The following is a 61,124-nucleotide window of genomic DNA, read 5'->3' on the forward strand; positions in this document are numbered from 1 at the left end:
AGTTGAGAGAAATCCAGTTAGGTGCATTTTATGAAAAAGGTTTTAGTTAGGAGGTTGTTCCTTTACGTTGTGTGGTAGCTGATACTTTGGTTAATAAACATTTATACTTCAAATGTTGTTAATATTAAGAAAAATATTTGTAAAAGAAAGAGTTGGGATTGTCCCGTCTTTCAAGAATCCCTGAGAGACACATTCACCTCACTCTCAGATAAATGAGTAGTACTGCTAGGTTTTACACAGTCAAATGTAAAAATAACTACATTTTTTATAAAGAACTGTATGAATGATACATTTGTGACATCAATATATAAAAAATATATTTTAAAAAGCATTCAATACAGTAATATAAGATGTACATATTTTACATTTTAATAATTTAGCAGATGCTCTTATCCAGGGCGACTTACAGTAAAAGTGCATTCGTCTTAAGATGGCTCGGTGAGACAACCACACATCACAGTCCAATATACAGGATACAATCATTTAATTCCATGCTAAACAATGGATATATCGAGATTTGCAAAAAAATACGCATTTTCATACACATACAATAAAATCTAAGAACAGCAATATCTTACACACACATGAAGGTACCCATTATCATTTCTGATTGGTGGATATAGAGTTTTGGAAATAAACTCTTCAAATGTATAAGAAAGTTGTGACATGATAGCAAAACCTCCACCTCGAAGTTGGTGGTTGAACACTGTGTGTAAAGAAGACGATTTTGGCTATCTATGTTGTTTGCTGAAATGATGTCCTTGTGTGTGGCTCCAATGCAAATCATGTGTATAGCCTATATACAGCCTATGTACAGTCCAAAGTTTGGACACACCAACTCAGAATAATAGTGAAGAGATCAAACTATGAAATGACACATATGGAATCATGTAGTAACAAAAAAAGTGTTAAACAAATCTAAATATATTTTATATTTGAGATTCTTCAAAGTAGCCACCCTTTGCCTTGATGACAGCTTTGCACACTCTTGGCATTCTCTCAACCAGCTTAATGAGGTAGTCACCTGGAATAGACATCAATTGACAGGTGTGCCTTGTTAAAAGTTAATTTGTGGAATTTCTTTCCTTCTTATTGTATTTGAGCCAATCAGTTGTGTTGTGACAAGTTAGGGGTGGTATACAGAAGATAGTCCTATTTGGTAAAAGACCAAGTCCATATTATGGCAAGAACAGCTCAAATAAGCAAAGAGAAACGACAATCCATCATTACTTTAAGACATGAAGGTCAGTCAATGCGGAACATTTCTAAAACTTTGAAAGTTTCTTCAAGTGCAGTCGCAAAAACCATCAAGCGCTATTATGAAACTGGCTCTCATGAGGACCGCCACAGGAAAGGAAGATCCAGAGTTACCTCTGCTGCAGAGGATAAATTCATTAGAGTTACCAGTCTCAGAAATTGCAGCCCAAATAAATGCTTCACAGAGTTCCAGTAACAGACACATCTCAACATCAACTGTTCAGAGGTGAATCAGGCCTTCATGGTCAAATTGCTGCAAAGAAACCACTGCTAAAGGACATCAATAAGAAGAAGAGATGTGCTTGAGCCAAGAACCACGAGCAATGGACATTAGACTGGTGGAAATCTGTCTTTTGGTCTGATGAGTCCAAATTTGCGATTTTTGGTTCTAACCTCCGTGTCTTTGTGAGACACAGAGTAGGTGAACGGATGATCTCCGCATGTGTGGTTCCCACCGTGAAGCATGGAGGAGGAGGTGTGATGGTGTGGGGGTGCTTTGCTGGTGACACTGTCAGTGATTAATTAAGAATTCAAGGCATACTTAACCAGCATGGCTACAACAGCAATCTGCAACGATACGCTATCCCATCTGGTTTGTGCTTAGTGAGACTATCATTTGTTTTTCAACAGAACTATGACCCAAAACACACCTCCAGGCTGTGTAAGGACTATTTGACAAAGTTGAGTGATGGAGTGCTGCATCAAATGACCTGGCCTCCACAATCACCTGACCTCAACCCAATTGAGATGGTTTGGGATGAGTTGGACAACAGAGTGAAGGAAAAGCAGCCAAAAAGTGCTCAGCGCAACTCCTTCATGACTGTTGGAAAAGCATTCCTCATGAAGCTGGTTGAGAGAATGCCAAGAGTGTGCAAAGCTGTCATCAAGGCAAAAGGTGGCTACTTTGAAGAATCTCAAGTATAAAGTATATTTTGATTTGTTTAACACCTTTTTGGTTTCTACATGATTCCATATGTGTCATTTCATAGTTTTGATGTTTTCACTATAATTATACAATGTAGAAAATAGTAAAAATAAAGAAAAACCCTTGAATGAGTAGGTGTTCTAAAAATGTTGACTGGTACTGTATGTATAAAGTAAAGGGTTATATTACATTCCATAGTTCGATGGCTATTTTTGTTCCCCTTTCCCATTGGTTGAGAAGATGATCTTGCTCATATTTCTGATGTACTGGGACCCGTCCAGTGCTGAGATCTTAGGGCTGCTGAGCGGAATGAGGGCATTGTTGGTGTAGTATCTGAATGCAGGGTTCGATGACTGGATGGCATCCAGAAATACCTGTATTGAGAGGGGTCCAGCTATTAAATCTACTCATCAGTACTACTTACACTTCCATAGAAAATCTATAAATATCTAGTATCATATACATACGTATGTACATGCAGTATGCTCTGGAGACAGGGAGGAGCACCTTATAAGATCAGCTAAATAACTAATAGATGTCAAGTAAGCAGTACCTGTACCTTCACAATATCCTCTGTGTCCTGAGCTGCGTTCTGGAACACCATCCCACAGTGTTGCAGGTACGTGTCATAGAGGCTGCGTGTGTGGGCGTCGACCTGCTGCAGCGAAGTGTCCCCTGGCTCTGCCCTCTGCAGGTTGTCCAGGAAATCCATGTTGACAGGGCCGCACTCAATAAGACTCACACTGCATGATGGTGGATTGTGTCAATCAGTACCAACACAGTGCACATCCAAAATGAAACACTAACAAAGGGATACATGAGCTGATGACCTCTGTCTGGACTCACTGGATGTTGAAGTGCTGCAGGAGAATGGCCAGACTCTCACAGGCGCCCTCTACTGCAAACTTACTGGCACAGTACACCTCATTAAAGGGGAGTCCTACAATACAATAATACACATAGATATGTGATTATCATGGCAATAAATACTAAACAAACCCCCAAATCTGACCTCAGAGCAGTGTCTAAAGGCAATTTCATTCCACTCCCCCCCCCTGTCACCCCAGCCCTGCTCTCTCTCTCTCACCCTGTAGCCCACCGATGCTGCCAGTGACCAGGATGCGTCCATGGCCCTGGGCCTTCATCCCTGGTAGGAAGGCCTGGATGGTGCTGATGGTGCCCAGGAGGTTGACCTCCAGGATCTGCCTCATGGTGGCCAGGGACTGGGCCTCGAGCGGCCCCATCAACCCCACACCAGCATTACACACTGTCAACATGAATACCACAGATAAACAGAAAGCCAGAGCACATGACATACTGTATGCTGTACACATGTAAAGAAATTGTCGTTGATGTAAAAATATGAAGGACATCTGTTTTTCTGTTTCGCACACACAACCACACACACACACACACACACACACGATATAACACTGTTACTGTAAGTCATGACTCTGGTCATACCCAGAATGTTCACCCTCTTCTCCCTGACCCTGTCCCTGGCATCCAAAATGGACCGCTGGTCAGTGATGTCCATCTGGAGGATGTCCAGGGTGTCCTTGTGCAGGCCTTTCACACAGTCCAGCAGACGCTCCTTCTTGGCAAGATTCCTCATGGTGGCATAGACTAAACAGAGTTGATATCAGTGGTCAAGGACATCAGAGACTTCGCCATCAAAGATTTACCATTAAACATGTACGAAACAAAACAGATGAAATACAGGGCTTGACATTGACATTATATTGTCACCATAGTTTCCAAAACTAGAATTTTCTGTAATTAAATTGTGACGCAGATAAACCAACCAAAACCTGTTTCTAATATGTGGATGCCGTGTAGTAAACTGGCATAAAACTCAGACAGCTTACTGCTCAAAGCACTTATGCAACAAACATATCACGTATTGTACCCACACTGTTTATTGCATGATCTTACGGCACTGAATAAAATAAACGCTTTCTGTACAGTGATGCCCTTGCAAGTCAGTAACTGCTTACCTTTGTACATTTTCGCTGGATCCGAGGCCAGCCGGACGGCCAGACTGAGGCCTATCCCCGAGGAGCATCCTGTGATCAGCACCACTGTCTGCTCCATTGGGCTGCTGGTCTACACGTCTTCTGGGTCTGGTAGCTAACAGAGAGATGAGGTCTGAGGGAAGGAGACGAGGAGATACACGGAGCAGCTCTGTAGGGCTTGATGAGGGGTGTGAGATGAGATGGTATGGGAAGAGATACAGTTTGTGTTGTTTGTTGATGCTCAAAGTCATGTTTTCACTGTCATCCCTATCACAAGGTCCCTAGAATGTAAACATGATCTCATTTCCCAGCCCAGGATGAAGTTTTGCTAGGCCAGGTGTTCCCATGAGGTCTGTCTGTGGCCATCAACCCATCACCCGAGCCCTTTCACTCCCTATTTGGTTCAAAACATTCTCTAAGACCTAAACCTTAACTGGAGTTGTGGAGCATTGAGCAAGTTGAGGAAGCTAAACTTCTAGGTATAACATTGGATGGTCACTTATCACGATCAAATCATATTGACAAAGCTGTTGTGAAGATGGGGAGGGGTATGTCTGTTCTTAACAGATGTTCTGCGTTTTTGACACCTAAACCAACTGTACTAGTTGTTCAGGCTCTGGTCTTGTCTTATCTTGTTTACTGTCCGGTAATATGGTCAAGCTGTAGCTGGCTCCCAACAGAACAGCAGGCCTTGCCCTTAACTGCACATACAGAACTAACATCAACAACATGCAGGCCAGTGTTTCCTGGTTGAGGGTTGACGAGAGATTAACTGATTCTCTTCTAGTTTTTATGAGAAATATTATTGTGATGAAAATTCCTGATTGTCTGCATAATCAAATAACATTCAGCTCAGACACCCATACATACCCCACAAGACATAACACCAGGGGTCTCTTCACAGTCCCCAAGTCCAAAATGAATTCACGGCAACACACAGTATTATACCACACCATGATCGCATGGAACTCCCTTCCATCTCCAATTACTCAAGCAAACAACAAAATTACCTTTAAAAAATAAATTAAACAACATCTCATGGAACGGCAGGGACTGTGAGGGGACAGACAGACACACACAGACACACTCTAACACACACGTTTTTTTGTTGTTGTATTGTTTGTATTCCTTTTTTGTTGTATGGTGTGTATATGGTTGTATTTAAAATGTGTGTGACTGTCCTTGTCTATCAGTCTATCAGTGTTTTGTTACTTGTCATGTTTTGTGTTTTGTTTGTGGACCCTAGGAAGAGTAGCCGCTGCTTCTGCAAAAGCTAATGGGGATCCAAACAAACAAATAAAATAAATATGACCCACTGATAGAGACTGGAGCTTTGATTTTGTCCTCATTGTCAGCCAAACTATCACATCATTTGAAAAAAAACTCCCAAACCTGAGGAAAATGATCTGGAACAATAAAGATCCCTACAGCAGTTAGTTACTTTATCCAGGAGATGGAAGCACTGTCATTATCAATGTGTGCAGCACAGGAGCCCTAGCCAGTGGGCCCTCTGGTCAGTATCTGGTCACACTCAAACCCACACTGACCACACATTCTTCTAGAATACACAGTGGACCACTAACACTCCACCTAAAACAATAATGTTGAGAACAGCCAGTGAAGAACACAAAAGGATCTTGGATAAAAGGAAGAATAGAGACATTTAGAGTATAATTAGTCTCTCGTTGGCTATACTGGCCAACTGACACCCACTATTACCAGAAATGCATTGGCTGAAATGACTACATAGCCAGTCATTTAAAGCCTGTAAACCCCTGGTAGGATAGTTATAGGGTTCGTAGTGAGTGTCATGTAGATGCTCTTTGTTTTGGAAAGCTGAAGTCTAGTGCTATGGTAGGGTAGGCTGAAACATTGTTTCAAATCCATCCTAAGAACTGTGCCATTTAAGTCCAGACCTCTAGCCAGAGGAACTAAGTTATAGCACAAATGTTAATATATAGGCCTATGCATTCTCTTGCTGGAATAGATAGCAGAGGCCAGTGCTGAAACCTTGACATTTGACTTCTGAGAACTTATGCCACAGGTTAGGAGAATTAGGTTAAGTTTAGGAAAAGGGTTAGGGTTGGTTCGGAAAAATTGAAAGTATGCATCTTAGAAATAGTTTTCACATACAAACATTATATGCCCGAACTCCAAATCATATAGGCTTCCAAATAATAACATGGTGTGGTTGAACGTTTATTTTTATTGGAGAATTTCTGCATGGCTCCGGAGTGGCGCACTGCAGCTCAGTGCTAGAGGCATCACTACAGACCCTGGTTTGATCCCGGGCTGTATCACAACTGGACGTAATCGGGAGTCCCATAGGGCGGCGCACAATTGGCCCAGCATCGTCTGTGTTAGGGGAGGGTTTAGCCGGGGTAGGCCGTCATTGTAAAATAAGAATTTGTTCTTAACTGACTTGCCTAGTAGACTTGTTAGATGCCATGAATGAATTCAAACTTGAGTTGGTTTTGGGGTGTGGTTTGATGTGGGTGTCGCTTGTGTGTGTTCGCAGGTGGGAAGAGTTAGACAAATTATTTCACCAATTAGCTTCAGCCGGCTGGTGTGCGACCTGTGGCAAAATTGTTTTCCCTTTGGATAGCCTATCTCCGGGGCTTGTTCGGGACGTCAATAAATTACACAATGTAAATGAGACAATGTTTTCATGTTGCACACCTTTTAGTCTTTTCATTAAACGCGTTCAATATTTGTATATGAATTTCTACAATTTAAAGTTGGTTTGAGGTTTTTAAGTCATTGAAATTTGGAGCTATTGGATTTTTTTTAACATATTGTCTCATGTACATTGTGTAATTTACCGATGGTCCCTAACTAGCCCCATTGGGATATCCAAAGTCAACCCAAATTTACCACGGGCATGACGATTGGGTCACATGCAGTTGCACTCCGAATTGATGATTACTTGTGTGCTGCCAGCTGTGGCATGTGGGTAGGTTTGAAAAAACCCAACCTTCATGTACATTGTGTGCAGTCTGGAACACAAATCTCACAAAACTCTGTTTTGGACGAGACTGATATAGTTAGAAGGTTCTTTCAATGGTGGATGGATGACTCTCTATGTGGATACAAATAGGATGGAGACTGATTACTATTTTGTAGATTTAATCATCAAGTGACCATTGTTACAGCTACTGAGGTATAAAGAACTGGGAGACTGCATCCCAAGATGTCCGACCGGTGTTTTCAACTTGATGTACGCACATTCCCATACCCCGATTCATGGACCTTCTATATACAGGTTGCGTCCGGTTTACATGGTCCAACTTCCCATGCGCACTAGCACTTAGTGAGCACAGGGAACAGCACTAGCAGTGACGATGTCTTCATGTCATCCAAAAACATTGCAGACATTGGATGAATATAAAATGTTAACATCTTTGGCTGCAAGTAATGGAGAAAAGTGACAATTTAAATAATTCTGTGGATGTTTAGTGCACAAATGTGATGACTAAAGTGTCTTATTAGGAACTTCTCTATGTGTCGTCTATGGAAATTCTCTTTCTGGGCCGGGTGTCAGTTAAACTGCAATACCGAAAAAAGACTGTAGGACCGGTCGAAACTGTGCTTCTACAACCAGAACCCTGGCACCTGGCTTACAGCCTGAGCTGCACTATGTCCTGTATATTTATCATAAAATAATCCTACACTGACTTTATGATCCTATTTACACATTGTAGTCAATTTTGACAGTAGAATACATGTTTCTGACTCATATCAATGCCACATATAGGCTGTTTTCTAAGTGAGAAGTTGTTTTTTAGGGGAGTTGTTTAATCATTTTGAGTATTCACAATAATCGTAGGCCTATTATTTAAATTTACTATGTGCCTGCGTCAGGTCACCTGACATTTGAGTTTGTCCTACATTTCCATTTGGAGTCAGAAGCGCATGGGAAAACGTGATATAGGTCAGTATTAAATATGGTATTCAGATCAGTGGCGCCTGGCCGAGTAATAATTTAACATAAGTGCACTATTATTATTCAATGCAAATAAACCAGGGGCTCAATCCATCACGCACATATTCGCATGGTGATGACGGTGACCTCATCCACAATGGCCGTCTCCAGTCAACTCCTCTGGGTAAAAGAGAAATGGGGTTTCTTAATCTGCCAAGAAGGCGTCTATCCAGACAGCCCTTGATTTCCTCCGATATAGATCTCTTCCCCCCCACGGCCATCGCAAATTCCAGGGCCCTCACAAGCCCACGCTCGACCACTCTGTCACTCAGCAGCGCTCCCTAAAGCCCCAAGTGGCCGTCGATTAAACGCATTCATTTTTAGCGCGGATATTTGCTGATTGGATCTGCATGCCAAGTGCATTAATCTCCACCTGTCAGAAAAGTGTACAGTACAGGCCTTGTCTCCAGAGATGGGCAGTTTTTCTGCTGCATGTATTTGAAATATGTATTTCAATTACTTCTGAGAATTTTGTCATTTATATTACACTGGGCTGAACTACACTCCAATGTATTTTGTAACAAGATATTTTCGAGAGCTGTAATTGGTATTTTCAAAATACCAATTACTTTTCTATAACATTTTTATAGTGGTTCACCATTTTGTGGCCCCCTTTCACCCTGCATTGGTATCAGAAATTTGATGACACTATGGTTTGTAGATAAGAGCGTCTGCTAAATTAATTAAATATAAATGTGTATGTAAAAATTGACAATTGCAAAGCATGCTGAGTATTATTCTAATGAGCTCTGCCCTGAAACAAGGTTTTGTCTAGAAGGGATACAGTTTTTATCAAAATTGACTTTTCGTATCAGGTTTAGGAGAATTTACACAGCAGGTTAGGAGAATTAGGTTAAACTGTATCCCATCTAGACATGACCCTGAAACAAGGCCAATAATAATACCCAGTGTCCGGAGTGACTTATAGACAGTGGTAGATAAACAACATATATCACTGTCATAGCAAGGAACCGTTACTGAGAATGGTGTTACTGTTCGGGCCGGCTACTTGCAAATGTCTTTCTGTATTTTAAAATACAAAATACGTGTATTTTAAATACATTTCAAAAGAATAGTATTTTGTAGTTTATTTTAATGCATTGATCTTTATGGTATTTTGTCATTTTTGCCCATCCCTGTTTGTCTGCCAGCAACAAGAGGGCCCTAGTGATACAGAGGGTCTATTATTAGGCTACTATGCTGTTATGTGCATGCTTTGTGGTGTAGAGTGAGTCCTAAGGTTTGTAGGCCTAATAGATGCATCAGGTCATGCATAGTGTGTAGTGTGTTAAGAAAGACCTCCCATGGAGTGCTTGCATAGTGGTGTTTGTGTCCCAATTACTGAACAAACACACAGTGGGATTTGCCCTCGACACTGTCACAGGCTTTCTCTTCACCTTCATGAGAGAAGCCTGGGAGCCGAGACTAGGTTTGCCCTAAGTTCAGTATTGTCTGTCTCTGTCTGTGTGTATTATGTCTGTGTGTCCTACCATAGACTTCATAGATACTCACTAGGTGGTGATAAAGCCTCAGTTTCCAATATAGTATTTATTTTCTTTCACTGGATTGCCCCATTTTCAAGAATGAATTTTTTTTAGGATTATGATCCATGTTTGTGGATGACTGATTGTAGATTAGATTGCACTGTGTCATTTGTAAGGATTTGTTTTCCATATAGTCAGAATCAGATGATGCTACAGCCTGGTGCTTCTGTTCGTGTCCTCTCCCACTGCCCACAGCGAATTCAGGAGGGTATGGAGGTCTGGAAAATACCCCTCCTCGGCCCACCTCTACAACCAGACACAACACAAAATACACACCTCCTTCAGGAGGCCCTATGGGCTGCTTAGAGACCGAACGGTTTCCCGATGTGTTAGGCTCTGTGTATGGGTGTTTCTCTCAGTAGAAATGTGAGTGAATTTGGAGGATGTTTTGGAAATGAACAATAAATGTCTGTCTGGCACACTGAGGAAAGAGTCACTGTCATTGGTCTATGAGCAGTCTATGAGCAGGCTAAGCCACATAGTTTGGCTAATCAAACGAAGCTAAACGCATTGAATATGTAGACTAAAGTGAAAAGTCTACATTTAAAGACAACAGCACATGCTCAATAGGATGTCCCGTGTGAGAAAGATGAGCAGAAGTGAAACAACTGCAGACGTGTTGTGGTGACTGAGGTTGAACTGAAATATCACGTTACCAAACCTTTATAGATAGCAGTGAGAGTCTGATCTCTCAAAGTGAGAGTTTTCTTAAGGTGAGACTGAACAAACATTCTTGAAATGTCAAATGGCCTAACTGTGATGAAGTCCTCATGCTATATCAATTCTCATTGCATCATCTCTCATCCTAATCCTTTACATCTTTAAGGTCTGCTGCACTGTTATTTTTTATTTATTTAACTAGGAAAGTCAGTTAAGAACAAATTCTTATTTTCAATGACGGCTTAGGGTTAACTGCCTTGTTCAGGGGCAGAACGACAGATGTTTTCCTTGTCAGCTCGGGGATTCGATCTTGCAACCTTTCGGTTACAAGTCCAACGCTCTAACCACTAGGCTACCTGCCGCCCCTATCAATATGCCTTTTATAACACTCTTATAACATACAGTCTTCCCTGCTAACTTCACCAACAGCCCACTCTCTTGCTTACATGCGTAAAACCAAAACCTGCTCTGCTGTCATCAACAGCATGTTCCTCATTTCTCAGCTCAGACGAGGGTGACATTGTGGCTGTTTATCTTGTCTGTGATTGGCTGATAGTGGCCATGCAGGTGGCTTTGTGTCACCTGGGCAGTGTTAGAGGAAGGAGATAGGGGCTTGTTTAGTAAGGGTTTTACTTTGAGATAATGCCTCTGCTTGATTCCAGTGTGATCACGTGATAGGATGATTATATCCACAACTAAATCTCTTTCCTAAACAATGAAGATGCTGGTAGCACCACTGACTATAAGTTTAGGCACAACAACAATCAAGAAAGCGTTGAATTCTTTTGGTACTGAACAGAAGCTAACTGTGTGATAGTAAAAAATGAATGAAAAATATGTTTTATTGCAACGTGCAGTGAAATGTGTTGTTTTACAGGGTCAGCCATAGTAGTACAGCACCTCTGGAGCAAATTAGGGTTAAGTGCCTCACTCAAGGGTACATCGACAGATTTTTCACCTTGTCGCATTGAGTATTCAAACCAGCGACCTTTCGGTTACTGGCCGAACATTCTAACTGCTAGGCTAGTCATTCGATCTCTAAAACGTTTGTAAAAAATATGACCTTGATTTTCCTCTGATTATGACAAGGTAATAGGCACAGTATGGTACAGTACAGACATTACTTTATGAGTTTAGATAAACATATACATCCTATATCAATATGAAGATTTTAGAATTAAGAATTCATCTCGGTATGATGCATGTTGCATCATATCATGCTGTGTGTCACGCCCTGACCTTAGAGAGCCTTTTTATTTCTCTATTTGGTTAGGTTAGGGTGTGATTTGGGTGGGCATTCTATGTTTTCTGTTTCTTTGTTTTTGGTGTGGTTCCCAATCAGAGGCAGCTGTCTATCGTTGTCTCTGATTGGGGATCATACATAGGCAGCCCTTTTTCCCACCATTAGGTTGTGGGATCTTGTTTTCTGTTTTCGTGTCTGTACCTGACAGAACTGTGCGCTTTCATTTTCACTTTGGTTATTTTGTTTGAGTGTTTTTTGAAAATAAAAATCATGAGCACTTTCCACGCTGCGCTTTGGTCCACTCCCTTCGATGAGAGCCGTAACACTGTGTTTTGCATCATATGGGTATGATTTCTGTATTTAAAAAATGACATCTTGAAAACTTGATTGCTGACAAGCAAAACGCGCTAGGACAACGTCAACAATGGACTAATGAAACAAATACGAAAATATAGTTTTGGGGTGGAATTTTCCGTTAACTTTTGCTCATTTTTGTAATAGGAAAATTACCTCAGATTTGTCTCATCCGGTTGAGACGTTATCCTCTCGTGATGTTTACTGAAACTGACAGACAGAGGAGGGCATGCAGGTTACCTTTTGTCTCTGGTATCGTAAATAAAGGTATCTGACCATGCTGGACCAGCATACACACATAAAAAAAGGTTCTTTACTGCTGTGATGGTTGTGAAGACTCATCCGGTTCTTTCATTCTCTACCATGTTTTCCTTTTATGGCATTAAATGCTACACTGTTAAAAAGTTCCTGTACTTGAACGGTACACTACAGGCCACTGGTTGCAGTGAAAGTAAGGTAAACAACAAGTTACAGAATTTGTACAGCTGAATGAAGGTGTTATTGGTGTAAAAGGATAGTATGCTGCTGAATGCTGGTTACTTGAGACCATACATTTCTTGGGATGTGAACTCAGAACTGTTGGTTGCTAGTGACCTGAATTTCCTGCTACGCCACCAGGTCTGTGGGCATGACAGAGATTGTACACAGATTTAATGGCATGATTACAGTTCTGCACTTCGCTAAAAGTTGCCCAGATTCAAGTAAAAAATTATCTGATTATTCGACAACGTAAAAAGAAAAGCAGTGCTCAGGGACACTTGATGTAAAATGTGCATAAATGCTTTTGAACTTGAAAGCTTTTGGGTGGAAGTTTGAAACTTTATTCACCACCGGCATAGGATACAGGTGAAAAACAGTACTGTGAAACTCTTACCTTGAGAGCACTTTCCCAACAATGCAGTGCTAATAATAATAGTATAGATAATAATAGAACATTGAATACAAAATAAAATACAAATAAAAAACACAATAACTATGATGTGAATAAGAAACATGAGAATGCAAGTATATACAGGTCACTCCCAGTACCTTATTCCATGTCCAGGGGTACGGGAGTGGTTGAGGTGAGTTTATACAGTACATACAAAGTGACTGGTAGCAGCATATACATGTACACAGGGCTGAAAAGTGACTGGTAGCAGGAATATATAAATACTTATCATAAATACTTAATACACTAATGGTAATATATACATGTAAACAGGAGTAATAGTGACCAGTAGCAGGATAAATAGATGAATACTAATGGCAATCAATAATCAATGGACAGCAGTGTACTGGAGTAATACATCTAATCAATCATAATTTTAGCAGCAGTGTATGAGTGGGTAGAGACCAGTGGATGGTGCATTAATGTTTCAGCAGTGCCACCAGGTACATTTTCATTACCAAGAACATATATCCACACACTCAAAATTAGGGTACAGTTAGAGTACAGTGTGGTTCCCTGGGGTACAAAAAGGTCAAAGGTAAACAAAGTACCCTCAAAGGTACACATAGGAACTCACATGTTGGTTGGTTCCTTTTAGGGTACATGTGCAGATAATCTAGTCTAAGGTACAATCATCACTGTGCTTTGAAATGTAGGTGGGGCCAATGTACTGGGTTGGTCAATTAGCATATTTGGGGGCATGGTCTAATATATCTGTATCTGTGCCAACCGTCACTGGAAGTGGTGTACCAGTTTAAGTGGTTGATGGTTTTGCTGTCAAAGGTTGAGCACCTTTTTTTTTTAATGTATTATTTTTATTTTTTTATTTTTTATTTTTTTATTTACACTGGCTGTTCTGTAATTGTTGTAAGAATATGTGACATTAAAGAGCTGCACTGTTAAGTGGTTATTGTGCATTTCACAGTAACTTAATGGAAGTCAGTAGCCTGGAAGTTGCTATACATTTTTGTGTTACTGAATTGGCAACCAGGGGCCTGTTGCACAAAACTAGGATAAGGGATTAAGCCAGGATATCTTGGTGATCCTGGCTCAATTGATCCGTAATCCGGTTGCACTAAAGATGGATAGGGGGCAGGAGGATATGTTATGGTATAAATTACCATGGAGATTTATTCTGTGGAGCTAGCCTGCTCCAGACCAGGCTAAATTCCAGGATCTATTTAATCTCATCCCTAATGTCAGTCAGCAGTCACCACAAATGGAAACCAATAGTTATTTCACTGCTCACTATACATTGTTATCACATATAACTAGACCCACTGTTATTATTTAAACGTTTGTGATCATTAATTTCAATGATTTTGGATAAAAAATGATTTTTAGATGATGTTGCTATCATTAGATAATTTACAGTTTCCCATAGACTATAAGGCTATATATAAAATGATAGAATATTAGGGCCACAGAGGGGAAAAAAACACAAGTCATAATATTGTAACCAGTTGTTTTAAAGGAGGACAGTTGTTAAAATGACAGATGTGGGGCATTTCGTGAAATTGTACTTCAGTATGGTTTCATAAACAAAGACATGCTGATGTGCCAGAATATTAAGTATCACATTGTCATAAGTATCAAAACTGTAAAAACAATATGTAGCTTTTCTGCAGAAAGAACCAGCCTCATAAATTTATGACTTTATCCTTTTTCTTCAGTGTGGCCCTAGTACTCTGTCATATAAACAAATACACATTCCATATGAATATAAAAACACAATGTGTAACATTATGTTCCTTTATTGAATAAGGACAAAACAAAGCAGGTAAACCATCAGCTCCTTTCGAAACTGAAGTCACAGTGACTCTACAAGATGGAAAGCACACATACTAACTAAAATAATTCAACACATATTGGTCCCTCAGCAGCCGACCACTGTCGTCATCAGGGAAGATTGCCGGATTGTCCCAGTCCATGGCTGGTGGCACTCTGGGGGCCCTCTCCTTCCTCAGGCAGGCCACATTGTGGAGGACAGCACAAGCCACAGTAATATCACATGCCCTAACAGGGCTGACCCTTAATTTGTGAAGGCAGTGAAAGCGTGCCTTCAGGAGGCCAAAGGTCATTTCAACTCTGGCCCTGGTCCTGGCATGGGCATGGTTGTAGGCCTGCTGTGCTTCCTGGGGGTCTGTGAAAGGTGTCAGGAGAAAAGGCTGGCAGCCATACCCCCTGTCTCCCAGCAACACACCAGAGAATTCACCTGTCAACACAAAATCTCATCATTACTACCTCATAAACACAGTGATATTCTTGACACAGCCATGATGGTTATAAATAGGGGTTGTGTGGCTTACCTTGTGATAGGCACTGATAGATTTCAGAGGCCCGAAAGATTCTGGAGTCATGGACTGAGCCAGGCCATTTTGCCACAACATTGCTGATCACACAGTCAGCATTGCAGACCATCTGAAATCATAAGATGAGGAATATTACACCAATCAATGCACATCACTGGCAATGCAGAGTGTTCGTCAATGGACAATATCAAAAAGTTATGTTCACCTGAACATTAATGCTGTGAAAGGATTTCCTATTCACAAAATCGGCCTCATGGGCACCTGAGGGGGCTTTTATCCTTATGTGTGTGCAGTCCACTGCACCAATGACATTGGGGAAACCTGTCACACAAAGTAATGAGTATCCTACTATGTGTTAACAGTTGTCCTGTAATTTGTAGATCCTCTTACCTGCAATCCTATAGAACTCCTCTTTGATGTCACAGAGTCTTCTGTGGCCAGGGAAGGAGATGAAGACATCTGCTAATGCTTTGATAGCCAGACACACACTCCTTATTGTGCGGCAAATTGTGGCCTTGTTCAGCTGTTCTGCATCCCCCACTGAGTACAGGAAGGCTCCACTAGCAAAAAAGCGCAAGGCCACACAAACCATTTGCTCCACACTCAGTGCATGGCTCCGTGCAGTGCGGTGCTTAATCCTGGGACCCAGTAGTCTGCATAGATACCTGATGCCATCTGCAGAAAACCTGTATCTTTCATATAGATGGTCATCAGGGAAGGCCAGTGGGTCCAACCGGTCCCTGAAGACCCTTTCTCGCCTGAAGGCTCTCCTCAGCACAAGTGCTTCTTCATCCACCACATCTCGCACGAATGGGCATGCCATTGTCAGAGCAGAAAGGAACACACAATTTTGGGCCTTCATATAGGCTAGTGGCCACACCTGGTGCTGGGGGGGTGGGCAAAAGAGGGCGATGCCTTATAACGATGACTTGGTTGTACTGATTGCTGGGAAAATAAAAAAAACCTTAGAAAGATGCCACCGTCCTGTGTGCTCACAATAAGAGCTCATATGTCATGGCTCACTTGACTTTACGAGAATATACCTAATTTTTATTTTGAGCTGTGTCATCTTCTTGGAGCTGGGGGAGGAAAGAAAAATAATGATTAATACATTTGTGTTACAGTTAGCATACAGTGTACATTGAAGGCATATCTCACCTCCCTCTCAAGTTTTTTTATTTCAAGGTCCAGTTTCCTAATTGTCCTCTTTTTTATTTCGGACTCCAGTGCAAGATTTTCCATCTTTTTCTTCTTGTACTGAATGTCTATGTCTGCCAGTTCTATTTGGCGCCGGAGGTGGTTGCCATACAACTTTCTGATAGCTTGTGAGCTCTGTGAACACAATACAATTAGCGCAGCTGGAATTTGGCAGGATGTGGTGTCCTTTTATTAATACGCACTATGTTGCCAGGCTGGTTTTCCCACTGTATAGCATCTGGGTCCTGTAAAAGAAATTAGATTTTTTGATTTTGATGAGGACTCCTCACCATTGTAGAGTAAATAGTACTTTCACAGTCTTAACATGATACCTCATGCCTTCTGGAATCCAGAGAGATGGTCTCCTCCTCATCATCGTCTCCATCATGTGCTGTTGCTGCTGCACTGGGGCCTTCACCCTATCACATTTAATCGGATTCATATTGAAGCTAGTAGACAAGACATGCCAGGCCTACAGTATGCCTTTGATGGAGTACTCACTGGATCAGCATCGTCTGGTGCTTGTGCTGGTGGCTCTAACAGGAACACAGTGCTGCCAGACACTGCAAGGCAATAGGTAAACCAAAGTCAGACAGTCCAAATTGATTCAATATGAATGTGGTTGTATCCCATGTAGAGATGGAAGGACATACCTTGAATGAAGCGGGTGGCATCTTGGGAGGAACCTATGCTCGTCTCTTTCCCCCCAGGGATCCCCTCTAAGACGGGCCTGCCTTTATTTAGCTCCAAGGCCATGTCCTCTGCTGGGGTAAGGTCAGCCTTTGGTGACCCACCACCCGTGCCTTGTCTGTGGGTATTCTTTTTCACTGCTAAAACAGTACAGACAATGTGTGAGCAGGCACCTTCTGGGTACAATATATGCTTGTGCTTTGTTAAATATTAGTCAGGGACCATACCATTCTGCAGAATGTTCTTGTATTTGATTTTGACCTGCTGCCATGTCCGTTTTGGCCCGTTCATGTTTAATCTACACACACACACACACACACACACACACACATTTAATGGAGTCACACTGCAAAAAATTACTTGGTATTTTTGTCTTGTTTTCAGTAAAAATATCAAAAAATTTATCATAGCTTTATACAGTGTGATGGAGTTACTTTACACAATTTCACTCATATCTGCAGTGCATTTCAATTAAAAATTTAACCGTTTCATAATTACAGTACAACTGCATTTTTGGAGATGTGAATTAAATATTTGAATTGTAATTGTGATGTTTCAGCGGAGCGGTGAGTGTGTAATTGTGCACTACTTACGCATTCAGGCGGTCTGCAATACTTTGCCACGCTTTTTCTCTTTGCTTTATCACTGTGGCGGTGTTGCCTTTCTTCTTAATTATATATTTTACCTCCTCGTATGCCTCCATGAGGATTTGTGCTTCCGACGGGGAAAAGTACGCGGCTCTAGTTGCCATGGTAAATCAGTTAATCTGTGATCTGTGGCGGGGTCTATTTGAGTGAGCCGTGAGCGCGCACCTATCCAGGATTGGTTTCACCTGGCTTAATGAATCCGTGTCTGCTCATCCTGGCTTGGTCTTTGTGCAACCAATTAAGCCTGGACGCACATGTTTTGGCTTCATTGAGCTCAGCTGAGTCATTTATCCCGGATGTCTTAATTCTACTTTTGTGCAACAGGCCCCAGCTGTCAGTAAGTTATTGTAAAATTCACAGTAACTTAATGGCCAGTTACTGATAGTAACTCACTGGCAACTAACTGCTGGTAACATACTAGCAGAGGTGGGACCAAGTCACTATTATTTGAGTCACAAGCAAGTTGCGAATCACAAAGTCCGAGTCTCAAGTCGACTCCCAAGTAGAATGGGTCGAGTCTCGAGTCAAGTCCAAGTCGTGCATTCTAAGAGCAAGTCGAGTCAAGTTTTTTCAAGTCAAGTCTCAAGTCAAGTAAAATAAAAATGGATACATGCAAACAACTTGTTTGACCACAAAGCTTTGTCTATTTATTGTGGGACCTTGTAGCAGGCACAAGGGCATGAAATCAACAGAAAGCATGGAAGGTTGACGTGCTCAGTCTGTAATTTACTGATAACCCAATGTTGAAAGTGTCATATCATAAAAAATATACAAGTAGATTTAGCAAATATACACAGGATATAGCCCAAAAGAAATAGCCTCTGTATCAGGCTTAATCTATCTGAATGGACGCAAGTAGAGGGAAAGACCGGGCAGCTTCCCCTTGATAAACCCAATCGAATCTGTCAAACAGGAGCTCAAACAAGTACATTGACAATAAGTGCTGTTTTCAAAGGATTGTTAAATAACTGTTATATAAACCCTATTTGGTTTTAATATCATCATCTCTTGAAGAGCATAGTCAGAACTATACATATCTAATTATTCCACATTTAGCTCTATTATCAGAGTTATGAAGCAAATAACTGCATGCTTTTCATAATCAGTAAACATCAATTGGTCATGTAATTTCAGATATGTGAGGGTAGCATATCCATTTGGCATGTTGCTAGCTAAGCAAACAACACGTGTCATTTAGCTATATTTAACTGGCTTGCTTCCACAGAGATTAGGCTTTTGGAAAGAGCATGACATCAGCAAGTCCTCGTCCTGGTAAAGTTGTCAGTCGGACTTCTGTCATCACCACTATAGATGGCAAGCAAATCAAACAATATTTTGATATAGCCATCTAGTTTATCCCCTGAAAGTTAACTTGTTAACTAGCAATATTGACGTGATTTGTTATTAGCTAGCTAGCCAATGTAGCCTATCATGTCAGTCAACAATCTTAAAACAATGTTGAAAAGGGGATGATGTTAACTTTGCTAGGTAGGCCTACATTGGTTGGAGAAAAAAGTACATTAGGTCTACTTACCACTATGTGTAGCCAACTGAACAAAGTTTTTACCGGTAGCTTGCAAAGTTAACATTATCAACTAACAGTACATTGGTACATAACAGTACTACTCCTCCCTTGTAAGGTAAACAACATCAAGTCATTTTACAACAATAACACCTTAATTCAACTGTAAAAATACTGTATTTTTACTGCTTCCCAGTCAGTAACTTAATGTCAAATTACAGGTAATTTTTAACAGTGTGTGTCATAAGCACATCTGATGTATTGTATAAGTATTACTGTGAACCTGTAATACATTTTACCTGGAACCAGAGGGTTCTTCATGAGAGGGTTCTAAATGGAACTCAAAAGTCTTTCCCTACCTACAGAGACAAATCAAAGGGTTCTATGTGGCACCCAAAAGGGTTCCCCCAGGATGTCTATTGGTTTTCATCTTTTAACAATTATATCACACCCACAGATCCAGTGGTGTAGCAGGAAATGAGATTGCTGGCAACTGCGAGGTTGACCCCAAATAATCAGAATTTTGCTGGTCTGCAAAACCACACCCATCATGATCATATTTCCCAGCATGCTGTATTGCAGTTTGATTTTTAGAATTTTTTTTCAATATCTGTGTTTTTGCATGTACATTGATTGATTTATTAATCAATTAATTTATCTCATGCTACACACAAAGATAAATTACAATCATTTTCCTAAACTAATCCAATCCCGTTAATGAAATGGTAGTTCCAGTTTAGATGGTTTAGCTACAGTACCCTCATATCTTTCTTAAATTTTTATCCTGGCAGTCATTCTGAATGCAGATTGTGGGAATCCACTCTGGCAATAGGCTTTAAACAGCACTTTGCAAGCCATCATAATGTGATTTGATGCTGGTTTTGCGTTAGCTTATGCTGGTCACCAGTGTCCAAAATGAAAAACAAAAAGCGAAAAACACAACGAAGGCTGATCACCAGTGAATACACAACGAAGGCTGGTCTGCCAGGATAACCAGCTAGACCATGCTGGTCAGACCAGCATCCAACCAGCACTGACCAGCTTGAAATTTATGCTGGTCTATGCTGTTTTTTTTACACAGGGAATGTAACCACATCATAGAAATGAGTGTTTATTATTATAGAATAATAATAACCCTGGTGACAATGATGATGATTACTGGAAGGTATTTCCCTTACAGTTTGTGAATGAGACTTGTGGCCTTGCCGTGTGATTGATAGAGAGTTGATAGAGAGCTGATAAGAGATACGATATGTGACTCGTTTCAGTGACTTGGCACAACACTGGCCAAACAAGATGTAGCTACAAACAAAACGGAGTTCAGTGGTTCCAGTCTTCCATGAAGCGTTCATCCATGTATACAGATAAGATTCTAGCTACATTTTCAGATTTAAGTTTAAAATGCTGTCAGAAAGCTGTTTTTATTGCACGTTAAAGCGTACTTTTGGTTAGCTAGCAAACGTTAGCTTGCTGGCTCGCTAGCTAATGTTACGTGTATGATCTGTGTAGTACTATCATTCGAATCAGAAGCCCATTTGCATTGCTAGGTATAGCCTAATGTTCGCTTGCTAACATTGAACCTAGATTGTTAGCTTTAGCTACCTGCAGATTCATATTACAGCTATGACAATGTTTTGTATTGGTAATAGTATGACTTGGGATTATGCCGGTTCATTCTTTAGCTAGCTAGCTACATGTCTAAACAAAAGACTCCACGGCCAGATTATTACATAACTCATCAAATTAGCCAGGTATGTTTGGGGGTGATTACGCCCCTTTATGTATTTCATGAACATGTGTACATGTCTAGACAATAGTGACCCATCCACTTAACTAGATGTGGCTGGGGGGTGATTATAGCATTTCCTTCACATGACCCATCAATTTAGACAAGTGTGTCGGGTAGGCATCATCTAATATTGATAAAATATTTATACAATATTTTTTATCTGGACACTTTCTCTTTTTGATATTGCTACTATGCATTTGTGAATCCTCACATGTGAATCCTTAAAGAGGTGGATGGGGCTAAGGCTTAAGAGGGTGTGAACGATGCTGAATGGGTGTAGACAAAGAAGAGCTCTCCAATAGGTGTACCAAAACATTCAAGGGCCATTTTCTCAAAAGTGGTGTAAGAGTTTAACTTTCAAAGCAGAATTACTTTCCCACTGTTTCTCAACTGCAGTGTATGATATACAATTTTCTAGCTCTGAGTCTCTAATTTTATCCAATGTAAAAAACACAATTTAAAATTTTGCTACATGAGCCTGAATAGAGGCGGTCGGTCACATATTGTAGATTTTGGTGTGATATTGTCACACCCTGCCGTAGAGATCTTTTTATGTCTCTATTTTGGTTTGGTCAGGGTGTGATTTGGGTGGGCATTCTATGTTCATTTTCTATGTTTTCTATTTCTTTGGTTTTGGCTGGGTGTGGTTCTCAATCAGAGGCAGCTGTCTATCGTTGTCTCTGATTGAGAACCATACTTAGGTAGCCTTTTCCCACCTGTGTTTTGTGGGTAGTTGTTTTCTGTTTTGTGTTTCTGCCCCTGACAGAACTGTTTCGGTTTTCTTCGTTCTCTTTGTTGTTTTGTTATTTAGTGTTCAGTTTTATTAACAAATCATTTGCCAGCAGCATACCACCCTGCATACCACTGCTGGCTTGCTTCTGAAGCTAAGCAGGGTTGGTCCTGGTCAGTCCCTGGATGGGAGACCAGGTGCTGCTGGAAGTGGTGTTGGAGGGCCAGTAGGAGGCACTCTTTCCTCTGGTCTAAACAAAGATCCCAATGCCCCAGGGCAGTGATTGGGGACACTGCTCTGTGTAGGGTGCCGTCTTTCGGATGGGACGTTAAACGGGTGTCCTGACTCTCTGAGGTCATTAAAGATCCCATGGCACTTATCGTAAGAGTAGGGGTGTTAACCCCGGTGTCCTGGCTAAATTCCCAATCTGGCCCTCAACCATCACGGTCACCTAATAATCCCCAGTTTACAATTGGTTCATTCATCCCCCTCCTCTCCCCTGTAACTATTCCCCAGGTCGTTGCTGCAAATGAGAATGTGTTCTCAGTCAACTTACCTGGTAAAATAACGGTAAAAAAATAATAATAATAATAAAAAAAAAATGAACACTTACCACGCTGCGCTTTATCCACTCCTTCTTCTTCAGATGGCCGTTACAGATATACAGTAAAAATGAAAGGTATTTCTCCATTCTGTGAAACTCATCAGGTCTGCAGGGACAGTTGTGGGAGATTTAAAGAAATCCCCTCTTTGAGAGAATTTTATCCAAAATGGTAAAAACCAAGGAGCTATAACTTTATATGCCTGCTTAGTGCTTCTAAACCACAAACAGGTGGTAAACGTGGAGAGTAGGAATAGTTCCATTCTTGCTACCATGGAGTAGATGGCAGGTTTACAGAGGCAGAGAGAGAAGAAAGAGCCTGAGAAATGCACAGCACATTTTTCACAAGCTGGCACGGAGGGAGCAGCTTTCACTCCTCTCTGGTAAAGTCATCAAGGCCCAAACACAAGAGGAAGGGTGGAAAGAATGGATCGCTCTGAGCTAACAGACTCACTTCGAAGCACAATCAGCACTTTTATACTGTGCACTTTTCACATTAGATTAAATGGAATTAGTTAAATTCACATGTTTTCTAAATTACTCACTTGACAAAACAATAAAAATGGTTGAGGGAGCATGCCATACTGAAGTGATAATGCATGATAATAAATACGTCGTAATGAAATACGTTTTCAGAACATTGATAATCTTATTGGTATTTGAAGCCGTGCCGTGGCACCGCTAATATCAATAATCTGAGAACTGGACAAATAAATGATAAATTGTAGAGCTCATTGCAACTGCATTTCCAGGAAAAACATATTCAACATTCAATGGCTCCAGCAATAGTCCCCAGGGAAGCCACAGGCCAATCCTATGCCACAGGATAAAGTTAAAGGTCACTCAGATCCTGTCACGGCCATGGAGCAGAGGGTCATATATTATGAATATGTATTTTCCCAGGGAGCCTAGGTGCAGGTCTGCAGAGTGATGTATGGGGCAACGGTGGGTATGGAAATGTCCTTTACGGGACCAGAGTCTCAGTGCGTCAGTTTTAACCCTCGGGGCCATCACAGCACCCGGCAGTTTGGCATTCCACTAGTCCAGTTTCTGTGTAGAGTCCCAGCATTCCAGGAAATGCCGGGGATTGTGTCGTGGGAAATTTCCCCCATCTACTTGAAAAGACGGCCAGCCATTCTTTATTTTCAGTTATGTTGGGGACATCCTGTTCCCGGCTTCTCTTTTAGTCCGGCAGCTCTTGAGTTTGCTCTAGGCCCGGGGCAAGCCTGTTTTCAGCCCTGAGGTCTTGGCTGTTGACTAAGTCATGGTCCGGGTCAGTGGAGGACAGAGCTAGTGGGGATACGTGACCTGGCTATGCAGCTGAAGCATCATGGTGGCTTTTCTGATGAATGAGTCTGTCAGATTGACAGGTATAAAAAATAAATGTCCGAATTAGCAGGGCTAATAGGTATCTTCCCTGTTCATTCATTACAGTGAGATCTGTCATGCTAGATGTTATACATGGGAACGACAAGCCATTTTACTTTCTGCATAGATTCATTACATCATTAAATCACAGGTCAGATCAGGTAAACCCCATACATTTAACATTCATTTACAAGTATGACATAAATCAAACCATTGTTGCTTGAGTGCATGAGACATGTACGTCAACCGTGAAAACAACAATAAGAGGACCCTGGCTCCATTTTATTAATCTTTTATTTGATTTCACCTTTATTTAACCAGGTAGGCTAGTTGAGAACAAGTTCTCATTTGCAACTGTGACCTGGCCAAGATAAAGCATAGCAATTTGACACATACAACAACACAGAGTTACACATGGAATAAACAAAACATACAGTCAATAATACAGTGGGAAAATATGTCTATATACAATGTGAGCAAATGAGGTGAGATAAAGGAGGTAAAGGCAAAAAAATGCCATGGTGGCGAGGTAAATACAATATAGCAAGTAAAACACTGGAATGGTAGATTTGCAGTGGAAGAATGTGCAAAGTAGAAATAGAAATAATGCGGTGCAAAGGAGCAAAATAAATAAATACAGTAGGGGAAGAGGTAGTTGTTTGGGATAAATTATAGATGGGCTATGTACAGGTGCAGTAATCTGTGAGCTGCTCTGACAGCTGGTGCTTAAAGCTAGAGGGGGGGAGATAAGTGTTTCCTGCTTCAGAGATTTTTGTAGTTCGTTCCAGTCATTGGCAGCAGAGAACTGGCAGGAAAGACAACCAAAGGAGGAATTGGCTTTGGGGGTGACCAGTGAGATATACCTGCTGGAGCCCGTGCTACAGGTGGGTGCTGCTATGGTGACCAGTGAGCTGAGGTAAGGCGGGGCTTTACCTACCAGAGACTTGTAGATAACCTGTAGCCAGTGGGTTTGGCGACGAGTATGAAGCGAGGGCCAGCCAACGAGAGTGTACAGGTCGCAATGGTGGGTAGTGTATGGGGCTTTGGTGACAAAACGGATGGCACTGTGATAGACTGCATCCAGTTTGTTGAGTAGAGTGTTGGAGGCTTTTTTATAGATGACATCACCGAAGTCGAGGATCGGTAGAATGGTCAGTTTTACGAGGGTATGTTTGGCAGCATGAGTGAAGGAGGCTTTGTTGCGATATAGGAAGCCGATTCTAGATTTAATTTTGGATTGGAGATGCTTAATATGAGTCTGGAAGGAGAGTTTACAGTCTAACCAGACACCTAGGTATTTGTAGTTGTCCACGTATTCTAAGTCAGAGCCGTCCAGAGTAGTGATGCTGGACAGGCGAGCAGGTGCGGGCAGTGATCGATTGAATAGCATGCATTTAGTTTTACTTGCATTTAAGAGCAGTTGGAGGCCACGGAAGGAGAGTTGTATGGCATTGAAGCTTGTCTGGAGGTTAGTTAACACAGTGTCCAAAGAGGGGCCAGAAGTATACAGAATGGTGTCGTCTGAGTAGAGGTGTATCAGAGAATCACCAGCAGCAAGAGCAACATCATTGATGTATACAGAGAAGAGAGTCGGCCCGAGGATTGAACCCTGTGGCACCCCCAAAGAGACTGCCAGAGGTCCGGACAACAGGCCCTCCGATTTGACACACTGAACTCTATCAGAGAAGTAGTTGGTAAACCAGGCGAGGCAATCATTTGAGAAACCAATGCTGTCGAGTCTGCCAATAAGAATGTGGTGATTGACAGAGTCGAAAGCCTTGGCCAGGTCGATGAATACGGCTGCGCAGTAATGTCTCTTATCGATGGCGGTTATAATGTCGTTTAGGACCTTGAGCGTGGCTGAGTTGCACCCATGACCAGCTCTGAAACCAGATTGCACAGCGGAGAAGGTACGGTGGGATTCGAAATGGTCGGTAATCTGTTTGTTAACTTGGCTTTCGAAGACCTTAGAAAGACAGGTTAGGATAGATATAGGTCTGTAGCAGTTTGGGTCTAGAGTGTCACCCCCTTTGAAGAGGGGGATGCCTGCGGCAGCTTTCCAATCTTTGGGAATCTCAGACGATACGAAAGAGAGGTTGAACAGGCTAGTAATAGGGGTCGCAACAATTTCGGCAGATAATTTTAGAAAGAGAGGGTCCAAATTGTCTAGCCTGGCTGATACTGATCCATACTGATCCATACTCAGAAGGTAATTGGAACATTTGATGTACAGTATCACAAATTCCAGATAGTGTGCCAGTAAACTAAATTCCAGAGAGCTTTATCTCATCCTCTCTGGCACAGTGTACCTAGCCCCAGGTGCTGCTGGGTGAGACTGCTGGGGAGCGCTCTGCCTGCTCACCTGTGATGTGGGAAGCTATAGTGACAGGGGAAACGCAGGCACAGCAGGTGAGTCAACCATAGAGATATGCACCTAATTGTTCCCTGCAGTTTAACCAGACACATTTCCACCCCACTGCACAGCGCTCAGATACGTTCACACGCTATACTCCCTCAACCAGTGCTTTCTCAACCTGCTACAGCCTCTTCCTGTCTCTCGTTCTCTCTCTTTCTTTTCTTCTTTCTCTTTCTATAGTACTGTATATGTCCTTCTGTAAATGTATTTGATCCTTCCTCCGTTCCTTCTCTCGCTCCCACACACTCACTATCGATCTCTCCATCTCTAACTCTGACACACTCCGTCTCTCGAACAGCCCCCTCATTGTTTCAGTATAGCTGCCTGCTGCCTGGCGTGATTGTCTGTGCTCTCTCATCTATAGAAAGAGCTGATGAGTTGTGTGGACCCGAGGGCAGTGGAGTGCTCTTTCACCACCCTCCGTCCCTCTCTGTTTTCAGCTGACTCAGTGTGTAGGCATGGTGAAGTGGGTTGTGGAGGTGGTTGCGACTGTCTGAAGGACAACAGAGGCCTGTAGAGGTAAAGGTAACATGGGCCCTGACACACACACAAACACATTACTTTTGCACGTTTTGGCAAAATGTGTCTCTGCCTTCTCTTGTCTGAGGCTCTTTCCTGTGTTCTCTCTCTCGGTGAGTTGCAACACTTTGTTGCTAAGACCCACTTCCTCAGACACTCTAACACAGGACACAGAACAGAAAACAAACACCACATCATTCTACAATGAAATATGCTGGTGATTAGGCTTTGGCTCTGTACGATACTACAATTTGTCAGGTTTGCTCACCGTTGCTTTTTTTAAAAACAAGATCAGCTTCAAAACCATATCTCTGTTACTTTTGAACACAACAGGTGTAGACTTTACAGTGAAATGCTTACTTACGAGCCTGTTCCCATGTTAAAAAGTACACCTAAATACAGTATCTCTTTGGTACTATTTTCACAAGTACGTGGTATAATTTCACAACCCTTCGTTCAAAACTCAAAACAGATCATCAAAAAGCCGTTTTTTCCAAAACTTTAAGCACATTTTCAATTGACTAAGTACAACACACAAAATCACACGGTTACTTTTTCACCAAACCTAATCCGTGTTTCATCCAGAAATACCTTTCATATAAAGTAATTGGCTTTCACAATGTAATGCTCACAGTACTTTTCATATGATTCTCTTCTCATTTGTTTAAATACATTTGACCATCACTTAATCCAACTGAGCTTAATGGTCAATCACTTAACCGTTTGGTAAACCTATAGATTTAATGGGTTGATCACTTAACCGTTTGGTAAACCTATAGATTTAATGGGTTGATCACTTAACCGTTTGGTAAACCTATAGATTTAATGGGTTGATCACTTAACCGTTTGGTAAACCTATAGATTTAATGGGTTGATCACTTAACCGTTTGGTAAACCTATAGATTTAATGGGTTGATCACTTAACCGTTTGGTAAACCTATAGATTTAATGGGTTGATCACTTAACCGTTTGGTAAACCTATAGATTTAATGGGTTGATCACTAAACAGTTTGGTAAACCTATAGATTTAATGGGTTGATCACTTAACCATTTGGTAAACCTATAGATTTAATGGGTTGATCACTTAACCATTTGGTAAACCTATAGATTTAATGGGTTGATCACTAAACAGTTTAATAAACCTATAGATTTAATGGGTTGATCACTTAACCGTTTGGTAAACCTATAGATTTAATGGGTTGATCACTAAACAGTTTAATAAACCTATAGATTTAATGGGTTGATCACTTAACCGTTTGGTAAACCTATAGATTTAATGGGTTGATCACTTAACCATTTGGTAAACCTATAGATTTAATGGGTTGATCACTTAACCGTTTGGTAAACCTATAGATTTAATGGGTTGATCACTAAACAGTTTAATAAACCTATAGATTTAATGGGTTAATCACTTAATAACCGTTTGGTAAACCTGTAGATGTAATGGGTTAATCACTTAACCGTTAGGTAAACCTAGAGATTATAAACCGGTTTGTCTACTTTATGTGGATTTTGAGAACTACAGAAATAAAATGTGTGTTTGTAAAGTATAAACATCAAAATGACATGTGGTCAAAGAGGTGGGCAAGGGCCCTGTGAAAGAGGTGGACATCAGAGAGAGGGAGGCAGACGGCAGGGAACTGTTGTGTCTAATGTAGTCCGGGCCATCGTCGATCACCATGTGGTTAACAGAGGGCTTACCATGACAGAGGCTGACGGATTAGTTTACCCCAATTGGAAAAAATCAACTGTCATTTAGATCATGAGAACATTTTGCCAATAAAACCGGTTAGCTCTTCAGGATATGCACTATTCTTTACCATTACATTTACAGTAAATGACATATTGTAATGTCAAACATGTCACAGTATTCTTACAGTATGATCTGTTGACAGCACACTCTGTCCTACTCTCAGAATTGACAGAAGACCCCATGGTGGTGGCCATGGCCGTGTGGTGACCAACCAGAAGGAGTGGACAGTGGTGGAAATAGTGAGGGCCAGGAGTGACATACGGCTGTATGAAATAAAGCAGGCCATTGAGTAGAACGATGACACCTTTGTCAATGTAGCATCCTTCAGCCAACTAACAGTCGCCCGCCTTTTGAAGAGGCACCAGGTATCTATGAAACACATTTACCTGGTGACTTTTGAAGAGGCACCAGGTATCTATGAAACATATTTACCTGGTGACTTTTGAAGAGGCACCAGGTATCTATGAAACACATTTACCTGGTGACTTTTGAAGAGGCACCAGGTATCTATGAAACACATTTACCTGGTGACTTTTGAAGAGGCACCAGGTATCTATGAAACACATTTACCTGGTGACTTTTGAAGAGGCACCAGGTATCTATGAAACACATTTACCTGGTGACTTTTGAAGAGGCACCAGGTATCTATGAAACACATTTACCTGGTGACTTTTGAAGAGGCACCAGGTATCTATGAAACACATTTACCTGGTGACTTTTGAAGAGGCACCAGGTATCTATGAAACACATTTACCTGGTGACTTTTGATGAGGAACCAGGTATCTATGAAACACATTTACCTGGTGACTTTTGATGAGGAACCAGGTATCTATGAAACACATTTACCTGGTGACTTTTGAAGAGGCACCAGGTATCTATGAAACACATTTACCTGGTGACTTTTGAAGAGGCACCAGGTATCTATGAAACACATTTACCTGGTGACTTTTGAGAGAAACAACAACCGGGTGAAACAACTGCGGGCCGAGTGTTCAGGTACAGCAGTACTGTATATACTGTATTACTGTTACTATTGATGCACATGCTACTTCACAATATCCTATTAGAACTATACTGTAAAATAACTCATCAAAATATATTTGTAAAGGGTGATGGTGCTTGATGCTGCTGTGAACCACCACAAGTATATACACTATTTGTTGATGAAGTGGGCTTCAACCTGGCCAAACCTCATGAGCGTGCCACCCTCCTGGCCATGGATGAGGCATGCAACAACATCAATGCAGACCAATGTCAAGCTTGGATTCGCCATGCCATAAGGTTTTTACCACAGTGCATGAACAATGAGGACATTCATTGTGATGTGGATGAGACAGGCTTGATGCAAATTAATTTGTGGTAAACGTTATGTTTTATTTTCATTTCATTTGTTTTATTACATTTCTTAAATTTTATTACAGACAGTACACCTACGTTGCATTTATATATATAAAAAAAATTGGGGCATGAATGATTGTTGAGGATGTCTTCATTGATCACACCTTTGATTACACATTGGATAGATATTATGGAAATTATAGATTTTCTGTAAATTTTTCTGGGTAATGAAAGTGTATTGCCTAATGTGAAAATGGTGTAAGCTACTGTAATTTACAGTACTGTAGCATGTTACTTTGAGCAACAGTACTTCCACATACTGTATCTTGCATTGCTTGCTATTGGATTAACTGGTAGTTAAAACAACTAAACTGAAAATATATCATATTGTGTTTTGGTGTGTGTGTGTGTGTGTGTGTTGGAGTGTCAGTGTAGTTTGTGTGAGTGTGTGGGTAGAGTCAAGTGAGTGTGCATGAAAGTCAGTGCAAAAACTTACAATAAAGAATTAATAGTAAAGTGGGTCAATGTAAATAGTCCATTTGATAAGCTGTTCAGCAGTCTTATAGCTTGGGGGTAGAAGCTGTTCAGGACCCCTTTGGTCTCAGAAAGAACAGTCTATGACATGGGTGGCTGGAGTCTGTCAATTTTTTGGTCTTTCCTCTGAAATCGCCTGGTATAGAGGTCCTGGATGGCAGGCAGTTCGGCCCCAGTGATGTACTGGGCTGTACGCACTACTCTCTGTAGCGCCTTGTGGCCGGATGCCGAGCAGTTGCCGTACCAAGCGGTGATGCAGCCAGTCAAGATGCTCTCAATGGTGCAGCTGTAGAACTTTGAGGATCTGAGGTCCCATGCCAAATCTTTTCAGCCTCCTGAGGGGAAGAGGTGTTGTCGTGCCCTCTTCATGACTGTGTTGGTGTGTTTGGACCATGATAGGTCCTTAGTGATGTGAACATCGAGGAACTTGAAGCTCTTGACACACTCACTACAGTTCTGTTGATGTGAATGGGGGCATGTTCGGCCTTCCGTTTTCTGTAGTCCACGATAAGCGCCTATATCTTGCACACGTTGAGGGAGAGGTTGTTGTCCTGGCACCTCGCTGCCAGGTCTCTGACCTTCTCCTTATAGGCTGTCTCATTGTCATCGGCTGCGCAGTCTTAGATGAACAGGGAGTACAGGAGGGAACTGAGCACGCACCCCTGAGGGGCCCCCATGTTGAAGGTCAGTGTGGCGGATGTGTTGTTGCCTACTCTCACCACCTGGAGGCACTCCGTCAGGAAGTCCAAGATCCAGTTGCAGAAGGAGGTATTCAGTCCCAGGGTCCTTATCTTAGTGATGAGCTAGGAAGGTACTACGGTATTGAACGTTGAGCTCTAGTCAATGAATAGCATTCTCACGTAGGTGTTCCTTTTGTCCAGGTGGGATAGGGCAGTGTAGAGTGCAATAGAGATTGCGTCATCTGTGGATCTGTTGGGGCGGTATGCGAATTAGAGTGGGTCCAGTGTTTCTGGGATGATAGTGTTGATGTGAGTCATGACCAGCCTTTCAAAGCATTTCATGGCTACAGATGTGATTGCTACAGGAAGGTAGTCATTTAAACGTGTTACCTTGGCGTTCTTGGGCACAATCTGTCTGGCTCTGCGGCATTGTGAATGTTAATCTGTTTAAAGGTCTTACCCACATCAGCTACAGAGAGCATGATTATACTGTCGTCCGGAACAGCTGGTGCTCTTCTATGCTCGCTTGACTCAAAGCGAGGATAGAAGGCATTTAGCTCGTCTGGTAGGCTCGCGTCACTGGGCAGCTCTCGGCCGGGTTTCCCTTTATAATCTGTGATAGTTTGCAAGCTCTGCCACGAGCATCAAAGCCGGTGTAGTAGGATTCAAACTTAGTCTTGTATTCACTTTTTTTTTTCACTGTTTGATGGTTCATCAGAGGGCATAGCAGGGCTTCTTATAAATGTCCTGCTTAGTGTCCTTTTCCTTGAAAGCGGCAGCTTTATCCTTTAGCTCAATGTGGACGTTGCCTGTAATCCATGGCTTCTGGTTGGGATATGTATGTATGGTAAATGTGGGGACATCGTTGTCAATGCACTTATTATTGAGCATGTCACTGGTACTTCCTGTTAACGTTTTTGCTTGTAAACAGGAATCAGGAGGATAGCGTTATGGTCATATTTGTATGCTTTGTATGCGTCTCTGTGTGTGGAGTAAAGATGATCTAGAGTTTTTTCCCCTCTAGTTGCACAGGTTACATACTGGTACAAATGAGATTAAACACATTTTAGTTTTCCTGCATTAAAATCACTGGCCACTAGGAGCGCAGCCTCTGGATGGACATTTTCTTGTTTGCTTATGGCCCTATGCAGCTCGTTGAGTGCGGTCTTAGTGCCAGCATCGGTTTGAGGTGGTAAATAGACAGCTACGAAATATACAGATGAAAACTCTCTCGGTAAATAGTATGGTCTACAGCTTATCATGAGGTATTTTAACTCAGGTGAGCAGAAACTTGAGACTTCCTTAATATTAGAGCTGTTGTAGAAAAAGACAAACCTCCCCCCGATCTAACTGGACTCTGCCATTCTGTCCTGCCGATGCATAGAAAACCAGCTAGATGTACATTATCCATGTCCTTGTTCAGCCATTACTCTGAGGATCTGAAGAGAAGAATGGGAGAAACTCCAAAAATACAGGTGTGTAGCATCATACCCAAGAGGACTTGAGGCTGTAATCGCTGCCAAAGGTGCTTCAACAAAGTACTGAATAAAGGGTCTGAATACTTATGTAAATGTGATATTTCAGTATTTTTATTGAATTTTTTGCTAAATCAATTTTAAAAAACTGTTTTTGCTTTGTCATTATGGGGGAAAAAACAATTTAATCAATTTTAGAATAAGGCTGTAACAAAATGTGGGAAAAGTCAAGGGGTCTGAATACTGGGGGGTTGGTTATATTTCGCTGGTTGTTTGGGATGAAAGAGAGGTGATTAACCCATGAGAGACTATACATTTGTTATCCTTTTTGTTAAGTCAGTAATTACTATGATTAAAAAAATGCCCCAAAAGATTTAGAAAACTTCATGTGAAATGGTTGGAAAACAAAGATATGATAAATTAATTGAAATTTGAAACAGAATATATGTGAACTGAAAATATCAACGAAAACTGACCTGTGGGAAATTATGAAGTCCAGAATATTTAAAAAAAATTCAATCAAGTGCCAGTATTTAGATAAACCACAAAATAATAGATAAGCCTATATTAAGATATTTAAATGATATCTTAAATCTCTCGTCTTTGAATAGGGACATTGTCCGTAGTTTGTAGTAAATAAGTTAGCTTACCTTACTTGTTTTTCCTCCTTTTCTTCTTCTCTCTTCCCTCTCCCAGAGAGACCCCCTGTCTTTTCAGACCTTTCGTGATGATGGGAGTGCTGGTGGTTGGGCCATCATTGGGAGGTAGGGGTGGAGGGAAAGTGGGGAGGAAAACAGGGAAGGATGGGAAGAGGGACAGGGATAGGGACTTTACTGGTTCCATTTCTTTCTTCTGCTGCTGTCTTGGCTCACTTCTGGGCCCTGTCACAACTCCTGGACCAGCAGCTGTGACTGCACACACTGCCACAGCGTGAGCGGTGGTCTTGCTGACGGTCTGGGGTGCTGGGTCAGATGCTGGGGGCTCACTTTCTCTCTCTCCCTCCTTGTCAGGCCTGGGATTAGAGGCTGCACCTGTTCTTACCAATGTCCAGGCCACTGGACATTGGTAAGAAGGTGTGACCTTCACCTCCACACAGGCTGCACATGGCTTCTTCAGTACAGTATTTTGCTTTATGGCCCAGGCCAGCACATGTCCAACATTTAACATTATGACAATCTCTGACCTGATGGTCTAGACTCTGACATTGCCAAAACTGGCATTTCAGGTATTTTTCTAGAGAGGGTGCTCCACCCAGAGCGTGTTATTGAAGGGAAGATTTGCACTGATTGGCTGCCAGCCACACTATAAGTATATTGTTACCTGAGCAACCTAACTACAATAACACACATATAAACACATTACGTAAGGGCAGTGGTGGAAAAAGTATCAAATTTTCATACTTGAGTAAAAGTAAAGATACATTGAAAGAAAGTGACTCAAGTAAAAGTAAAAGTCACCTAGTAAAATACCACTTGAGTAAAAGTCTAAAAGTATTTGGTTTCAAATGTACTTAAGTATCAAAAGTAAAAGAATAAATCATTTAAAATTTCTTATATTAAGCAAACCAGACACAATTTTCTTGTTTTTTTAATTATTTATGGAAACCCCCAGGGCACAGTTCAACACTCAGATATCATTTACAAACAACCAATTTGTGTTTAGTGAGTCTGCCAGATCAGAGGCAGTAGGGATGACCAGGGATGTTCTCTTGATAAGTGGGTGAATTAGATTAAAAGTAAAAGTAATCAAAAATATAAATACTAAAGTAAAGTACAGATACCCCCCAAAACACTGCTTAAGTAGTACTTAAAATTATTTTTACTTCAGTACTTTACACCACTGTGTAAGGGAACACATTGAAGGGAACACATTGAAGGGAACACATTGAAGGGAACACATTGAAGGGAACACATTGAAGGGAACATAGGTTGAGGGAACATAGGGCCAAGGGAACACAATGTTATAATGTAATTGCAGTTTCACAACCCAGGTATGCAAACAACACTAGGGAGATCACCTGAAATGTTTTTCTTCACTGCTCTAATTGATGCTATTAGATGATTATATTTCCTCCTAAGAATGTGTTGTCACCTAGCTAGCTACCTACCCCCTGTACTCGCCCAGTAGCCCAGCCTAGCTACCTTGTTTTCACAGTTAAACTAATCCTCACAATTATATCAACTGTTCCTCAACCCTGAATAGGGCTGAGACCTCAATAGAAAGAAATGTCACCGGTCTTCATTTTGAGCATTCCTGTCATAGTGAGTCATTGTTCTGAGACCTTGTTGATTCTTATTGATTGTTTCATCATTGTTCAGCAGTTTCTAGACGTGTAGTATCTGGATGGGTGCGGTTTACCACAACCATGTTTGTATGGCCTAGATCTGCCATACCATGAATCACCACAGATAGTTTTTTAGGTGAGATGACTATATATAGGCATCAGTGGAGAGACAGGTGTGCATCGGCACCACACATAGGTGCTTATTTTCCTTCCCTTCTCACTGTTCTGTTCTTTCAGAATGTTCTCATAGACTTCAGATTGATCTTGGTGATTTTTTCTCGTGGTGATATGAGCCTGTCTTCGATGGAGAGGCACTACGGCCGTTTAATGGCTAAACTAACCCTCTGAAATCTCACTGGGTGAAATCAGCTGGCTAGGTTCATTTGAAAGACAGGCCCAGCAGGAGTCTCACCCATTTTGACTGGTGTCCAGACCAGGGACTACCTTCTTGGTGTTTTTGTTTCCACTGGAGGGAATAATGTGTCACCGCTATACTCAGATAGCCTGTCTACACAGAAGGCATTGCAGTCTGCATATTATTCTGGTGCCTCACTTTGACATGGGGGAATAGCTTAATTGAAAGACACTGCTCCCATAAGTCTCTCCCAAGCTGGGAAAGTTTGGGAAAATAGAAGTAAGAGTGAGAAAATGGTAAAGACATCCAGATCAGACTAAGTTTGCTATTTTAAGGGCATTTAACTCTAAAATCCCATGACTCATTTCATGAACCAGGGCCAATAAAACATACATTTAAATCAAAACTGAAATAACAATCACGAAGCAAAACAAGGATAATATACCTCTCAAATTCATTCTCCAGACACATTGTTGGCCGTCTCAACATTAGGAAAGGATAGCAGCGAGTTGGGATGATTCATTATATCATGGCCATTTCCCAGAAATCCCATGAATCCCGTGAATCTATTTGTTCGATATAGACCCCCCCTAGTCCCCCCTACTGTTTGAGAGGCTGTAGATGCACATCCAGTGTACTCAGAAACATTCCACAGGCCCATCTGTCTCTTATCGTTTCACAGCATCACTTCCTTCTCATAAAAACCAGGGAGACCATGGAGAAATCAAGCCAAGTTCTGAATTGTGTGAGTGTTTTTAAAAGGCTGTACGTGCCTATCAGACATCACCATCATGTTTGTTAACCTTGTCCTAGGACCCAGGCCTCACTTGACCTGTTCTACGCATCTGTCAATTCATTGGCAGTAATTATACATTACTGTATAATACAGATCGGCCATTGCAACTTGCATTGTTAAGTGATATTTTAAGTGACATTATCTCGACAAATGAATGGGTCTATGCCATTTTGTCTGGCCCAGTACATTGACCAGGTCTACTTTCTACTGTCTGGAGTGGATATGGGGTGATTCGGGCCAAGGTCGATGACCATTTCTCGGGAACATGATGTGCTGTCTCCCCGGAAGTCTCTTAAAATTCCTCCACCAACAACTGATTCCTCACCTACACTTGACCCTGATTTGTTCTGTTCTCTATTTGCCTTAAATCTGTCATACTTACAGCGATTTTAGAGTCAGGTATTTTAATAAACATGATTTATTGGTTTTGACAGTAAGTAACGTTGATTATGTAAGGACTGAACGAGAACCGTAGAATAATAGTGCTGTGGGTTCATTTCTCTGGCACACAAAGTCTGAATTGTGTTCATAAGCAGCCTGGTCATGGGGCTGTAAAATCATGTCAAACCTGTCCTGTGGCAATTCAACTTTAGCTCTGGGAGTATTTCCATTAGACTATTCTATTGACGTTTGAGAGGAATGCAACTCCACCCAGATTAAAGACCTAACAGAGCTTCCAATTCAAGTTAACTCTCCTTTATGAGTTCCAGTAATTCAGAAGTGTCACGCCCTGACCGTAGAGAGCTTTTTATGTCTCTATTTTGGTTTGGTCAGGGTGTGATTTGGGTGGGCATTCTATGTTCTTTTTTCTATGATTTGTATTTCTGTGTGTATGGCCGGGTGTAGTTCTCAATCAGAGGCAGCTGTCTATCGTTGTCTCTGATTGAGAACCATACTTAGGTTGCCTTTTCCCACCTGTGTTTTGTGGGTAGTTGTCTATGTGTTGTTGCCTGTCAGCACTCATTTTTGTATAGCGTCACTGTTATTTTGTTAGTTTGTTTAGTGTTCGTTCTTTGTAATAAAGAAGTATGTACGCATCCCACGCTGCGCCTTGGTCTCCTCTCTTTGACGGCTGTGACAAGAAGGGTACTTCCTACGCTCCTTTCTAGGTGTCATCACCCATCCCTCTCAGATGTTCCTCACCCACTGTGAACAGCACCCTGACCAGTATTCTAAGGCTTACCTAGAACGTAGTGTTTAACATGTAATCATAGAGGACTCTTGTCATGACCCGAGTCCTCTGCTGAGCGGTCGGTTGTATATTTCCGACCCAGGTCCGTCACGCTCTCATGTCTGACTGAGTGAGATCACGTGACTGTTGTTATGTGTCTGTCTCTTTGATCAGTGCCTGGTATCGTACACCACAGTGTACAGATGTTGTGGTCGTCAGCAAGGTCACTCTGACCACAAGAAAGAGACAGCTTCAAAGGAACTAGGAAAAAACTGAACTGACAAGATAAGCCAGATCTGCCTTGTCTTTTCTCTAGAACTTTGATAATGTGCGAAGCGTGAGAAAGATTTTCAGACACATTACATTAATGCCGTAAAATATGTCATCCACGGCATGTGGTATAAGTATTTTGATCATGTCATTGTCTATTGAGAGTAGAGGGAGTGATTCATGGCATGTGACAGTAGGGTTGGTGATGTGTGTGAAATGCTATCTGACTGCCCCAGTGTTGATGTGCTCTCAGAGTTGGTCCACAGACAGTCTCAGGCCTGTCTCTGAGTTTAACACTGGAGTGGCAGCAGATTCTTGTTGGCCCAGCCTTGCGTCAGCAGGGGGATTCCTCTGGGCTCTTTGTCTGTGAGCTGCATTCCTCCCGGTCCCCACGCGTTGCCATCCCCACACTCGCGCGCCAGCACAGTGGCCCCACTGCACACAGAGACACAAGCAGGGCCTGTGCTGCAGCTGAGGAGAGGCAGGGGTGTGAGAAACATGCACACTGAGGTCAGAGTTATGGTCCGGGAGGCGAAAAGTGGCCCACACCCAAATAACCTCAGCCTACAGTGAAGAGCGCTCCCTCTTCATCAGCACCCCTCAACCCCCTAACAGCCCCTCCTCAGGCGAGGAGACGGGACAATGGTGCAATTCAACATCTTTCAACGCAAGAGCCATCAAAATGCTCAATTCTGCTCTATGTATGGAAAGGAAGTGTGGTCAGCCTAAGTTACCCGACTTCAAAAACACAACAGCAGGACTTTGATCTAATCGGGATGGGAGAAAAAAAACATCAAATCAAATCAAATGTATTTATATAGCCCTTCTTACCATCAGCTGATATCTCAAAGTGCTGTACAGAAACCCAGCCTAAAACCCCAAACAGCAAGCAATGCAGGTGTAGAAGCATGGTGGCTAGGAAAAACTCCCTAGAAAGGCCAAAACCTAGGAAGAAACCTAGAGAGGAACCAGGCTATGAGGGGTGGCCAGTCCTCTTCTGGCTGTGCCGGGTGGAGATTATAACAGAACATGGCCAAGATGTTCAAATGTTCATAAATGACCAGCATGGTCAAATAATAATAATCACAGTAGTTGTCGAGGATGCAGCAAGTCAGCACCTCAGGAGTAAATGTCAGTTGGCTTTTCATAGACGATCATTAAGAGTATCTCTACTGCTCCTGCCGTCTCTAGAGAGTTGAAAACAGCAGGTCTGGGAGAAATTCCACCCACAAGCTCCACCACCACCACCAACACCATGTAGTAATCTCAGATCGTAACACACCACTGATATTGATTATGAAGAGGCTGTTTAAGCTAACAGATGGTGTGCTGCACACATTCACCCCTCCCTCAATGGGCTTTTTGGAGGAGGAGTGTCCCCCCCGGCCCCCTCCCACAACCAGAGGTGTATCCGTCTAGGGTGCAACAGTGGTGGAACATCCATTCTGGACAGGCCACTCCCTCTGGATGTCAGTAGACAGAACAGGGGACCGGGTGGCTGAATCACAGCCAGTGTGTTGTATGGCCACATTTACAACACAGAGAGGCCTGAGAAAGGTGCAACACACCAGACCAGTAAAAATCTGACACCCTCTGAGTTCCTTATAGTATATTTGGCGGAGACCATATTTCACCGAACTTCCATCTTTCATTATCTTACACATCCGTATGTGTACATTTGTATCTAATCCTCTGAAGTACTGTAAAATGTGAACTTCTGTTGAAGGCTGGCTTTGCAAACGTTTCTGGCGGAAAATCTGGTCATCTGAAACTTAGAAGGCAGTGTGTGAGGGAATTGGTGCTGTGCGTTGATGGTCCGGTTAAGGGAGTGATGTGTTGAAAAGCGGAGGGGGAATGGGGAGTTGTATGGTAGGTCGTTTTATCACTGGGGTCATGAGGGACACATGAATAACTGGCTGCTGACGTGCTATAACTCATATATGTTGGGTCCTCAAGCTGGAGGAAACACAGCCACTCTCAAGATGTGAGGTCGCCCTGAAGTATCAGATAGGCCAAGGGGTGAAGAACTACTAAAAGAACCCAAAGAGTGGGTTTATGGGAGAGGAGAGAGCTACAGGTTAGGAAACGCTCGCATTTAGGGTTCCTAAAAAATCTCCAACTTGGGTTTTAGGATTTACAGGAGGCGATCTGTTTGTGTGGAGGTGAACAAAACACAGGAAGCACAAGCAGGCTACTGGGCAAGCGCCAGTACTGCTTCTCACCATATAATGGGGCGAATCTGAATGACTTCACCAGACAGACGAGCAGGACTGTGCATGATCAGCTCACACGGACAGAATCAAAGAACTAGAGCGTGGAGGAGAGAGAAGTACCCCCCCCCCCCCCCCCCCCAGCCCTTCTTCCTTCTTTCGTCAGATTCTGCAATGGCCTGCTTGTGTTGCCCCCCCCCTTTCCTGGACCCATCAGCTCTGCCCTCTTGACCTCATCTCTTCTTACACACTACGACCCCTCACTGAAGCCAGCTGTGAGCTCGATCAGGTCCAACGCCCCCCTTTCATCCAGCCACTTTGAGGTACCGCAGGAAATCCAGGAAATTCCGAACGGATCTGTGGTCCAGTCCAGTGTTCCACAGGGGGAGGTTCAGGTTAGGAAACGCTCGCTGTCATCTAGTGTCTGTGGAACTGTAGCGACTATAGTGTAAGGATCATGTACACTCAGTGGTGATGAAGACGTTGCTCATGGCTTTGTTGTGGTGCTTGTATGATTATTCTGGCTGCTGTTGAGTATGAGGTAGACTACATTCCAAGGACCAATTTTAAGATTAAAAGATTTTCCCCATGCAGAGATAGTTTGAACTACAGACGCCAACAGTCATACATTTGCTGTAATGTCAGAGTATGAGTGAGCTATCAATATTGTAGCTGTAGACATTATGTATAACGTCTGGATTACTCATATTGAAGAAGTAAATCAGTGAAACAGGCCTCTTTTTATATTTTCCATTTATTTGTAGGGGAGAGGGAGAGTCATCATTTCATGGAGTCTGTGAAGGAAGAAACCACATGGAAAAGGTGGTAAGCAAGTTGGGTCCACATGTATGTTGTTATAGGTTTCATGATGCTTGTATCTAAACCAAGGTAGATGTTTTAAGATTGTTTTATACATCATTTGGAGTCTCTATAAGCTACAATATGAGGTCCTAAACCTGGCATGAAAGTGCATCCTTGTAACTGTGTGGGCTAATATAGTCCAAATGTTTGCCATGGGGTAAGTTGAGCCAATAGCCACCATACCCCATACAAATTATAATTACGTTATGTCAGTTTTATGCTTAAAATGCATAGTATTTTTGCATTGTGTCATGCTGTCATAGGGCTTACGCCACATTACATTGAAGAGGTACATTGACAAAAAATAAAACAAACTTACCTGTGAGAAAGAGAGGCTACACCTGGGTTGTGGGATATTGTTTGTGTTTGTGCTGGTTGCACCACGTAAGTCACGTGTTGTTGCTTGTTGTTTTTGTTTGGAAGTTTCACTTAAATAAAAGATGTGGAACTCAACACACGCTACGCCTTGGTCAGACGTTTTCAACAACCGTGACATCTAAAATGTAGAAAATAGTAAAAATAAAGAAACCCTGGAATGAGTAGGTGTATCCAAACTTTTGACTGGTAATGTATGTAGATATCTTTGTTAAAAAGAATACCTTGGATTTAAAAAGTCTCACCCGGAAGAGGGACGTGATGCCGCGGAGCTGAGCAGACATTGACAAACCGAGCTCTTCAAAGTTATTCTATTATTACCTAAATAACAATGTTGAAACAATATTCTAACATCGGCTGATAAATTGTCAAGTACTTAACTTCCCAAAGAGCCATGGACCGCCGACCGAGAGGCAAGAAGAACGACCAAAACGTCGTTGATTCCCAAGATAACGATAACGCTAGCAAGATTAGCATTAGCCCTCATAACTCAAACGACAGTTCTAGACTGTTGCTCTCGGCCCCTTGCGAGCCTGCCGACATGCTGGCTACTCTCCTCCGAGAAATTCAGGACGGTAACAAAGGTCTTTCTATGAAAATCGATAAGAGAACGGCTGAACTCCATTCTTCCATCGACGACCTGAAATCCTCCATGAATGATCTCCTTTTGAGAACGACTGAGGCAGAGTTGCGCATTAGCACAGTTGAAGACACCATCGCTCGACATGACCAGGTCTTGATACAACTGCAAAAGGACAATGCCTACCTCAAAAACAAGGTAGATCAGATGGAGAACCAGAGCAGACGTAGTAATATCCGTGTGGTGGGATTGAAAGAGGACAGCGAGGGCCGTGACCCGGCCCGTTTCTTCACTCAATGGATCCCGGATGTCCTAGGCACAATCAACTTCACCAAGCCACTGGAAATCGAACGCGCCCACAGAACATCAGCGCCGAAACCCCGGCCAGATGAGCCCCCACGGGCCGTCCTGATCAGGTTCCTCCGTTTCCAAGACAGAGAGAAGGTACTGCAACTCGCAAAAGCCAAAGGGGACATAACCATTGATGGCAAGAGGGTCAGCCTTTTCCCGGATATGAGCGCGGATCTCGCAAGACGTCGCAAGCAGTTCAGACCTGCCGCCAAAGCACTGAAGGAGAAGAACATCATCGGCTACCTCATCCACCCTGCGCGGATGAAAGTTCAGTACAAAGGCCGAAGCCATCTCTTCAACACACCGGGAGAAGTGTACACTTTTCTCAAAGAACTGAGCAACGTCTGAGCCAGGACGGTCTCTTTGGGGGATAAGATGCAGTTTGTTTGTTTTCTCTTATCCGGACTGAACCGCTGATATCCTCCGGTCGCTATAATTGATTTGTACATTTTCAACTAACCGTATCTTTCCGGGGTGAGTTCTATTACATTTACAGGAGAGTATATTTTGGTTTAGTCCATATCACTGGGCGAAGCAAATAAGTGGGTTTAGGCCCACTGCTTTCCCCCTCATTTATGTTAATCTTTCGAAAAGAGACTCAAGCAGCCCTTACCGTGGGCAGTAAATATTCAGCCATAAATGTCTATTCACAACGTTTGTTTTCAATTTAGAGAGCTCGCAGGTTTTAGTTTACGCCAAGGTTTAGCTAGTAAGAGCAAGATGGAAAGCGAGCAGCAACGTATCTCTACAAGTGTATTCATGTTTGATTGTTGGGATTGTGGTTTTAGTCTAACAATCGGGGTGGGTGGGATTCTTAATTTTTTCCCCCTTTTTTCTATGTTTATTGTTTCCTTCCTAAAGAGACACATAGGTCACTTCTGTGTTCAAACCAAAGTTGAAACATTTCCTAACTATCTACATATGATAGAATTCCATTCAGTTACATATTTGAAACCCAACTATGCTTAATCCACTAAAATATGTCACATTCAACGTAAAAGGTCTTAACAGCCCGATTAAAAGGAAGAGAGTCTATACATACCTTAAGAAATTAAAGGCTGACATTGTGTTTTTACAAGAAACACATCTCACAGCCAGTGAACACAAGAAATTGAAGAGGGAATGGGTAGGACAAGTTTTTGCGTCCTCTTTTAACTCCAAAGCAAGAGGAACTGCAATTTTGATAAGTAGACACATCCCCTTCTGCGTCAACAACACCATCTCTGATCCCTCTGGCAGGTTTGTTTTGGTGCAGGGGCATATGTTTTCAGAGTCTTGGACCCTATTGAATATCTATGCTCCTAACTTCGATGACCATATGTTTATTCAGAATGTCTTCCTTCAGGTTGCTCAAGCACCACCAGGATGGTTACTGGTTGGAGGAGATTTTAATTTTTGTTTAGATACAGTTCTTGATAGGTCCTATGATAAACCCTCACTTCTTACCAAAGCCGGCAGGGGACAGATCATTTCCTATACTAAAGGGCTGAAGAGAAAACACGGTGCGGAACTGAGTGCCCTTGAATCTGAAATCTCAGAGCTAGAGAAAACCTACCAAAGAGGCCCGACTAAAGATCTATACAGGCTTTTGGTAAATAAAAAACTGAAATATAATATTCTGAACACATATCAAGCTGAGAGGGCCATCACTAAATCAAAACAGCGTTATTACGAGCTTGGAGAGAAAGCTCACAAAGTATTGGCATGGCAACTGAAAGCAGAGGAAAGTAAGAGGACAATTAATGCTATAGAAACTCTTACTAATGAGATATCTTTCGACCCTACTGAAATTAATAATACTTTTAAGAAATACTATGAAGACCTCTACACTTCCCAATCAAGCGATGATCTATCAGAGATCGACTCCTTTCTCTCCTCTCTCAACCTCCCATGCCTGTCAGGGGAAGACAGCGAGCGCCTGAGTGAACACTTCTCAGTTCCTGAATTGTTGGAGGCCATTAAATCCTTACCTTCTAATAAATCTCCTGGGGAGGATGGCTTCCCTCCAGAGTTCTATAAAGAATTTAGGGAGCTGTTGGTCCCCTACCTTATGGAGGTACTTAAAAAAGCCAGGGAAGACAACTACTTTCCAGAGTCTTTCTCTCAAGCAGTGATTACTGTAATCCACAAGAAAGGGAAAAATCCACTAAAGTGCGCCTCATATAGACCAATCTCTCTCCTTAACACAGATTGTAAACTGGTCACCAAGATGCTATCTAAGAGATTGGAGTCATGTCTTCCCCTGTTGGTCAACCCAGATCAGACTGGCTTCATAATTAATAGATTGTCCTCCAATAATCTCAGAAGGTTCTTTGATATAATTCACCTTGCTAACAAAAACAAAATACCTAGTGTCGCAGTCTCCCTCGATGCTGAAAAGGCCTTTGATAGGGTTGAATGGCCATACCTCTTTCGCGTCTTGGAAAAGTTTGGTTTAGGCACCGTGTTTGTAAATTTGATAAAATCACTCTACAAATCTCCTAAAACTAGGATTGCTACCAACGGGATTACTTCCTCCTCTTTCCCTCTCTATAGGGGGAACAGACAAGGTTGCCCAATTAGCCCCCACCTCTTTGCCCTCGCCATCGAACCGTTGGCTGAGGCTATTAGAACGTGCCCTGACATACATGGCTTTGAGGTGGGCCCCCATACCCATAAATTATCACTCTTTGCGGACGACCTTATCTTATTTCTAACAAACCCAGAACACTCCCTCTCTCACTTGCAGATCCTGCTACAGTGTTATAGTTCTTTCTCTGGATATAAGGTCAATTTAGATAAAAGCGAAATCTTACCGTTGTCTGTCTTTGACCATCATACCATCAAGCACAAGTTTCCTTTTAGATGGTCGCCTATGGGCTTCACATATTTGGGCATAATGGTGGATGGTAACCTGAACAACCTCTATAAACTCAATCTGGCCAGTTTGTTACAAAAGGTGGAGGGTGACCTTTGTAAATGGATGGACTTACCTCTCACTCTACTGGGTAGAATCAATGTAATTAAAATGAATGTCCTGCCCAGATTTCTATATCTGTTTCAATCTCTCCCTATCCCTGTCCCCGCAGCATTCTTTTCCTCTCTCGACAAGATGACCAGACGGTTTATCTGGCACGGCAAAACCCCTAGGGTTGGCCTGGATAAACTGACCCTGGATTACAGTCAAGGAGGCTTAAACCTCCCCAATTTTAGAATGTACTACTGGGCAGCACAGTCGAGGTTTCTGGCTCAGAGGTTTGATAAGGGTCCCTCTCCCTCATGGTTGAACATTGAAAAGCTTGAGGTAAACGATGACAGTGGGGCAGAATTGTTTTACAAATGGGACAGAAAATCTATTAAAACCATCACAGACAACCCTTTAATCATACATTCTGTCCTGACATGGTGCAAACTGCAAGAGCTGTTCGGACGAGGGGGATTCCTTTCCCCTAAAACCCCTTTATGGAACAATAGATTGATTCCTATGTTTTTCCAGAATGGTAACTTTAGACCATGGTCTGATAAGGGGATCACTCTTCTGGAACATTGTTACGAGGAGGGAGTTCTTATGTCTTTTGATCAGCTGAAACAGAAATACCACTTGCCTAACAGGGACTTCTTTAGCTACCTACAACTACGAAACTTTATTAGGGTGTCTCTCAAGGGACAATGGAACCTACCTAAGATGTCACCTATTGAACAACTCTGCCACGCAGACCAACCACTGTTCAAGACCATTTCCCGTGTTTACGATGCTCTTATGTCAGGACTAACACTGACCGGGCTAGATAAACCCCGACTTAGATGGGAAAAAGATCTGGGTATTGATCTTGATGAGGGTCTATGGAGTGACCTATGCAGGAATGGTGTTACATCCACACTGAACTCCAGATACAGACTGATCCAGTTTAATTTCCTCCATCAGCTCTATATCACGCCATCTAGACTGCACAAGTTCAACACTGATATCTCCTCCCTATGTTTTAGATGTGGCTCAGATGAAGGAACATTCCTCCATTCCACTTGGCAGTGTTCAAAACTACACGGTTTCTGGCAGGGGGTATGCGATACCATATCCTCAATTCATGGGGTTGCATTCCCTTTAGACCCGGAGGTCTGTCTACTGGGCAACTTTACTAACACCAATCTTAGGCAAAGCCATACTATAAAGCTAACAGAAATATTGCTAGCGATTGCCAAGAAATGTATTGCCTTGAAATGGAAATTGGATTCCCCCCTGCCAGTTGCAATGTGGCTATCAGAAGTTAATAGTTGTATCCCACTGGAGAAAATCACTTACCGCTTGAGGAATAAGTTAAATACATTTTACAGAATTTGGCAACCTTTTATTGACTATATGGAGAATCTCCCCCCACATCACATTGAATGAATCTCTATATTATCCTTATATAATGTTTCACACGTAATGTATAATATGTAACCTACGGCAGGTGACCATATGATCCAATGTCTCATTATAATCTTTTTTTATTGTATGTTTGTTTGTATATATAATTATAATTTGTTTGATTTTTACTTTTTGTTACGCTCATCTGTTACTGTCACTTTGTCCTATTGTTGTCTAATATCTTTTCACGTTTGTCTTGAATGTTGTTAATTGGAAAATGCAAAAATAAAATATAAAAAAATTAAAAAAAGAATACCTTGTTGTAGTGATGCTGAATGTACCCCTCTCTCCCCTACTCAATAAACTGTAAACACAAGTCAGCACAAAGCAGGAGAATACAGCACAGACATTGATTATTTTTTAGAAGTAAGAACGCTTACTACTTACAATAACAATACCCTAAGACGTAAGAGTTGAGAGAATTGGGAAATGTGCCATCTGTCTAGTGTATGGAAGAAAAGGAAGAGGAGGGTGACAGTTGCAAAGAGGAAGATTATCCACCTCCTCTGACCTGTGACCCCTACCACATGTCATGTACACTGCAAAGTGACCACAACTAAGCCCAAAAAGAGATTGTATTTGAAAAGAACTATAATTTAATATAATTTTACATGATCACATATGTATTTATTTATTTGTGGGAATACTTGGTGAACAGATTTCCTAAATGAAACCCATTGTTAGCTGAATTCCTGGTGATTTTATTATTTTTTGACCAAAGAGAATCACCTGTTTCCGACCACTGATGTAGAACATAATGCAGAGTAAAAGGTATATAGAGTATGACATTCAGAACTTGGGTATCAATCCGCCTGTGCTCTGAGTTACCCGTGAGACCCACGGTATGTGGACTACGCCTCACAAATTTTAACTGTTGTATATTTTAATGAGGTATATTAGGATTTTTGACTCTACTTTCAATGCATTTGACGTTGAGACATTCCCCCTGACCCAAACCACAAAACCCTCCCTGTCAGTCTGGTCTCTGTGGTGCGATGGATATAAGGTCCATGGCAACCTCTTAAAGATCTTGTTGGCTGGCGTTTAAAGCAACTTCTTCCTCCACACTCATTTCTTCTCTGGGAAAAAACAGTGCTGGAACTTTTTCAATTCCTCATTAGATTCTGTAACCAAGAAGGCTGTTGAGGATTTCGATTTGTGTATCCTCTGATATATTTGTTTGTACTTTTGTAGTAGTGCGCATTGTCTGAACATGTTTCATGGTAAGTGTTGTTTACCAGTTTCCTGTGTCCGAGTGTTAGAGCTGATTATAACCCATGTTTCATCCAACAAATTGTGGACAGTGAGTATACAGAGACCTTAATCCTTAAGAGTCTATTAACGCACCCGTGCTACAATCTAAGTTACATAATAAAAGATAACCATCAAAATCCGTCAGTTTATTGCATGGGCTGCGACCCACCTATGTAGGTCTTCCACATCTGCGGTGGAAGGTGGCTGAGGTACAGCGGTGTTTGTCAGACCAGGAGACATCCCGGAAATCGGTCTTCTCACAAAAACATCTGTAGCGTCCGAATGGTTGGCCTACAAAATTATTATGACCCCTTTATGGAAAGATGAGACTCACAGGTGTCAGGGTCTCGTCTGAAGGGAACCCATACAAATTATTATGACCCCTTTATGGAAAGATGAGACTCACAGGTGTCAGGGTCTCGTCTGAAGGGAACCCATACAAATTATTATGACCCCTTTATGGAAAGATGAGACTCACATGTGTCAGGGTCTTGTCTGAAGGGAACCCATACAAATTAATGGAAGTATGGAGGTAGTTTTGTACAAACGAAAATAAGGGGTTAAATATGTGTCCAAAAAACACCAAAATATTTCACGAGCTTTCTTATATCTCCTAGATATAGAACAGACACTTTACAACCTTATTCCTTATGATTTATTTTTTGACTGTCTTTTTGCCATTTATTAATGTGCTATTCCAGGCTTATCTATGAGAAATAGTAGTAAAGGCCAAACTCAATATTTTGTCCAAATAATTTGTAAATATTATTTTTTGATACCTAAAGGGTTTCTAAAATGTCAAAATCAAATAGCTAAATGATCCATGGTACTTAGTACTTTTAGAGGCATCTGCATGCTTCTCAGATGAAACAGTTCGGAAGAGTTTGTGCATATATTATAACAACATTTTGTGAAATTTTTGTTTGTTTTGGTCTTCATAAAAAAATTTGGGGGCTGTTCGAGCACACCAAACAAAATTCTCAAGGCAAGCTCAAGTCAGTAGCCGAAGTCTACGCCCCTTCGTCGGTGATTGGTCAACAGCAAGGATTCTTCAATAAAATCTTTGTTGTCATTCAATGAGAGAGACGTCGTTTTCATGCACATTTTTTAATTGAGAAATACTGCATCAAACATCTTAGTAAGATGTAAAATTGTGTGACTAAGATCTCTCCTGCAAAAACTACAGATTTCTTGAGTTATCTTAGGTAAATTCGGACTATTTTGAGAAAGTGTGTATTGCATGAAAACGAGTTGGACTACAGGAAAAGGAGGGCCGAACAGGCCTCCATTAACATAGGCAGGGTTGTAGTGGAGCGTGTTGAGAGTTTCAAGTTCCTTCGTGTCACATCACTAACAAACTATCATGGTCCAAACACACCAAGACAGTTGTGAAGAGGGTACAACAACACCCTTTCCCCCTCAGAAGGCTGAAAAGATTTGGCATGGGTCCCCAGATCCTCAAAAAGTTTGACAGCTGCATCATCGAGAGCATACTGACCTGTTGCATCGCCGCCTGGTATGGCAACTGCTCAGCATCCGACCATAAAGCGCTACAGAGGGTAGTGCGTACGGCCCAATACATCACTGGGGCCAAGCTTCCTGCCATCCAGGACCTATATACTAGGCGGTGTCAGAGGAAGGCCCAAAACATTTTCAAAGACTCCAGTCACCCAGGTCATAGACTGTTCTCTCTGCTACCGCACAGCAAGCGTACCGCAGCACTAAGTCTAGGTCCAAAAGGCTCCTTAACAGCTTCTATCCCCAAGCTATAAGACTGCTGAACAATTAATCAAATGGCCATCCGGACTATTTACATTGAACCTCCACCCCCTTTGTTTTTACACTGCTGCTACTCACTGTTTATTATCTATGCATAGTCACTTTACCCCTACCTACATATACAAACTACCTCGACTAACCTGTACCCCCGCACATTGACTCTGTCTTGGTAACCCCTGTATTTAGCCTTGTTATTGATATGTCATTTTATTGTGTTACTTTAAATTTTTTACTTTAGTTTATTTAGTAAATATTTTCTTGAACAGCATTGTTGGTTAAGGACTTGTAAAGAAAGCATTTCACGGTAAGGTCTACACCTGTTGTATTCGGCTCATGTGACAAATACAATTTGATTTGATTTGGCTATGGCATCTCAAAATTGACAAACAGTACTATTGTCGCTTTCAAGGAAGGTATTTTAAGGGAGTATGCGAAAACACTTGTTCGGTTTGTCTAGCCGTCGCTGGGTGCCAGCCGAACTGAAGCCTGCTGACACCTTTAGTGGGTGCTGCAGTTGAAAAGGGGGGGGGGGGGGGGGGCATGTTGTTTGAGGATAGGTCTTGTTGCTAGTAGAGCCCTCTGCAGCACCATCTCTCTGTTTTCCATTTTGAAGTAGAGACGTTACCATATTATTCTAGGGCCTTCTGTTTTTGTTTCCTGGAAGTGTGTTTGTTACGCCTGACTGCACAAGGCGACAGCAGTGAAGTTACTTTTTTTCTCCCTCGTTAAACATTACAATGAGTAGAAGTCACAACCAAAAGCCTCTAAAATGAAGGCAAATTCATTTATCATAATATCTGTTATTCTCAGACGATGGTCTGTGACTGTGTGTGCAGTGTTATGGTATAAGTTTACAATGCTCTGTTTTGGAGTCTTGTGTCTTACACAGGTTTTTTTTTTTCAGCGGTGGGAGTGAGTGTTGTGTAGTGTCTCCAGCTGCTCCTTGTCTGACTCAGTCAGCCCATGGTATTTCCGCCTGCCAGACTAGTGTTCTCTATCTCTCTCTCTTTCTCTGCACACCACTAATCACAGAAGCCAAATCAAATATATTTGACAATCTGTGGACCTTGAGTCAGGTGTTCTAACTTGACTCCTATCTCTTCACCTCCTCCTTTCCGCTCTCCATCTTCCTCCCTTCTTCCACATCCTCCGTCCTTATGTTTTTAATATTCGTCCTCATGCAGCTTCTTTCCTCTCTCTTCACTTCCTTTCTTCCTCTCTAGTCTTTCCCTCTGTGTTTGATTTGGTCTTGACTGTCTAGGTCAAGCCTTATTCTATAGCAGGCTCCTATTACTTTCCCCCCATTTATCCACCAGTCATACAGAAGCCCATACATAGGAAGCGTAGGCATACGTCAGGCTCCGCAACTGAACACTTCCCATTGAGAAAGGCTCCTGTCCCACGGTTTAGCAGGATGTTATGCTGGCCATCTAGAGATGGTGGAGACAAATACCAGGACTTGTATGTTTGTTTTGGGAGCTCATCTGTTTCGCTTGCTTTCTCTCTGCAATTATTCGTTCTATTTTCTCCACATCATCAGACAGCCAGGAAGAGACAATCGTAGCTTGTTTTGGTTACAACTAAACCCTGACACAGGCATGCTGTTGATGGATGGCCACGGGTGCAACATAGCGGTTGCCCAACACAATCCTCTCGTCTGGGCCTGCAACAGGCCTACAGTTTCAGCAATCTTATTTCATCTTGTTTGATCACATCTGACATCTAAACTTCATGAGGTATAGCCAACTGTATGTACAGTAAATCTGGCCCATGTCATTTCTAGGTCTTGTGTTGCCTTGTATTGGATTAGGGAGATAATGTGCCGGCTATGAGGGGGATGGAGTCTGGAGACACTTGGCTGCCTACAGGAACAGCTGAAAAAGCTTTGTCTGTCTGTCTTTTTGTCTTATCTGTCTGTGCCTGCCTGTCTGCCTGTCTGTCTGTCTGTCTGTCTGTCTGTCTGTCTGTCTGTCTGTCTGTCTGTCTGTCTGTCTGTCTGTCTGTCTGTCCTCCTGTCTATCTGGGGCAGGGCAAGGCTGCATCTGCTAGAGCCATGCAGACCCTAAATGTCTTTATGATGGTGTAATAGCTGCACGTAGTATGTGACCACTGAAACTGATCTGGGCAAACTGTAACATGCATTTGAAAGCCTCTGGTCATGTGACCATTTGTGGCGTTAGCTTGATAAAGCTGAAACTATTTTATGTTTGTCTGGTTTAGCTAGCAGTGCTTACTGTATATGGTTTTCAGTAACTCACAGGTTTGGCTTCTCCTTTTTGCAGAGACGTTCCCTGAATCTCAGTGTAGCCCAACCAATATATTTCAATAGCATGGAATCAAGGTTGCTCATACTGTATCTCTACCCTAATCCGATTTTTTTGTCACATTTTACAAGTATATCAGTCCATACATGTATATATTGCCTATCTGCATGCTATAGACACACCTCAACACATGAAAACACGTGCAGTGTGTGTCTGATAGCCATGTGCAGTGCAGTAGAGTTATCGTTATGTCTTCCTCCAGTCAGAGGTCACACGGAGCGATGGAGCGTGGCAGGATGTGGCTGAACATCTCTGCTGCCTTTACCTGAGAACAGCTTTCATCTTCTCTTTTTTACTCTCTTTCTCGCTCACTCTTTCTTTCTCTCTCTTCCTGTGTCTGCTTTGCAACAGCCCACGCAGCTTGAGCTCAGAGAGAGAAAACATCCTGTCCTCAGGAAAAATGTAAGTGTGTTGAAAATATGATTGAAACATCAGCACTGGGCATCCTGCCGTGCATCTACAGAGCTAATGTAGCCTACTGTGTGTTCATTCTGGGGAGCGATAGCTCTATCTGTTTACCCAACCGATGCAGACCTGTTTCAGTGATAAACACATGCTGCAGCCAGAACCCTAATGTACTGTTAATGAAGCAGTGTGTGTGGGAAAGACAGGCCGCTGAGCTTCATGCTCCTAGCGTGCCTCAATCTGTCTCTCATCATTGACTCACCCTCAAGCTCTCTCTCACTCTCTCTCGCTCTCTGAGTCCGTCCCATCATTCCTTCCCTATTACACAGTGTTCAGGACAGGAGAGCTGAACTGGGACCAGACATTGTAGCTTGATTAACAGTCATGATTCATCTAGTCGGCCTGTCTCTCCTGTTGATATACTATTGTAGGTGTTAAGAAATGACTAACATTATTCACGCTTATGAATGGCGCTCCCAGGCTGGCAAACGGGGTGTTAGCTTTGGCTAGGGTTCAACTCGGAGAAACGCAAGCAATTAGGAGTGTATATACGCCCTGGGGGAAAGGCTTGATAGATGAGTGCTATTTGGGTCTGCCGGAGGAAAATAAATAATTTCACCCCATTTAGACAAGGGTGTGTGGGTTTTGCACTAATTCAGCCCAAACAGTAGTCTACCTTGATAGCTGAAGGAGTTCCCCCATTTTGGTCACCAAGGAAAAGTTAATTAGACTGGAACAAAGAGTACTTTTAGCAGTTAATGAAAAAAGTGATTCATTAAACATATTTTACCTTGAAGCAAAACAGAGAAACTCTCCAGGCCTAAGGTTAGATGCCAATCAAAAACAAGTTGGTATCTATGTGTAAGATCAGTGCATAAATAATATAAAGTACCTACAGTTGAAGTCAAAAGTTTACATCCACTTAGGTAGGAGTCATTAAAACTTGTTGTTCAACCACTCCACAAATTTCTTGTTAACAAACTACAGTTTTGGCAAGTCGGTTAAGACATCTACTTTGTGCATGACACAAGTAATTTTTCCAACAATTGTTTACAGACAGATTATTTCACTCATAATTCACTGTATCACAATTCCAGTGGGTCAGAAGTTTACATACACTAAGTTGACTGTGCCTTTAAACAGCTTGGAAAATTCCAGAAAATTATGTCATGGCTTCAGAAGCTTCTGATAGGCTAATTGACAACATTTGAGTAAATTGGAGGTGTACCTGTGGATGTATGTCAAGGCCTACCTTCAAACTCAGTGCCTCTTTGCTTGACATCATGGGAAAATCTAAAGAAATCAACTAATACCTCCACAATTGTAGACCTCCACAAGTCTGGTTCATCCTTGGGAGCAATTTCCAAACGCCTGAAGGTACCACGTTCATCTGTACAAACAATAGTACGCAAGTATAAACACCATGGTACCACGCAGCCATCATACCGCTCAGGAAGGAGACGCGTTCTGTCTCCTAGAGATGAACGTACTTTGGTGCAAAAAGTGCAAATCAATCCCAGAACAACAGCAAAGGACCTTGTGAAGATGCTGGAGGAAACAGGTACAAAAGTATCTATATCCACAGTAAAACGACATAACCTCAAAGGCCGCTCAGCAAGGCCAGACTACGGTTTGCAACTGCACTTGGGGACAAAGATTGTACTTTTTGGAGAAATATTCTCTGGTCTGATGAAACAAAAATAGAACTGTTTGGCCATAATGACCATCGTCATGTTTGGAGGAAAAAGGGGGAGGCTTGCAAGCCGAAGAACACCATCCCAACCTTGAAGCACAGGGGTGGCAGCATCATGTTGTGGGGGTGCTTTGCTGCAGGAGGGACTGGTGCACTTCACAAAATAGATGGCATCATGAGGGAGGAAAATTATGTGGATATATTGAAGCAACATCTCAAGACATCAGTCAGGAATTTAAAGCTTGGTCGCAAATGGGTCTTCTAAATGGACAATGACCCCAAAGTTGTGGCAAAATGGCTTAAGGACAACAAAGTCAAGGTTTTGGAGTGGCCATCACAAAGCCCTGACCTCAAACCTATAGAAAATTTGTGGGCAGAACTGAAAAAGCGTGTGCGAGCAAGGAGGCCTACAAACCTGACTCAGTTACACCAGATCTGTCAGGAGGAATGGGCCAAAATTCACCCAACTTATTGTGGGAAGCTTGTGGAAGGCTACCTGAAACATTTGACCCCGAAAAAACTATTTAAAGGCAATGCTACCAAATACTAATTGAGTGTATGTAAACTTCTGACCCACTGGGAATGTGATGAAAGACATAAAAACTGAAATAAATTATTCTCTCTACGATTATTCTGACATTTCACATTCTTAAAATAAAGTGGCCATCCTAACTGACCTAAGACAGGGAATTTTTACTCTGATTAAATATCAGGAATTGTGAAAAACTGAGTTTAAATGTATTTGGCTAAGGTGTATGCAAACTTCCGACTTCAACTGTATGTCACCTCCATCAGATTGCATTTTGAATGTGTCAGCTCTCACCTGGCATTGGAATCTAAATGGGAACACACAGAAATGTGCACAAGGCCCTCCTTTGCCCTCCATTTGGCAAATCAGACCATAACTCCATCCTTCTGCTGCTTACTTACAAGCAAAAACTCAAACAGGAAGTACCTGTGACACGCTCAATACGGATGTCGTCCGATGAAGTGGATGCTAAGCTAAAGGACTGTTTTGCTAGCACAGACTGGAATATGTTTCAGGATTCATCTGATAACATTGAGGAGTTTACCACATCAGTCACCAGCTTCATTAATAAGTGCTGTGGCAGAACAAGGGGTTTAATCAAAATGTTTACACTGATCAGACATGGACCGTTGTGTGATCGTTCAGGTTCAAGTGTGTTTATTAAAATAATAAAGAAAAATAAAATAATAGCTCTTCTCCAGGAGACCTCCAGGTTACCGTCTTCTGGGCTCCGGGGTATTTCTGCCTCCTTTGGGGGGGAAAACAGAGCTCCCTCGGTTCTAGCAGACCATGAGGATGCCTATATGGGAGCAACCTCTCTCCCCAAAAACCCCTGCGTGCTGCCCTTCTGGCAGCTTTATGGGACTAGCTCCCGGGTGATACCCTTGCAGACCGCTTCCCATAGGGAAATGGCCTCGGGATATCGAGTGGCATAATCTACTTTTACCAGGATGTACCGGAGTCCTCGTGCCGTTTTTACCAGGGGTCCCACTATATCCAAGGCGAAGCGTTCAAATGGCACCCGATGATCTGTAGGGGGACCAGCGGGTTTCGGAAGTGTGCTTTTGGGGCATTGATTTGACACTCTGGGCAGCTGTGACAATAGCCTTCCACGGCCCACCTCATCCCGGGCCAGTGGAACCAGGCGGCGATTCGTTCCCGGGTCTTCTCCATTCCCAGGTGTGCCCCCAATAGATGGGTGTGGGCCAGTTGGAGAACAGTTCCCACGTATCGTTGGGTCAGCAACAGCACCTCTCTAAGTTCACCCTGTTGGTGCGACACCTGATACAAAAGGTTATTCTTGATTTAGAAATGGGGATATCGCCAGTGACTCACCCCCGGAAATGGCTGGCCATCCACCACTATCACATGGGCCACGGCGGCTTTCAAGTTCGGGTCCTTCACTGGGCGGTCCCGAACTGTCCCCACAGTTGGTCCATGGCAGGTGTCTCGGCTGGTCTCTCGAAATCGATGACTTGGAGATTGAGCTCCTCTTCAGGTTGTTCACTGGGGGAGATTGGTTCCGGCGCCCTCTCGGACTCAGACTCCAGACCCGTAGATGCGGGTTTGGCAACCGCTTGCTTCCGGGTCACGCAGGCGACGGGCCATTCTCGCTCTTGTCTCCTGTCGACTCGTACCTTTTTTCCCAGCTCGTGCCTCCACAGTGCTGCTAACAAGGGACAATCTCGTCCCACAAGGAGGGGTCCCGGCAACTCGGGTACGGCACCCACCATCATCCGGCAGTTCCCTTGTGACGTCACAATGTTGGCCTGCACGGTCGGATACTGCTTGGTGTCGCCGTGGACACAGGGGATGGACATCTCCTCGCCACGTTCGGTCTACTGGGCCAGCAAGCTTGTGTTTCCAAGTGTAACCATACTCCCTGGAGTCCAACAGAGCTTGGGTGTCGTGTCTGTCGACTTTCACCAGGACCATGGGTGGTTCGCAGTGGGCCCAACATGAGGTGACGTAGTTTACTGCGTGGCCCGTCTCGTCTCTGGGGCTCGCTGATGGCACCGACTCCTCTCGACCCGGGCAATTCCATGCAAGGTGTACCAGGGCGCCACACTCAAAATATCTAATTTGGTCTCCATCCACCTGTGGTCGGCGGCGGCAGGTCGGCTCTCCCCCAGCAGTCTCTCTGCGGTTCAGGGAATAATGCGGTGGGGTTGTCTTTTCGTCCCCTCTGATGGTTCCCCGACTCGTCCCGGCACGTCCCGGCTCCCCTTCAGCATGGCCTCTGTGTTCTGATGCATCTCCACTGCTCCCAGGAGGTCCTCCAAGGTCTGGGGCATACGTAGACTCATCGCCCTCTTCACGTCATGGGGTAGCACCCGTAAGAAGCGATCCATGACCACTTTGTCTATGATGGAGAGGGTGAACACAAACTTGTGGCAGACCAGGGGGTTTGATCAAAACGTTTACACTGATCAGACATGGACACAAGTATGATAGCTCAGTTTCAAAGGTATTTATTTAAACAATGAAGAAAAATAAAAGAATAGGAGATCTCCTCCGGGTTTCCATCTTCTAGGCTCCGGGGTATTGCTGTCTCCTTTGGGAGGGGGGGGAACAGAGCCCCCCTTTTCTAGCAGACTGTTAGGACAACTATATGGGAGCAACCTCTCTCCCCGAAAAAACCCTGTGTGATGCTTTTCTGGCAGCTTTATGGGATTCGTACGGTTGGTGAGCAATCAGCCCCTTGATTACGCACCAGCTTCAATCAGCCCCAATTCGTCCTGGCTGGAGGGCCCATCGAGACCTGGCACGTGCAGCAGAGATCGCTGCCTTATGTAGACTCCATCTGTCACCAGGCCTCGACAAGTCTCCCCTGGTGGTTAGTCCATGGTACGCCACAGTGCATTGATAATGTCATCCCCACAGTGGCAGTACATACATACCCCAACCAGAAGCCATGGATTACAGGCAATATCTGCTCTGAGCTAAAGGCTAGATCTGTCGCTTTCAAGGAGTCAGGTACTAACCTGGACGCTTATAAGAAATCCCGCTACAACCTCAGACGAGCCATCGAACAGGCAAAGCGTCAATACAGGACTAAGATCGAATCCTACTATGCTGGCTTTGATGCTCGACGAATGTGGCAGGGCTTGCAAACTATCATGGACTACAAGCTGCCCAGTGATGCAGGCCTACCAGACAAGCTAAATTACTTTTATACTCGCTTCCAGGCAAACAGCACTGAACCATGAATGAGATCACCAGTTGTTCTGGACGACTGTGTGATCTCGCTCTCTGTAGCCATTGTGAGTAAGATGCTTAAACAGGTTATTAACATTCACAAGGGTGTTGGGCCAGGCGTAATACCAGGACAAGTACACAGGGCAAACGCTGACCATCTGGCAGGTGTCTTCACCAGGTGTTGGAACCAAAATTATTTTCCAATTGTTTCTTTCTGAACAGAACTATTATTCTTTTCGCTTACACTGTACTGACCACCAAAATAAAGTTCTGACCAGTTTGAAAGTTCTGACCAACAACAAAAAAATACGGTTTATATCGTTCCTTTTCTGTTCCTTTTTTAATAACCAGTGAAATCAACCGTTTTTTACATTTAGCTCATTAAATTACTTCACCAATCAGTGCGGATAAAGCAGGCAAGCTAGTTGTTTACATGCACGATGGACAGATAAGTGCAGCCTCCCCTTATGGGTGGGGAGAGAGCAAGAGAGGGTTGACGAGCAGGTTTGAAGCACTAGGCATCTTGTTATGACATGCATTATCTGAATTAGGTCCACAGAATTATATCTAGGATGAGTGGCTTCTATGAACTATGAATTCCCTTTGTTCTAGCTAACAAGCTTGAGCTAGCAAGATAACAATCTTGTGTGTGCAGAGCGGCACCAGAATAAAAAAAGTATTACGTTTTTGTAGTTAATAAATCCAACGTGATATGTGATAACTAGGCCTATTGAGCTAACGTAGGCTAATGCGATTAGCATGAGGTTGTAAGAAACAAGAACATTTCCCAGGACATAGACATATCTGATATTGGCAGAAAGCTTAAATTCTTGTTAATCTAACTGCACTGTCCAATTTACAGTAGCTATTACAGTGAAAGAATATCATGCTATTGTTTGAGGAGAGTGCACAATTTTGAACATAAAAAGTTATTAATGAACAAATTAGGCATATTTGGGCAGTCTTGATACAACATTTTGAACAGAAATTCAATGGTTCATTGGATCAGTCTAAAACTGTGCACATACACTGCTGCCATCTAGTGACCAAAATATATATTGCACCAGGGCTGGAATAATACATGATGGCCTTTCTCTTGCATTTCAAAGATGATGATACCAAAAAAATACAAAAGAACGTTGTTTTTCTTTCTTTGTATGAGCTTTTACGAGATCTATTGTGTTATATTCTCCTACATTCCTTTCCCATTTCCACAAACTTCAAAGTGTTTCCTTTCAAATCGTACCAAGAATATGCATATCCTTGCTTCAGGGCCTGAGCTACAAGCAGTTGAATTTGAGTATGGCATTTCAGGTGAATATTGTAAATAAGGGGCAGATCCTTAAATATTGACTAAAGCTCAGCATTCAACACCATAGACCCCTCCAAGCTCATCACCAAGCTCAGGACCCTGGGATTGAATACCTCCCTCTGCAACTGGATCCTAGACTTCCTGACGGACCATCCCCAGGCATTGAGGGTAGGCAACAAAACATCCATGACGCTGACCATCAACAAGGGGGGCCCTCAGAGCTGTGTGCTTAGTCCCCTCGTCTACTCCCTGTTCACCCACGACTGCGTAGACGCTCACGACTCCAACACCATCATCATGAAGTTTTCTGACGATACAATGGTGGAAGGACTGATCACCAATAACAATGAAGCAGCCTATAGGAAGGAGGTCAGAGACCTGGCAGTGTGGTGTCTGATAACAACCTCTCCCTCAACATCAGCAAGACAAAGGAGCTGGTCATGGACTACAGGAAACGGAAGGGCGAGCACGCCGCATCCACATTGATGGGGCTGTAGTGGAGTGGGTCGAGAGCTTCGAGTTCCCTGGTGTCCACATCATTAACATGGTCCACACACACCCACACAGTTGTGAAGAGAGCATGACAGTGCCTCTTCCCCCTCAGGAGACTGCATCCTTAGATCCTCAAAAGTTCTACAGCTGCACCATTGAGAGCATATTGACTGGCTGCATCCCTGCTTGGTAAGGCAACTGCAAGGCACCCGGCCACATGGAGCTACAGAGGGCGATGAGCTCCCTGCCATCCAAGAACTATACAACAGGCGGTGTCAGGGGAAGGCTCAAAAAAACTGTCAAAGACTCCAGCCACCCAAGCCATAGATGGTCTCTGCTACCACACGGTAAGCGGTACCAGTGCCCCAAGTCTGGAACCAACAGGACCCTGAACAGCTTCTATCCACAAGCCATAAGACTGTTAACAAGACTGCTGAATAGCTAATCAAATGGCTACCCGGATTACCTGCATTAACCGATTTTTGCACTAACTCTCTTGCAGTGACTCTATGCACAAACACCGGACACTACCCACACACTAACACATACTTGCACTAACACCCCAACACACACATATACACACACACACACTACATATACCCATACACACATAACACGTGCACACACGCATACTGACGCCACACACACACACACACACACACACACACACACACACACACACACACACACACACACACACACACACACACACACACACACACACCACATAAGCTGTTATTGTCTATTATCTATCCTGCATCCTGCTGCCTAGTCACTTTACCCATACTATATATACATAGCTACTTTAATTACCTCGTATCCCTGCACATCAACTCAGTATTGGTACTCCCTGTATATAGCCATGTGATTTTTACTCGTTATTGTTATTTGTTATTCACTGTGTCATTATTTCTATTTTTATTTTGTATCTTATCTTTAACTCTGCCTTGTTGGAAAAAGACCCGTAAGAAAGCATTTCACTGTTTGTCTACACCTGTTGTTTACGAAGTATGTGAAAAATTGTATGGGAAGCGTATTTTTCACACTGATTAAAAACGACATGTGTCTGATAAATCTACTTAAAACCAGGCACATGGGTGACCCCCCTCTTCCTGTATGATTGACCAAAGTCACACAGTTCATCAGGAAACATTTCTTCACGTTTCATCCTTAGAGTTGGAAAAGCTGCAGCAGTAAAAGGAGAAGGAGATTGCACTATAGGTGATTGACCCCATTCTTATTCAGCCTCACTGATCAAAATGCAACAACAATGGTTTGATTGTTATCATCCAAAACAAGATGATTGGGCATGAAAGCAGTTTTAGGATAAAGTTGATGGTCTGCATGTCAAGAGTCATTTGGTGTTAAACAGGCTAGTCAATATTTCTCAGTATCAGTCAGATAGTGGTAAATAATCCTATCAGGGGTCTGTCTCACTTTGACAGCTTTATCTAAATCTCAATTTAGCTACCCTACCCTTTGTTGTCACCAATTCTAAGTTCCTATAACTTATACTGCATGTTTGTCTCCATGAAGAAGTGACTTCAAAGTCAATCTAACATGAGTAAATACCAGTGGGGGCTGGTGGGAGCTATAGGAGGACAGACTCATTGTAATGTCTAGAATTGTATAATGGAACAGTATCAAACAGATCAAACATATGGAAACCACATGTTGGACTCCGTTCCGTTTAATCAATCCCAGCCATTACACTGAGCCCATCCTCCTATAGCTCCTCCTACCAACCTCTTCTGGTAAATACACATTGATGAAACCCCATTACTTTGGGCCTGACTGCTCTTTGTTCCTCTGATTACCAATGAGTGAATGATATCACTTTGACATTCTCCTCCTTAATTTGCTCCTTCCCTTTGTTGTTTTATTCTCTACCCTCAGCTTCCAATGGTATTTGGAGTCAGTCTTTTTGTGCCTTTTCTATCACTTGAACGTCACCACGGTACGTCAGCAAGCTCTGTTGTGGCGAGTGACGCACAGCACCATTGTGTGGCCGGCGAG

At 42.6% G+C, this 61,124-nt stretch overlaps 2 protein-coding genes across 9 annotated transcripts; both read right to left on the reverse strand.

Annotated features, from left to right (window-relative positions):
- Nucleotides 1-230: 230 nt before the first annotated feature.
- LOC139578750 (estradiol 17-beta-dehydrogenase 1-like) lies at nucleotides 231-4,374 on the reverse strand. The gene is made up of 6 exons (XM_071406735.1): nucleotides 4,180-4,374; nucleotides 3,647-3,808; nucleotides 3,270-3,449; nucleotides 3,029-3,122; nucleotides 2,742-2,925; nucleotides 231-2,556 (listed from the first exon to the last, which is right to left on the reverse strand). Exons 1-6 carry the CDS (start codon nucleotides 4,274-4,276, stop codon nucleotides 2,389-2,391), a joined length of 885 nt encoding a protein of 294 aa, XP_071262836.1. The 5' UTR covers nucleotides 4,277-4,374; the 3' UTR covers nucleotides 231-2,388.
- Nucleotides 4,375-14,628: 10,254 nt separating this feature from the next.
- On the reverse strand, nucleotides 14,629-18,083 carry LOC139578561 (putative nuclease HARBI1). 8 transcript variants are annotated; one of them, XM_071406390.1, is made up of 11 exons: nucleotides 17,704-18,083; nucleotides 17,338-17,408; nucleotides 17,074-17,250; nucleotides 16,922-16,983; nucleotides 16,753-16,839; nucleotides 16,624-16,665; nucleotides 16,382-16,555; nucleotides 16,267-16,302; nucleotides 15,614-16,168; nucleotides 15,221-15,332; nucleotides 14,629-15,126 (listed from the first exon to the last, which is right to left on the reverse strand). In XM_071406390.1, the coding sequence occupies exons 1-8, from the start codon at nucleotides 17,859-17,861 to the stop codon at nucleotides 16,267-16,269; spliced, it is 807 nt and encodes a 268-aa protein (XP_071262491.1). In that variant the 5' UTR covers nucleotides 17,862-18,083; the 3' UTR covers nucleotides 14,629-15,126; nucleotides 15,221-15,332; nucleotides 15,614-16,168. The 8 variants fall into 8 exon arrangements, with proteins under 8 accessions (XP_071262491.1, XP_071262471.1, XP_071262443.1 ...); XM_071406370.1 differs by having other exon boundaries at nucleotides 16,267-16,555; XM_071406342.1 differs by adding an exon at nucleotides 15,429-15,544 and having other exon boundaries at nucleotides 15,614-16,302; nucleotides 16,382-16,665.
- Between the last annotated feature and the right edge of the window lie 43,041 nt (nucleotides 18,084-61,124).

This window comes from Salvelinus alpinus, chromosome 1 (genome assembly GCF_045679555.1).
Source record: "Salvelinus alpinus chromosome 1, SLU_Salpinus.1, whole genome shotgun sequence".
Classification (NCBI taxonomy): Eukaryota; Metazoa; Chordata; class Actinopteri; order Salmoniformes; family Salmonidae; genus Salvelinus; species Salvelinus alpinus.

Excerpts from the sequence above, each read along its gene's own strand:
- LOC139578561 (XM_071406342.1), bottom strand. The coding sequence starts at position 16,085 with ATGAAGGCCCAAAATTGTGTGTTCCTTTCTGCTCTGACAATGGCATGC. Across the intron at positions 15,545-15,613 it reads GGAGTTCTATAGGATTGCAG|GTTTCCCCAATGTCATTGGT; the intron begins GTAAGAGGATCT and ends TTTGTGTGACAG. Across the intron at positions 15,333-15,428 it reads TTCACAGCATTAATGTTCAG|ATGGTCTGCAATGCTGACTG; the intron begins GTGAACATAACT and ends TTATGATTTCAG.
- LOC139578750 (XM_071406735.1), bottom strand. The coding sequence starts at position 4,276 with ATGGAGCAGACAGTGGTGCTGATCACAGGATGCTCCTCGGGGATAGGC. Across the intron at positions 3,123-3,269 it reads CAGCATCGGTGGGCTACAGG|GACTCCCCTTTAATGAGGTG; the intron begins GTGAGAGAGAGA and ends ATTGTATTGTAG. Across the intron at positions 2,926-3,028 it reads CTGCAGCACTTCAACATCCA|TGTGAGTCTTATTGAGTGCG; the intron begins GTGAGTCCAGAC and ends ACCATCATGCAG.